General features: G+C 37.0%; 3 protein-coding genes across 7 annotated transcripts in view; 1 reads left to right on the top strand and 2 right to left on the bottom strand.

Annotated features, from left to right (window-relative positions):
• Window positions 1–4,380, bottom strand: part of LOC119777902 (myozenin-2-like) — a 9,012-nt gene extending 4,632 nt beyond the window's left edge. For 2 of the 3 annotated variants that reach the window (XM_038276909.1, XM_038276910.1), the window contains exons 1-3: window positions 4,223–4,380; window positions 3,492–3,575; window positions 1,306–1,463 (exon numbers count right to left, since the gene is read on the bottom strand). In XM_038276909.1, coding sequence (XP_038132837.1) covers window positions 1,306–1,463; window positions 3,492–3,567 — 234 coding nt within the window. In that variant the 5' untranslated portion in view covers window positions 3,568–3,575; window positions 4,223–4,380. Of the gene's footprint in view, window positions 1–1,305; window positions 1,464–3,491; window positions 3,583–4,222 lie in introns of those variants that run through there. The other variant, XM_038276908.1, reaches the window with a different exon arrangement.
• Window positions 4,381–21,909: 17,529 nt separating this feature from the next.
• arl3l1 (ADP ribosylation factor like GTPase 3, like 1) lies at window positions 21,910–27,674 on the bottom strand. Its single transcript, XM_038276905.1, has 6 exons — window positions 27,411–27,674; window positions 26,581–26,724; window positions 25,711–25,827; window positions 25,381–25,431; window positions 24,069–24,254; window positions 21,910–22,379 (listed from the first exon to the last, which is right to left on the bottom strand). The coding sequence occupies exons 1-6, from the start codon at window positions 27,426–27,428 to the stop codon at window positions 22,332–22,334; spliced, it is 564 nt and encodes a 187-aa protein (XP_038132833.1). The 5' UTR covers window positions 27,429–27,674; the 3' UTR covers window positions 21,910–22,331.
• An 11,972-nt stretch (window positions 27,675–39,646) lies between these two features.
• Window positions 39,647–70,082, top strand: LOC119777899 (regulator of G-protein signaling 14-like). 3 transcript variants are annotated; one of them, XR_005279990.1, is made up of 19 exons: window positions 39,647–39,819; window positions 44,908–44,929; window positions 45,059–45,210; window positions 45,339–45,431; window positions 47,201–47,344; window positions 47,449–47,622; window positions 47,701–47,770; window positions 47,858–47,958; window positions 48,099–48,317; window positions 48,546–48,619; window positions 48,892–49,018; window positions 50,662–50,743; window positions 51,273–51,325; window positions 52,596–52,671; window positions 55,240–57,044; window positions 69,290–69,403; window positions 69,477–69,554; window positions 69,629–69,682; window positions 69,811–70,082. XR_005279990.1 is itself a non-coding variant. In XM_038276903.1 (15 exons), the coding sequence occupies exons 1-15, from the start codon at window positions 39,688–39,690 to the stop codon at window positions 55,512–55,514; spliced, it is 1,815 nt and encodes a 604-aa protein (XP_038132831.1). In that variant the 5' UTR covers window positions 39,647–39,687; the 3' UTR covers window positions 55,515–56,376. The 3 variants fall into 3 exon arrangements, 2 of the variants coding, with proteins under 2 accessions (XP_038132831.1, XP_038132832.1); XM_038276903.1 differs by lacking the exons at window positions 69,290–69,403; window positions 69,477–69,554; window positions 69,629–69,682; window positions 69,811–70,082 and having other exon boundaries at window positions 52,596–52,692; window positions 55,240–56,376; XM_038276904.1 differs by lacking the exons at window positions 39,647–39,819; window positions 69,290–69,403; window positions 69,477–69,554; window positions 69,629–69,682; window positions 69,811–70,082 and adding an exon at window positions 41,675–41,812 and having other exon boundaries at window positions 52,596–52,692; window positions 55,240–56,376.
• Window positions 70,083–72,089: the final 2,007 nt, after the last annotated feature.

The following is a 72,089-nucleotide window of genomic DNA, read 5'->3' as shown; positions in this document are numbered from 1 at the left end:
TTAAGATTTTATAGATATTGAAAGCGAAGGAAATCAAATCAAGTTTGATTCAAATCAGTTTAAAGAAATATAATAATTTAACATTATGCACACAAAAGAAAATGTTTTATTTTTTATTTTTTTAGAATGAGTCAAGCTGGATGAGCTACCATAAATATGAAAGACAAAGGATGACACTTAGCCCACCTAAAGATATAACACAAATAGTTAAAGCTAAAAAAATACATTAAATTATTTTAAAAACTCTTGTATCATTGGGGATGTTCTCCTAAAGATATTCTATGCAGATGTTGCATTATATCCACAACTGACTTAATCATTAATAATTAAAATAATTTCTCATTCAGTTTAGTTAGATCCACAGTCAAGAGGGCCATAGAGCCACATGTGGCTTTAAAGTCGCAGGTTACAGGGCTTTGTATTAAACCATGGAGGCCCTCTGTATCATTCATTGGTTCTCTGTAGTTAAGGTATTGTGAAATATTGGGAAGTATCTACTAAAGTCCTTTAAAACCACTTTGCACATAACAAAAAAGAGCCATAAGAAAAGCTCATATGGAGGGAGATATAAAGTGTACAATACTCACAATTATTAAAGTCAAATATGATCAAATTTGTGGATCTTTAAACTACAAATTATGAACAGAAAAAGAATCATGCCAAAAATATAAAGATATTCAGTGATAGAAAGTGAGCTTTGGCAAAAGATGTAAAAGATTTATGGCCTGATAATAGGGGATGAGGTAGCTAATTACCCATCAATCATGATGGGGTTCTAGGATGTGTCTAATATGGACTATATGCAAAGAAAACAGATATTATTATTTAAGTTGTATGGGAATCTTCAAGGAGACTGCCTATAGTTAAAGGTGTAGATATTTTATTGAATTAATTTATTGTAGAATCAGATTTGTGGATAATGCAGACTGGGTAACTGTGCCATGGAGGACAAATTATAGTCATGAATATTTATGAAGCTGAAAGTATTTAGATATTCTGGACTGAAATGCATAATTAATATCCTGGATGAGTAAAATGAGGGTAAAGTTTAAAGCCACTGGCTTCTTCATCCTAATTTTCAAACTACATACGGTTTTATTTTATGTTTGATTAATATTCCTATTTTTGTCTGTAATTACATGTTCAAATTTAAGATTTTATCCATTTTTCTAGTTATCTTGCTCCTCTTATATTAAAGGCAGATTAAAGGAGTGAATAACCCACTAAACCTACTCTAACTCAGAACACATTACTGAACTTGTTCCTTTTTTAAGGCTGTTGTTTTGGGTCCTCTCTGTTTCTTACGTTGCTGTTGTGAGGTCCGTTGGTCACGTTCTCTAGTGTGAATTTTTCGGCTCTCCTCTGTCTCTCCTGAAACATCCGGGAGCCTCGATTGGACGAAAGGTTGAGCTCTTCAAACATCACGTCTTTTGGAACGCTGATCTTCTTCCCCAAGTTTAGACCTGGCATATGAAATGCATACATTAATTCCAATTAATTCAAGTTCATTTTAGAAATAAAGTTATTTATCCCAAAGTTATATGCTGCAGTAACTCATGGGGAGTTTTTCAGTGAGGTGCTCTAGGTGTTGACAGCTGTAGGCATGAAGGATCTTAATTTAAAAAAAATTTACTTTGTTGCTTAAATAAAATGACAAAGAAATAGAAAATACACGTCAGTCCTTTATAACAGCTTGAAAAACACGAAATAAACCTTAAAGTGTTTTCTGTTTTTTTACAGGAACTAAACACCACAATACTCAGATAGTGAGTGAAATTTTAGCTCATAATGGTGGGATGGTTTATTTAAACTTCGTTTAATCTAAAAGTAATATATATTTGAATTAAATCTGTGATTTTCTTTGATAAATAGGGATCCTTATTGTAGTTATTTTTAAAGATGTTTCCTTTTATTCTTTTTGTCCATATTGCAATTCTGATGCAATGCCATTTAAGGCGCTTTAAACCAGTGTTTTAAAATTTCAACTTTCATCCTTCTTCTACTTGCCTTTAGGTTCTGAAATCTGTTTAATTATTTTCACAATAAAGGAAATAAGTGCACAGTAATATGCAGATCATATCTCTTCTTTATTTGATGATTAAATGTTCCTGTAGTTAATTTAACACACATTCTTTTAACCTTTTCTCTCAATTTTCCTTGTTCTGCTTAAATCTTTTGTGAAAATGTGTCTACAATTAATGGCTGATAAATTATCTGTGTTTCTGAAATAAATATGTATTTTTATCACTAATCTCTACATTCCTTATCTTACCTTTTTAGAGGGTTAGGCGTATCTAAAATGCAAAACTAGATGTGTTTTAACAAATGATTTAAAAGTATCAGAAATCTTTCTTTTTTATTCAAGTTGTATTTTTCATAATATAAAGACTTACAAATCTGAATTCAGGAAGTTAAATCATCTTTGAACAAATTTTAAACAGAAGAAAACTTGGAAATTAAAAAAGGGCTTTTGGCAGGCTTGAAGTTCCCAGTGCTCTTCTTGTTTCTGTCAACATGAAACAGCTGAGGCGCACTTATATTTAAAAGCCAAACCATTTGTTGACGTCACTAAGTATCCATGCAGCTATTGCTCAGGGGGGGTCCCTTCTTGGTTTGGTTTGCGGCATGATGGAGGGTCTGAAATAGCCTGGAGATGATGTCAAATGGTGTGTAATGTTTGTTGTGCTCCTCAGTTAAATGGGAAACTGGGCACATAAATAGGATCTTTGGATGAAAGGATCTTGTCGGAGCAGATGGTCCTTTTTTCTCGCACATGATAAGTGTTGGGAGAAGCCCGGGCCTATGCCACCCTGGAGGAGTTGCCTTTGATCAGCCTGTGTATAATTCAGTGGTGGGAGTCACGTTTTGCTGAGTTTAGGAGAACAATTTTCAAAGCCTTACTAGCGGACAGCACCGGGGTAACAAATGGCACAGCGGGGATAGTCCCAGCTGGAATGTTTGGGGAATTTCTTCCACACATCACCGGATCCAAGGGTTTCAGAGTATCTGTGTCTACTTGTTTCTAAGAAACTAAACACTTTGATGTTTTTACTTCACTTATATCTAACACACCCAGCTGAGATCTTACCCTACATTAGGCACAATAAAGAGTTAACTAATTAAGTTAGTAAACCTTATGTCCCCTAAAAGTTTCATCTTCAGCAGACAGAAAGGAAGACCATTTTGCATTGTTGAAGTTCGTACTGACGTGAAAAAAAAAGCTGTCCAGATGCTGATAACTCATTAATTAAGCTCCAATAGAGACATTAGCGTCCTCAGCCAGCTGTGGTGTGCAGCTATGTATACTTGCAGTTTGGACAGTTTATACAATACATTAAAACTCAGTACATGGATTGCTATCGACCTGACATGAAAAAAAGATCTTAAAAACTTTGAGCTGAATCTGACTACTGTGTTTGCATGCTGCTGCCATCCTCCAGGCCACTGCAACCCCAAAAACCAGCAGCGATGATCAGCATGTGAATTCTTACCTCCTCGGGCCTCCTGAGACAAAGCTTTGGCCTGCAACATCCTCTGCCTGGTCATTTCATCTGCTCCTGAATGCATCTTTTTTCCTTTCATCGTGAGCAGATGATAGATAAGGAGAAAATGTGATTTGTGTTAAAAGAATTTAATCATAACAAAACTTTTTAACAGCTGATGCCAAAAAATTTGCTGCAAGTTGGATTAATGGACATGTCCAGGCTGGAGCTACAACTAAAGATTATTTTTTAAATTGATTAATCTATTGATTATCTTTTTGATTAATAAACCGATATTCAAAGGTTCCTTAAAGATTTTTTTGCAAAATAAAACCAGGTGAAACTAAAACGTTTCCACTTAAGGAATTGTGGATAGAGCATTTTGTTAGACAAAAACAATGTTTTTAAAAAAAATAATTAAATGCTTAGTATTTATGTATTTTTTTACAGCTTTGGTGCAATTACTGCTCTAAAGGGGTTGCTCTGTCAGCTAAAGGCATGCTTTAGAGTCTCTATACTCCTCTTAATGATTAATCGATTACCAAATTAGTTGACAATTATTCCAGTAATCCATAAATCATGATTAATCCGATTGTTTCAGACCTAGCCCTCACTGTTAACTAAAGTCTCTTTGATCGAGCAGCGCATGGACAGGATTATCAAAAGTTACAGTATATTGTTTTTGGTTGAATCTGATGTCAAAGCCTATAACTGATTAGTGGATCTATTTCCAACCTTACCTGTGTTTCCTTCTCCTTTCCCTGCAGTTCAATGCCTTATCTTGGATGCTTCCTTGCTCGACTCGGACACTCCTCAGCCCCGAAGGAACAGTCTGTATAAAACTCATCTCAGGATGCCTCCGGCACTTACCTCACTGAGTTTATTTTAGCAGAGAGCTAAGGATGAAATGAGGGAGGTTATAAAAAGGTGATTAGGGGGTGGGGGCATGTGCAAAGATTTACATCCTAACCTCGGGCTGCTTTGATTGTAAAAACCGGATCTCCTTGGCATCTGTGTGTGTGTGTTTGTGTTCACAGCAGTTGTCCAGACACTGTCAAAGGTAGGCCAAGCATCCAGCGTTCCCATTGCAAACATAGATGCAAACAAACACACAAGCATTTTTGTGGCATCCCTGTTGAAATTGATGAGCTAGCTGTGATCGGATGTTGTGGCTGCGTTTCCTTCTTTAGGGCCAGTAGTTAAACTAAGCCGCAGGCTGGTTCTTTTCCTGACCTTTCCTATCCTGAGTTATTACACTCAGTTGTTCAGCGGGTCTAAAGCACAGCAATAGACCACCATATAAAAAACAATTCCATTTATTCCTACAATTTATGTAGAGAAACTCCCAATTTGCTTTTGTTTCACTTTTACATTTGGTTATGTTTTTTTTTATCGTGCTGTATTTTTTTTTTTTTTTTTTTATTGATTCTCTGAACTCAGCAGAAGCCTAGAGGAAAAAAACAAAATTTCTTTGTCTCTGCTGAGATTGAAAATTGATTTTGCACCTTCTTACCTCCATCTCCCAGTGGGAAGCTTCCTTTCCTCTGAAAGCAAACGTTAAGTCATCCTTACTCACAAATATTCAGCTTCAGTTGCACAATGAGGCGGGGAGGCGGCTGTTCTTTAATGGTTTATTAAGGAGGATTTATTTATTAGAGAAAGCACTCTGACAAGGAACTATCCAGCTTTTATTCAGCTTTGCCTTTCTGTTTAAATGGAAACCTGCTCTTCGCCTTCCGTTTTTACAGGCTCATTGTAAAACAGTTTGTGAGATATGGAGTTATTGTGCTCACTATTGACTATTCAGAGTCTCAGCAGAAAGTCTGATTTCTAAGAATCAAAGAGCAGGGTTAACTGGAGGAAAAATTAAAGAGAAAGACTTTCAATCTCTTCGTCAGGGCTCCAATAAGTGTAGAAGGCTTTAAAAAGATAAAAGTTTTATAAAGTAATAAATAACAACCTTGATGTTAAAAAAACATAATTCATTATAAATTTAGAACTTAAAAAACACAAGTTTTATCGCAGCGACCTCCATAGCTGTTGTTATACCAGATAAAGCTTTAAATAAATTAAGCTATTATGGATATAATCACATGCAGATATTTATAAAATCTGTCTTTAAATTCAAATAGTGGGGAATTAGTGCAATTAATTAACCCAGAAGGTTTTAAAGCACAACATAATCAATTTTCAGCAACACATGAACCAAACATATATAATGTATGAGTGATTCAACTTATTATTAAATTAGCTTTGATTCTATTAATCATATTTTTAAACTTCAGTTAAGTTTAATTAAGGTCTGGTGATTAGTAATAGAAACACTTAGCAACAATGAAACAAAAAAAGGATGAAAAGCTTCAAGAAATATTTCCTTCTGTATTTATAAACTAAAATATTTATGACCAAATTGGTGGCTGATATTGCATGGGGCCTCAGTGAAGCATGGAATAACCAAGATGATCCTTACTGACGTTGATGAGTGCCTGCTTTATGAACGTTACCATGCCAGCCATGCTAAATATGACTGAGGAGGATCCTTATTTCTGCGGATGAAGGGGCAGCTCGCTGACAGCCTCTAACAGATATGTAGCTTGACCATCACACAGCACGGCGCGCTATAAAAAGGCACTTTGTTGACACTGGAGCCCACAGGCGCAGTGCTTGGAAAGTAACTGGCAGAATCTCAAGGTTGAAGTTGGGAAGAACTGTTGAAGAACTTTTGAAAACACAGCAGAAATGAACTATTTTCTTCCCTTTCTTTTCACATTTAACTAAGAATCTAAAATAGTATATCTTCTCATTTTTTTCTGCCCCATCTTTAATATAATGACCTTGAATAAGATAACATGAAATCAACTTTTTCTGCCTGTGTTTATATCATTGTTAGAATATATCCAGCTCTTAAGGGAAGGCATTATAAGTTTTAACACTAGTAAAAAAGATGCTTTATGAAGACCAAGTAAAATAGTTGAAACATTTATGTCAGAGAAACACCTAAAAACCACATGGCAACATAAGGAGGAGGTAAAGAGATCCACTGTATAGGTGGGAAAATCCATTGGCAGGAAATATAACAGTCATGCATTTAACAAATTCATGAGGGGGATCCATTCTGATTACATTGGCATAGAGAGTGCACGGACTATACAGAAGGGACAGGACAGAAAGGACTTATCTGGTTAAGATTCCTGGAGGGAACCATACTTGAGTGTGTATTCAACCAATTATTATAGTGACACTGTAATGCCTGGATATCTGCTCATGTATCCTTTTAATTGATTAATTAATCTGAGCTTTAATGTTACATGTTTTCGTGTTTTTTGTTTTGTTTTTTCTGTAAAAAGTACTCTATATTACACTTTTTTGAACATATTGTTACAGGTTTTCCTGATTTAGTTTTATTTATTGACTTACCTATTTGTATACATTTTTTTTCTTCCTGTCTTCACTGTATGGGGTTTTTTGTTGCCTGTATAAGTTGAAAAACATAATAAAGATGTGTTAAAAAAAAAACAAAAAACAAATTCATGAGGAAAAGGCCATAAGTAGGATTGTTTCTACAAGCCACACAGAGAAAAATATGTTGAATAATATACTCTGAGAGATTTTTATGCTAATCAGTAAAATAAGGCAGAAAACAAATGCTGCACATCCCCCTTAACATCCCATAGCTATGGGGAATCATGGTAGTGGTAGCATTATGCTGTGGGAATGCCATTTGTTCCACACAGGGGAGCTGGTTATAGTTGATGGTAGAACGGATAGAACTGAATATGGAGTTTTCCAAGAAAGAAATCTGCTGGTAGAAAATCTTTAAAATTGAGGTGGAAGTTGTCCTTTCAGCGGAACAAAACACACAGCCTGCAATAGAATGGTTTACATCAAAGTCCAAATATAATTTCTGAATAAAAATAGGAATCCATGTGCGTACAGTAGTTCATCATCCCATCACACTGACTGAGCTAAAGTTATTTTAAGAAGAATAATGGCCAAAAATAGCAATCTTCAAATATGCAAAACTAGTAGCTCCGACTGATTCACAGAGGCCAATCAAATATCCACACATTTTTTTTGATTAAAATAAATGATAAAAGTAGAATAATTTCTTTCTTTCTTCAGTGTCACAAAATGTGAGAAAAAAATGACACAGATAGATTTCTCAGCAGAGTATCTTATTGGTCTTTTAATGACTGGATATGATCACAATTATTAGAGGTGAAGATTTTGCAACCTCTCTGTGCAAAAAGGATAAAAAAAATATAATTCTGTTTGTTCCTGAATTTAACGTCACTTAATTCACAAAAAACTAAAAGAGTTCCAGTTTTTCTAGTTGTACCAGAAAAAAAAACAATATAGTCACAAGCCGATGTGTTTGATGTCAAAGAATAAGGATATAGAAAATGAATAAAACGTCTCATAGTGAGCAGTGAGCAGCCACCAGGCACCGACATCTGACTCAAGAACAATGAGACTGAAGCGTCTGCAATAAGACCACCTCAAAAGGATTTGCCCTGCTGGCCATGAGATAAGACCTTATTGGCTGCTTTGAGAGCAGGAGAGAGCAAAACCAGCAAAATGAAGTGGGCCTTTTATCTCTGCTCACTGAGAGCTAAACTCATTAAAATTCATTTTACAGCACAGAAGAAGTCATCATATTCAGAACTTTTTCACACTGCCTTTGGGAGAACGGCTGGAAGTCAATCAGATGGGGAGCTGGCTTGACAGTGCTCAGTTTGAGCTTCAATTCAGACAGGAATAATGTGCAAACTGCTGTGTGGGAGTCTCATCAAGGAGTCCCACGGAGATGATGTCTGCATGCTTGTCAGAGAGAGCAGCTACCTGCCAGGTAAAATGTTCACAATGAGAAATGATATTATATAGACACATGGAATAAGAATCTTTGCCGTGTCTGTTTTGTGCCTTTAAGCTTCTCTTCTACTACTTAAAAACATCCCTTATTCAAAGTGTTTTCCTCTGCAGTTGCAATGAAATGCTTTTATTTCCAGGGTTAGAAAGACAGCCATGGGATGGACCCTTCAATGAGTTTATTAAATCCTGCTGAATCTACTTCCTTAACTTATAGAGGAGGTTTGCTTATAAAACTAAGCTTTAAATGCAAAAAAAAAAAAAAAAAAAAGATATTATGTGCTTCTTAAAGTATGCCACTGACTTATAAAAGAAATGACACTTTTAGAGAATACATTTAAACATAAGTATTGTCTATGAAGAGGAGAAACTCTAAGGAAGAAAAATTAGAATTTTTAAAAGATGTTTAAGGGAAAGAATCTAAAAGATTTGTTTATTCTTCCAAGTCAAACAACACAGAGTCACTGTTATTTACCTACTTCCATGCATTTTTTCTGCAGTAGTGCTTGCAATTATTGCCCTCCTTTTATCAGCACCTAAAGTAGCCCACTTTTATCAGCAGAGACCATTCTCACCTTGAAAACCTTGTGAGAGATCTTTAACTGCGAGCTTTGGAGAACTTTTTCCTGCATCTGGCAGCTGTTGGGTTTAATTCCCCTTTGCATTCAGTTACTTTACTTTTTTATTGTGTAGATTTCTGCAGTGTCTGAAGCATTCTTTGTAGGTTTTATGTATATTTACACAATAGCATCGTCCAAGTGCTTCATTCAGATTCGTTGGATTCATATTGATGATCAGAATCTCCTGCTCAATTAAGTCTCAAAGGGGCTCAGGTTTAGATCTGATGGCAGCAAACCCCATAAAAGTGCAGCAAATCCATCGGGATGTGGAGGAAACCAGTTTGAGGTCATTGGCTTTGTTACACTATATTGCCAAAAGTATTTGCTCACCTGCCTTGACTCACATATGAGCTTAAGTGACATCCCGTTCCTAATCCATAGGGTTCAATATGACGTCGGTCCACCCTTTGCAGCTAGAACAGCTTCAACTCTTCTGGGAAGGCTGTCCACAAGGTTTAGGAGTGTGTTTATGGGAATTTTTGACCATTCTTCCAGAAGCGCATTTGTGAGGTCGCACACTGATGTTGGACGAGAAGGCCTGGCTCTCAGTCTCCGCTCTAATTCATCCCAAAGGTGTTCTATCGGGTTGAGGTCAGGACTCTGTGCAGGCCAGTCAAGTTCATCCACACCAGACTCTGTCATCCATGTCTTTATGGACCTTGCTTTGTGCACTGGTGCACAGTCATGTTGGAAGAGGAAGGGGCCAGCTCCAAACTGTTCCCACAAAGTTGGGAGCATGGAATTGTCCAAAATGTCTTGGTATGCTGAAGCATTCAGAGTTCCTTTCACTGGAACTAAGGGGCCAAGCCCAGCTCCTGAAAAACAACCCCACACCATAATCCCCCCTCCAACAAACTTTACACTTGGCACAATGCAGTCAGACAAGTACCGTTCTCCTGGCAACCGCCAAACCCAGACCCGTCCATCAGATTGCCAGATGGAGAAGCGCGATTCGTCACTCCAGAGAACGCGTCTCCACTGCTCTAGAGTCCAGTGGCGGCGTGCTTTACACCACCGCATCCGACGCTTTGCATTGCACTTGGTGATGTATGGCTTGGATGCAGCTGCTCGACCATGGAAACCCATTCCATGAAGCTCTCTGCGCACTGTTCTTGAGCTAATCTGAAGGCCACATGAAGTTTGGAGGTCTGTAGTGATTGACTCTGCAGAAAGTTGGCGACCTCTTCGCACTATGCGCGTCAGCATCCGCTGACCCCGCTCCGTCAGTTTACGTGGCCTACCACTTCGTGGCTGAGTTGCTGTCGTTCCCAAACACTTCCATTTTCTTATAATACAGCTGACAGTTGACTGTGGAATATTTAGGAGCGAGGAAATTTCACGACTGGATTTGTTGCACAGGTGGCATCCTATCACAGTTCCACGCTGGAATTCACTGAGCTCCTGAGAGCGACCCATTCTTTCACAAATGTTTGTAAAAACAGTCTGCATGCCTAGGTGCTTGAATTTATACACCTGTGGCCATGGAAGTGATTGGAACACCTGATTCCAATAATTTGGATGGGTGAGCAAATACTTTTGGCAATATAGTGTATATATATTATAGCAGTAATACAGGGTGTGGCATTACTATGAATGATGCTTAAAGGAGTAGTGGAGAATATTCTTTTTTCAGGTGGATTGTCAGAATAAGTGGTCCTCCTAATTGTCAATCATTCTGGTGATATGTTTACGTAAGCCCATCCTATGTGCTCTTCCCCATTTTCACTTACCGGTGGTGAGTCTGAGATAGTGGGAAAATTGCAAATCTTCTTTTGTAAAGAAAGCTTGTATGAGCGATGCAAACAGCAACTTCTAAACAGAGCGTGCATGAGGAGAAATTTTCTTGTGCACGCTCTTGCACACGTTTAACAGGCGTCCCCTCTCAGGAGCAGATACAGGGTTGTGCTTTTTTTTCTCCTTCTAAGTGTGTGTGTGTGTGTGTGTGTGGGGGGGGGGGGGTCTTTTACAGAATTTGCGAAAATCCTCCACTATACCTTTAAGAAGTACTATGTGTTGTAGGACAATGTGAGAATATGTGAATTACTCAAAAATGATTTGTTTTTGTTGGTTTGCTCTATAAGAGAGGGATGTTTTTTTCAACTCCAGTTAGACCACCCACATACTCTGCTCTAAACTCTTGGTTTAATTCAAGCCACAAACTTTTTTAGTAAACAAGTTCAGCTTTAGCTGAGAGTTACATGAGTTTGATATAGGCTATTCTGACCTTTTTTATTTATTTAAAACTAAATTAATCCAATCAGTATCTGCACCTTGCTACACTCACTGCATTCATTTTTTTAAAAGCCAAATCCATTAGCAAGGTACTAATAACATTAAAATTGATTATCAGCTGCTAAAACCTTAAAAGCTCACTGATTAAGCCTTTGTCCTGGTTCCATTTGTTTGTCCTTGAAAAAAACTCCAGAGCCATGAAGAGCTGGAGCGACAGCAGCCATGGCTTCAAACTAAAAGGACAAATGCGATAAATACCAGAGTGGTAACTCATCATCTTCCTGGAAGAAACAGCATATCAGCGGCTTACATGAGCACACACACACACCCATACTACTGCGATACAGATCTTTATTAAAAACACTGTGGCTGAAAAGTAAAACATTCTAAAAATGCAGCAAGAGCTAAAGTGAATTAGGAGCAGTGAAATAAAAGCATGGGTATTGAATCAAATCAGGGGCCCATTCTAGCAGCACTTACCATGCATGAAATGAGCTGCTAATTTAGCTTGTAATCAAACAGTGCAGCTCTTGTGAGCCTAATGGGAACCCATTTGCAAGTGAGAGTGTTTTCCTCAGAGTGCATTACCAAAACATCTCCTTCCATCTTTGAAAACATTTTCTTAAGCAAGCAAAACCCGACTGCTCTGAAGGCAGTAATGGATCAGGCTGCAGAACCATGAACAGTGGCACACTTTGTCTTATATGACTGATGCTGCAGCAAACCACACAGCAGGTAGCCAATCATATCTGTCAAATTAAAGGTTGGAAGCAAAGCGTCTGTTAGTTTATTATCTTCCAAGTTACCTTCTAACTTCTTATTGCATGGATTTATTCATGATTAATCTGTTAGTTTTTTTTTTTTATCATGTTTACAGAATGCCCCAAACTCTCCAGTGTATTTAATACAAACATATACAATAACCTGCTAATAGATAAAGAATGTAAAAAAGTGTCTAAAATCAGTGTTCAAATTTTGCAGTTTGCTTTTGATGCCGTTTATTCAGTATTTTGAAGCCATCCCTTTATTTTGGAAATCACACTCAGTTTCCTTTTCCAGCATAATTTCTCTCTCTGCAATTTATTCCTCACTGACCTCCCTGGTTCTTTTCAACAAAGTGTAGATAGTGTAGAATTCTTTGGGGAAAAAAAGGTTTCAGTAGTTAAGTAATAGAAAATCTGTATAAAAGTTACCATTTCTTACTGTCTTATCATGTCGTCTTCATTGGACGTGAGCCTTCTTGCCTAAATTATTAAAGAACCAGAGCCGTCCCATATGTTTCACTTTAATTGGTCCAAATGAATTCTTACAGAAAGCTGGATCAAAGACGAGGCATCTCTGTGCTGCAGATAGGAGAGCAGTTGGAAAAGCACAGCGGAGGTACATTTAAGCATAAAGGCCTTAATGAGAATCTCACTGTCTGGATTTGCAACTTTTACAAAAAAAAAAAAAGAAGTAGAAGTTCAATAACCATCTGACCTTCTTTTGAAAGGAACAGCAGATTTCCTTCACAAGGAAAAAAATTATCCAAACCAACCAGGTGTTGTGTAAAAAAAAAAAAAAATCTCAATAAAATACAAGGGATAAAGAAGCAATCAGAGATATCAGAGAAAGATAGGGCTAGACGGATGGAATAAACACTGTAATAAATACAATCAAAGTTGAACAGATTATTAAAATGTAGTTTTCATAAAGCTCATCAGCAGAGGGAAGTGCATCAAAGGATCCTGGTAGATGGCTGCTCTAAGGAAGAGTATTGCTGTCACTTCAGAAAATAAATTTTTGCTAATTATATTGTATAAACGTGATAATTATATTGTATAAATGTGATGGTATATGGTATAAATGTGATAATTGTATTGTATAAACGTGATAATTATTAGCAAAAATTTATTTTCTCAAGTGACAGAAATACGCTTCCGTACTGCTCTGACTTTAACCTGGAAAAAAAAAAAAAACCTGGATGAAGAAAATGGAGGCAAAGGACATGGCTCACTAAATCGTGATTAAAACATTGCTTTGGCAGCTTGGACTCTGTGACTTTCTGATTTTTCTCCAGATCCTGGAAACTTTATATCCAGATGAAATGCAAAACGTGCTTTTGTCTGAGAAGAAGGCGTTAAATCTAGTTTCAGAGTATTTTACATAGAAACACTTTGTGACACCCAGGAAACTCAAGAATGGGCCTCTCCTTCCAAATAATCTCAGGTTGTCACTGTATTTGCTGCTTGTAAAGCTTTTTCTTCCACTTAACTTTCTTATAATCATGCATGAAAACATCCCTCTGTAAAAAAAAAAAAAAATCTTTTTGTGGCTCCACATTCTCACCAGCGTAACAGTGACTGTTTGCACGGCAGCATTCAAGTCAGCAGTCACTTCATTGTTGGTCGACCATAATTTATTAATCTTAGGCAATATTCCAACTTTCTCTGAAGCTACATTTTTGTAATTTAATTATCTATTAACAGCAAGAATCACATGTTGATAGCTGCAGTTAAAACAGGGTCTATTCAGATGCACATTTAGCACATGCACAACTTTTTAAAGAGGTCCGTCAATAGAAACCATCAGTCAAAACATTAATTCATGCATTCATAACTTCCATCAATAACTGGTGATAATGGCTGAAATGTTGTTATGTGAAATTTCCTTTGTGTTTACTTGGATGTATCCTGCTTAAAATTACAATTTCTTTAATTTAATGGATTTTTTATTTATAACACATTTTTACGCTCTGCTGCAGGACCACCATTTGTTTCTGTCTAACAAATAATCATCGGTTTTTTCCTGTTTTGTATATAAAAAAGAAAAATATTTCAAAGAACCTAACTAATGAGTTGAAAAGCAGAGGAACCATTTTGTGTGAAAATATTTAATTCAGTGCATATCTGTACACATTTAAAACAACCCTAGATGTATATATCTATATCTTTGTTTAATACGCAGACTTTGACATCATAAACACCATGACCCACATTTCATGGATTTTTGTTTTCCAATTATATCAACAGACAGACTAATGGACAGACTGTAACTTGATCTTAAGGACAATATTTGGACATGATTTCGGCCCATGGGAATCTGCACACTTTAAATTCCTTGCTTGTGCCGGCAAGTTGGTTGTCTGGTTGACATTTTATTGGCAGGCCTAACTCGACTGTGACTATATGTTCAGTGACAACAGCAAAGTGACTCCCCAAGGTTTCCAAGGCAGCTGATTGTAGGCGGCATTCTCAGGAAACACCAGCATTATCCATTTGTTCTCAGAGAATAGGAAATCTGAAACTTTGCTCATTTCCACAATAATGTCTGTTTTCTCTTTCTCTCACTGCATATAAAGCAGCTTGCATGAGAAAAAAAAATTTTTTCAGTTGCAAAACACTGTTCATCAACAAGATCTTCTAAGATACTCTTGCTTCCCTCTGTGTTTCAGGATCATACTAAGTGTCAAAATTGGAGAACTAAAGCTTTTTTGATTGTAATGTGAAGGAGAGCTTTGCTTACAAGGCCAGAGAGTCTTATAGCATGTGTATGTTGCTGAACTCACACAGCTAACTGTTATTTTTACTCTTGCCAATTAAGAACAGCCTAATAATAAACCTAATGATGATGTTTTTTTTTCCGTGTCCCATCGGGAGAACTGGAATCAACCAAGGCTGATATAACAGCTTCGCTAAAGCCAGGTGATTGTTACATTCCTTGTATCATAAATATATGATGCTCTAACTCACAACACGGCTTCAGGACCCTTTGCCTAATCTTACCTCTGTGTTGTACCCTAGTGTTCCTCTTACAATTCAGTTTGCTCTGAAAGCTCTGAACAAACCATTTTTTTTTACCCATAATATATAAAGTAGTTTATATTTATCATGATGGTAAAGTTTTCTTCAATCGTTACGTCCACCGGGCTTGTTTGGTGGGGGCAACATTAAAGAAGACCACACAAGGATTTTGTTATTAACTGAAAATTGAATTTATTAAATGATACTAAAGAAACAATATATGAAAAAGGGATGAATAAAATGGGAAATAGAGAATGGATTAATGCAAAACCCATCAAACCAAACCAAACCAAACCAAACCAAATGAGGTTCTGAGGAGGTAAGAGGGAAAAGCCTCCTGTCTGCTGCTTGTATGACAGCTTTTAAAGCATACAAGCACCAATTAGGGCAAAACAGAACACCTGCAGAAGGTCTGCCTCCAGAGCCCTGCAAGGAAAAGGGTAGAAACCCACTGCAGCCGTAACACAGTTAAAAAGAACAAAGATGAAAGAAAAGCTTAAATCTAATAGATCATCAAATCGGATTTTATTATCTTTATCATATGTGGAATCGTCATTAGATTTACAGTTAGTTTATATTAAAAATAATAAGACTTTTTAAATGTTTTTAAATACATTTTTTATGTTTTATAAACAAACAAAGATAATCTAAGTAGCTACAAAATGCAGTTTAAATGAGGATATTAAACATGGCGGTTTAGGACAATCAGAACCTACCCATCCCTGTGTGAGACAGTACCTGCCTCTGATTATCTCTAATGTTTTAAATTAGTGTTTAGATTCACCAAACATATCCATGCTTAATAACTGACAGAATAATATGATAAAGTTATCATTTTAACAGAACAGGAGTGCCTGGTTGAACCGTTAGTAGCAGCCAGAAGGTCCTGATTTTAAATCACACCCTGAGGTCTTTCTGCATAGAATCAACATGTTCTGCCTGGTTATCTGGGTACCGGTACTCTGGTTTTCTCCAACTATTATCCTTAGGCTGACGGGTCAATCTACTTTATCTTTTCGTATGAGTGTGTGTCCATGTTTGCGTGTCTCTGTGTTGCCCTTTGATGACTTCTTGACCTGGTCAAGTTGTATCCCATATGTTCTGGCTATCTAATAAATAGGGCCCCCCATGGCTCTCTGCAAGACAAGAAGATGGACTGATTGAACTGAATCTCTCTGATATGAAAAGGGCCAGAATATCTCAAAAACAGTACTTGATCTAATAAAATTCAAGCACAGATAAAAAAAATTGTTTGCATAAATCAGCATCACCATTTCTATGACTTTTGGAAGTAAACAGAGAAAACTGCTGCGAGAACCATTATTTGCAAATCTGGAAAACCAGGAACAGTGGAGAAAGCAAAAAGAAGGGGCCAAATCTATCCACACTGACGTCAGTTATTACAAATACTAGATGGCAGTCATGCTATAAGATTGGACAGCCTTTTCCCTCAGTAAAAATCTATTTTAAAACTGCTTTCTGAATTTATTCTGGTTATCTTTGTTAGACAATAAAATCTGTTTAACCACAACAAACATCCAAGAGTAAAAAAAACAAAACAAAAAACACCCCCTGAAAAAATAAGTAAATATACATAAATGTACGGAAGAGGATTAGGGCCAATGGAAAAAAAAAAAAAGTCAGCGGTAACTGATTTTTAAATTTATTTCAGTATAATATGAGAAAAAAGTCAGAATTCTGACTGTTTCTCAGAATTCTGACTTTAATTTCAGAATTCTGACTTTAATCTTCGAATTCTGACTTTAATCTCAGAATTCTGACTGGATTCTGACAGCTAACAAACATGTTAGCATCAAGCCATAGCCATGTCTGTTTTAGAGACTAGCTCCCTTGTTTTAATCACCTTCTGCTCTTCCAATAATGAAATAGCATCACCAGGGACCCCTCAGGCACGTAAAATGTCACCTAATTCCGTCATTTTCCACCAATGTGTTACTGGCCCTCCCAAATAACTCACATCTTTGTCAGTGAAGCTGAGTGCTCCCACATCTCTTCCTTCATGGTGCCCATCTACATTAAGATCCACAATTCTGAGATTAAAGTCAGAATTCTGACTTTTTTCCCATATTAAACTGAAATAAAATTTAAAAATCAGTACATTTTTTTTTCCAGTGGCCCTAATCCTCTTCCGTATATATAAATTAAATCTATAAAAGGGCAAATTCTTTTTCACACCAATGTGTTTTATGTGTTTAGGAACTAGAACTGGGCTTCAGAGAATTCAACTGGAGTTTCATTTAAAAAAAGAAAAAAAAAAATGCTCTCAAACTAAGTACAAAATTCCTCATCTCAAACCACCTCATTAATGTTTCTCTAAACTCAAAGCATGAATCATTTGTTACCTTATAATTTGCTGGCTATAGCATGTGCGAAAAACATTAAATATGCTTCATACATCCTGCAGTGCTACACTGAAACTTTAAAAATCCAGCCTTGCTTGTTTAATATGGCCCTAAGCAATCATGGAAGGAAGGCAAAGCCCACTTAAAGAAAGAAGATGAAGGCGTTCTCTCAGCTTTGTCAGGGCCAACCTGACCCTCAGAAATTGTTTCGTAAAAAGTGTCAAACCACTTATGCACAGCTGGTGTGCAAATGGCTTCAATTCAGTCCAGAAAAATGAAAGCCCTGAAAAATCGACATGTAGTGTTTATAAAGTCATGATCAAACCTATTTAATGTTTAAAGAATTAGAGACACTGGCCTCTACAGTAACTTAAACTGTTTAATTTCTTTAAAAGCTTCATTTAAAAAGACCTAATCTGTTCTGCAAAGTTCTTCTTTAAGAATACATTTATAAAATTATTCTTAAAAGTTCTTGTCAGCTGCTCACAGAATCATTGCCTTTATTGTTTGTTCTGCTGCACCTTGCGGATGTTACTTATCTTTCTCATTATGGATCTCTCCTCTCCATCTTGATCACTTATCTTTCATATGTCTGTATCTTTCCAAAGCCCATCTGCTCATAAGTGGAAATCATTTGTCACCTTGCTAAGGATATTGGCTGCCGAGCTAAACTGTGTCTAGATCCATTTGTCTTTTATTGATAGACGAAAAACAACATCATTCATTCATGTTTACTTTTTCATTTAATTCATATACTTTATTTCAACCATTTCTATTTGGATATAGATTTAGCTCAGAGAAATCTTGTACTTGTACACATGGACAAACTCCAGTTAATTTGTTGAAAATATACCTCAGAGTCTCTTTGTCTCTGTTTTTGCTTTCTTTGGTGTAGCTTCCAGTCATAATTAGGAGTAAACCTACAGAGATCCCTTCCACCCGCCCAATTCAAATCACTCAGACAACATTTTGTACTGACTGGTTTTCAAATGAGCTTTGCTTGTATGTAGTGTCCTCTGGTTCTAAGCTGCATCCTTTAGCCAATCTGGACTGTTTCCCAGATGAACCAATGGAGAAGTGGAAGCAGGAGGCATAGGAGAAAGCCAGCAGGAGTAGGAAGCAAACAACACTGAAAATGACAATAATGACGATGGTGTGTAGCTCCATGTGGTGCCTCTCTTCAGGAGCCAGCGTCGTAGAGGCCTGGACGCTCAGAGCTGTTGGCGTAGCGATGAAACTGTTTGGAAACAATGGCTTGACAGAGGCAAAGTGCGGCACTACTGACATGATGAGGAGTTGTAGTTCCTTACGTGGGCTAGCTGGGCTCACTGTAGATGATACCTTAAGAAGAGACACACATCCAATCATCCAGTTTACCACATTTCAAACAGGTTCATCATGGTGGAGTGTGGGCTGTTTTAACTATCAGCTTCTCTAAATGACTTTAAAGTCCAGAAGCCAATGAGTCTCACTGCTTATCTAAAATCCGATCAACCTCATTGATTATCAGTAAAGTAAATTTAAAGATCAATCACTAACTTTTCATGGACATAAAAACCCGTACCACAAAGGAGTCAGAGGACATTGTTTATTGAATGACTAAACATGGAACTATCAGTTCAACATAGAGCAGGAATTATTGTAATCAGGGAGGAATACAATGTTTAGAGTCCAGCACCTCTGGCGATGCTTTTTCCCCCCACAACTACACAATTCTAAGAAAAAAAATAAAATAATTTTAAGATTCAGGCAGAGTCAAAAGATTCCAGATAAGCAGCCCTAAATTGCATCCGCTATCTTTTTTTCCACGTCTGATTATTGTTCATGGGATCTACTAAGATTTCCCCCGCAATTGTAAAGAGGTGCAAGTCGCCATCTCTGTCAGATGAAGATGCAGATGCACGCTCTGATCCACGCTCTGATGCATGCTCCGTAAAGAGGGAGGGAGGAAAACAGGATCTTGGGACTTTGTCCGTTCTTGATCCTGTGTTCTTATGAATTGGAACAGTGCAAGACAAGAACATGAGAAGGCACAGGGAGGCATATTGTTTTTAACTCTGAGCCATTGATTTTACTAGTGTTTCAAATTTTTAAACATGAGTTAAAGAAATATGGATGCAAAAATGTTTGAGACAAGACAATTAAAGGATTGTAAACACTGCAATGACTTAAAAGGCAATGGCGATCCTTAAAGTTCTGGATTGCTTCTTTTCTAACCTCTGGTTGGAGCTAGGTGTGCTACATTGCTAATGTTACAGCTTTTAGCTAAATGAAAAAAGGCAGAGTTTAATGCTCTGGTGTTTCATCCCAATCTATTATGCAGTGTAATGCAGTTTTGGCTTTGTTGTTCGACCCTTGGATCTGTTGCTGAAGCCTGAGGAGCCTCCAGCTATTAGCACTAAATATTTAAAGGTATATAGGAGGATTTTTGCAGAAATGGAGAAGACCCTCTTTACTAAAAAAAAATGCACATGCACAACCCTGTACCTACTCCCAAGAGGGAACACCTATTAAAGGTGCATGAGAGCATGCACAAGTCCATTTCTCCTCGTGCTTGCTTTGTTAAAAAGTTTGCATCGTTCATACAAGCTTACTTTCCAAAAGAAGATTTGCAATTTTTCCACTATGTCAGACTCACCATTGGTAAGTGAAAATGGGGACGAGCACATAGGACTGCCTTATGTAAACATATCATAAAGATGATTGACAATTAGGAGGACCACTTATTTTGATGATCCACCTGGAAAAAGAACATCCTCCACTATATCTGTAACATTGAATTTAAAAGTAAGGAAAGCCTTTAGAGTGATAAATTATAAAATATATTTTTAACCCCCTTTGGCACTTGGATTAGCTTTACTATGTTAAGGTTGTTATTACCTGACAGCACTGTTTTAAGAAACGCGCTTCCTAGCTGCTTTAAAAAAAAATCAATGCTCTGATTCTTTCTTTTGCTCTTACCTGCAGCGTCAAAAAGCTGTGCTGTTGTTCGATATCTTCCTTGCCGGATTCAAGGTTTTCTTTTGGTGAGCACAGATTGGGGAATTATCAGAAATGAACGAACAAAAAGAGAGGGAGGGCTGGTGAGCAATGGAGAAGAGTGGTGGCTGGAGGACCACAAATAACAGGGAGGGCTGCCATGGCAACACAGGATAAGGGACTGCCAGTATGACAGTGACATCATAACACCTCAGTATGCTGTCATTTATGATGTACAATAAGTGTAGATGTTTTAAACAAACGAAAGAGAGGTTTAGGTAAAGCATAAACAGAGGTGAAGATAAGAAAATGTGGCCTAAAGTGAAGCTTCTAATTAATTGACGTCAGGAGATAAAAGTGTTTCCCTGAGCAGAAGCTCCATGATAACAGCAAAGAGATTCCTTGGTGTTTTGGAGAATAATTATTCAGAGCCTTTGGTGAAGCCACCTGTCATCTTAAAAAAGCCTCATTGCATGCCACAAAATGCTGTCTTACCTCCTCTCCTTTCTTCCTATCCCTGCTCTGTCTGCCTCCTTCAAACTACAATAATGATCTATTTTTCACAACAAGAAATTGGTGTGGAACCCCCTGGTGAGGTACAAGGGGGAGCTCAAAAGCAACCGAGTACTGAAAATGTTCCACCTTACTTCGGAGTATAGAAGAAAAAGAACAAATTCAAGAACATTTATTGACTAACCTAAAAATAGAAAAAACGTATAAACAACAGAAAAAAGGAACAAGTAGTCATTAGCATACTTTAATGAGTAAAAGGACACAGAATGGACTCGGCCAGCTGTTGATTTCAGAGTGCTTTCAGGTGGTTAATTATGTCTTTACACAATGGAAACAAAGGATCCATTACATCCAAATGCAATTAGAAAGAGCGGAAAGGGGAATTCAGGGAAAGTTTTTTTTTTGCATTCACCAAGGTCAGTCAAACAAACAATACATAAGGAATAATGACAGGATTATGTGAGCCCTGAAGTCTAGAGGATCTCTGACAAATGTCCCCTAAGAATAGGTAGCTGACAGAGACCTGAAAATCAATGGTCTGAACACATCTTACAAAGTGCATAAAAACAGGCTTTGTCCCTCCGAGCTGCTTCCACCTTGTAGGTGATTTGCATTTCCGCCGGAGGAACAAACAGCGTTCACAGCTGGATGGAAGAGGTATCATGTGACAAAAAAAAAAAAAAAAAAACTGTCGATGAAAACCAGAAATAATGCAGTGAGAAGGGCAGTCAGCAATGTAATAAGTCCCAAGATTAACATATAAAACGTTTCAAGAAAAAAATAAAAACAACTTTCTGCTGAAATTACTCAGTCTCGCTCTGTTGGTGTAATTTCCTGCACTGTTTGCTCTGCTATGCCATTAAGATTTGATATCTTGTTTGCTATGCCATGTAAGTATGTAATTCTAAACTGTTTTTTCTTTCAGTCTTGCTGCTCAGCTTGTCTTCCTCTTGAATTAAAGTAAGCACTTGTCAGATTAGCTCATGATTGTTTCATTCTAAAGCATTTTGACATTAATTCAGTTTCTGTCCATCTAATCCATATAATTCAGCTTTTTCTTTTTTTGTCCTTGAAATCCGTCTCTCCTGCCTAAATATGGTGGTAAGTCTAAGATATGGACATTTTGATTGTAGAAGTATAAATATGATTCAAAAACATATGCTACACAAAACACAAATGACTAATTTTATTGTCGAAATGCATACATTACACATACACACGGACACGCCCACACAAACTACTAATGTATGGCAACACACTAACATTTCATTTCAAAATGATAATACCTAAAAGGCTAATACATTTTAGAGCTAGAGGTACTTCTTTATATCGACTACTTTGGAAAAATATTCATAAAAATAACAATTCATAAAAACAAAGTTGTTCCAATCTATGGGGTGAGCTTAGTGCATCATTAATAAACGAAGTCAATCCCATTGTGTGATGCTGATGCTCTGATTGACTCTGGTCAGTGTTGTTTGGGACTGTGCTTTATTTCTTCCTGTTCACAATGTTGTTGCAAATCCAGTTCATTCCATCCTGTTGGGAAAATTAAATATGAATTACATATACTAATCACTTGTGTGCATAAATGCAAATATACTCTAAATAGAGCTGCTGTCCTGATTTTTCAGTACATGCTCATGCTTAACTCTAAAAAAAAAAAATCATATTTGTTCAATCTTTTCCCATTCTGTAACATTAAAGCCCCTACATCTAATTTCATCTATCTGGATATATTGCTACAAACAAAGTAGTTCATAAGATGTTCTGTTTCAGAAAAGCGTACCGGTATCTAAAAAATTGTCTGATTGGAGTGCAGTGCAGTGCACAACCATCTTCTTGGGAATATTTATTCTAGTTTCCCACATCTGATCATTTTTTTTCTACCATTATTCTTTGAAAACATCAGCTATCATGTCTTACCCCAGATATTCAATCTTATTGAGGTCTAAACTTTGACGAGGCCGTTCTAACACATCAGTGTGCTTTGATCTCTATAGCTCAGGCTATATGTTTATGCTATTGTCCTGCTACAACGTAAATCTCCACTTCATTCCAAAGTCTCAGATTCTTTCAGGGATTGCGCTGCTTTTAATTTTATCAAATTTCTCCAAAACCTTAAGGCCATCCTTCATGTGAATATCCCAACAGCATGAGGCTGCTGCCACCATGTTTCCATGTAGAACAAAACAATCTATTTTGGTTTCAACTAAGCAGATCACTCTACTCATCTTCATTTGGATTAAAGCTAATTTCCTTCTACTATACAAATTTGCAGTCAGCAGTCTAGTTGTAAAAAAAAAAAAAAAGAAGAGGGATGGTGGAATATTATTTTTTTTGGAAGCATATATAACCTAATTAATATAGTCTATTAAATAGTGTTGCAGTGATACCGATACCAGTATCGGTCGGGGCCCCGATACTGCACTAAAATGGTGGTATTGGTATCGGCAAGTACCAACAAATAGGGCACTGATGCCATTTTGAGAGCCAAAAGTTTATTCAACTATTGTCACCCATTCCAGGAAAAACGTTCTTCTGGATTCCCTTTGTATTAGTGTTTTTTCTGCTTCACAAAGGTAGGCAGCAGCTTGACAAATCCATGATGGCAATTATTTTACATCCAACTACTATGCAGTTCTTCATATATATACACACACACACATCAATTTCAAACAGATGGTACCGGTATGGTATCGGTATCGGCAGATACTGCACAACCAGGTATCGGGTCCAAAAAATGGCATCGATGCAACACCACTATTTCCCTAAAGCAATATGCATGGTATGGTTGTTACATGTCAGGTACTGCAGGCATTGACCTTGACCGAAACAGTCCTTCCCTGGACTGGCATGGCTACCACTGCCCCTACATATTTAGGGACAAATGCAGAGGACAAATTTCCCTCTGGGATCAGCTTCATAGTCATGGTAGGCCACTTCTTTGATTTTATTTATTTGGCTCAGGCTAATCATAAGCCCACAGCCCACCATTTATTTATTGCCATTACTGTTAATATATAGCAGAAATGTTACAAGTGTTGTAATAAAGTGTCACAGGGGATGGTATGGGATGGTGATTTAAGAAGGGGGATGCCATCCCGAGTACTGTATGCACTACTTTGTGTTGTGTGTCTTCTGTCCAATAAAATCCTATCAAAATGTACAGAAGTTTTTGGTTGTAATGTGACAAAAAGAATTAAGAATGTAGTTGTTGCTCATTACCTGAACTCCCTCCCCAGACACAGCTGAGCAGGCCTGAATTTGCCATTCTCTGTCCCGGTACGTATGCAGGTTGAGCCCCTCAGCAATCTCACTGGCTGGTGATGCTGTTGCCAGATCCTGCTTGTTAGCAAAGATGAGCACCGGAACGCCCTTTAAATTCTCCTCATCGATCAGCTCGGACAGCTCCTGCACAAACAACCTTTGAGAGCCATGCAGACTGACGGAATAAAATGTTTGATGAAGAATGCTGATGTATGTCTCCAAATTAAATTTGAAGTTGCTTGGTTAGTAGAGGAGTTCGACTGTGCTCCAAACTTGTAAATGAATAGGATACACTTGTTCAGTTTAATCTAATATTGAGTAATTGCTGAATATTGCTAGGGGCAAAAATTTAAACCAACATCCCAATTGATGCTTCCCACTCATTACAGGTATTACTATTAGACTAGCAGTCCCTTCCACATTAAGGACCTGTTTTATCTTCTTTATCATCCGGATCATCAACATGTTTGGTTTTATTGTTTGCATTTGATTTTAACGTCAACATTTTTATTTCTCAGATTAAGGATCGTGGGAAACTTCATAACAATGTGAAAGTTTTAGGACATACTGCAAAATAAATGTATGATAAAGAAATTATTTGATGGAGCAGTTGTTGGGCTTTTAGCTTCAGTCATAATAATATAGGATCACTGTTTTTCTTTACTAAATCGGAGGTTTCCTGGGCTGCATATCCCACCTAATGAAAATTGGTTGAAAAGACGTCATGACATGTGTCTAGATAACGTCTGCATTTGGTTGTAAAGGAAAAGGTGAAAAGCCATAATTTTCAGGTTTTTAAAAGTCATATAAAACCCAAAACTATTTCTGAACTAAATCATGACTGTGAAGGAACAACCAAATTTATCCTAAGAAATGTCTAAATGACATCTAATGTTTGGTTTATGTAATGTATCAACAGAACTATTGTCCTTTTTATTGTCTTCTTTATTATGCCTAAATGAAAAAATCACTGGGTCAGAAATTGAGTAATGACACAGGGCCTCTGTTTTTATACTTGTTCTATTGTTACTCTGGGGTCATGTTTTAAAGCAAGTGTAGCCTATAATAATAAACATAATTTTCATTTACTTCCAAATGTATTTTTCTCACAGTGAATAAATGAACTAATATGATCATTTTAGGGTTTCCTAGAATCTAAAGTGTAAGAAAGAAATTTTTGTTTCTTTTCTGATAAATGTAGAGGACATCATTTTTGTTTTTGTGATCTTGTCTGAATGCTGAGGGTTACAGAATGTATTTCCAAGCTCACCAGTCCTGTCTCCTCAAACCTCTTCTTGTCTGCGCTGTCAATAACATAAATCTGCAAAAATAAGATATACAGTTTCTTAAGCACTTAAAAATAAAACCATTAGCTTTATGCAAACATCAAATGAAACATTTTGCAATATTTAAGAGGCCAGATTGTGTTATTCGCATCCACTGGTAGATTTTCCTTGTTTTCTCAAGACGCCTTCTTAATTCATCATATCAAGAGAATTTTGATAAAGCCATTTTTTCTGATGTAGATGACCATCCTTATAGATACTCATTTGGATTAAAATAATGTAAAAATGCATTGAATTCGATCAACATGACTCACCAAGAGGTCCGTGTTTTCCAGGTACTTTTTCCAAAAGGGTCTGATCTTCCTCTGTCCTCCAATGTCCCAAACATTGAGTTTCATACCATGAGACGCCACGCTCTTTATGTTAAAGCCCTGAAAGAAACCAGAGAGAGCAAAATGTCACTGACAGCCAGAGGCAACTAGGAGGAGGCCTCCTAAAACATGTAACTAATAACTCTAATCTTTGCAGAGTCTTTCTCCATCACAAATATGTTATGCATCAGTGAGAGATTGGTCATTAAGGGAAACAGAGCCAGAGTGTTGATCCGCAGACGTTTTTCACAACATCTTGCGCCCGTTTCACTTGGCAAAGTTGTGTAAGGACATTATCCCAAGGGGCGGCTGAGGAGCAAATCTGAGGATAAGACCAGAAGGATCAAGCCAAGAGTATGGGCTGATGTGTCAAGTCTGATTTACTTTTGCAGCCACTGTCGCCACGTCTTTACTGGTCGACATCCACCCTGCCTGGAGAGCACTGACACTTGTCTGGAACCTGGCAGTACATCAACAATTTTCTTGGAAGAGTCAGATAAGGACGTCAGATAATGACATTAGAGATTAGATGATTGCATCAGAGAAAGATGATAGGGAAAGGAAACCTCAGCTTTATGTGAATATATCCTACAGGAAAATGTGTTGGAGAGATAAAAAGCCAGGACGTGGTTATATAAGGCTGAGAAGATGACTTAACCTCTAAAAAATAAAACAAAGTGTTATTTCTATTCAAGAAAGCTAACATCACAAAGACCATTAACTCAAAAGCACAGAACACACTTTAAAAATGGGAAGCCATGATTGGTCAGCATGTAGACTGCATGTTAATCTGCCTTAATGACTTCCTCATACCTGTGTCGGTGTGATGGTGTTCACGTCCTCGGAGGCGAGGGTTTTCAGCAGTGTGGTCTTGCCTGCGTTGTCCAAACCCAGCAGCACTATCCTGACCTCTTGCTCCGTGGAACCTTTCAGCTTCTCTATGACAGAGAGTAAGCCCTGTAGGGCAGAGGGCGTCAGGGGCAGGAGGTCAGATAAAAAGGCAAGGCGAGGAATGAACCACATTCTCACCAGTTACATAGCAGAGCATCTTTCAGTATGTGAGGGAGTTAAGCACTTGACCAACTGGTTGATCTCAGTGAAGCGGCTGAATCAAAGTAACCAACGTGGTTTCCACCTGAAACCCAATAAAATCCTGACTGCTCTCTCTCTGATCTTAGATCAAAGATCTTCTTATAACTCATGTTTCTAAGTTTCAGTGCGCCTACCCCCCTTCGGAAAAAAAAAAATCATCTGAAGCTTCATTTAGAAAACCCCTGGCATCAGATGCTCCATTCATTTAATAGAACCCTGTTTAATGTGATTAGTCGGAAAGGTTGCAAAACAGTTTACATGGCACACCAGGACTGCCACACTGCTGACAACATGCAGCAAATCTTTAAACGCAAATGACAGTGCTTGTGATTAACCCTACATCAAAGAGACCAATGTAACGGTATAATTAGAGTTGAACTGACGCAACCTGAGGAATCAGGATAATCCATCCTGGCTGAGAACGACAGAAAAACAATATTGAAATCCTGAATAGTTCATCTTGTGAGATTCATAACCACGGCAGGGAAACAAATTCATGTCGGCTCATGTTCGACTTTCTAAGTCATGCTGTAGAAGATCAGATCACCTACCTTCTGAGCCTCTCCCATTTTGATGTGTGTCCTGTGGCCTTGGCTAACAGGCTGCAGCTACATTCTCCAGTGACACCCACACAGGTGTGTAAGCAATCCAGATCAGGCAGAGTATCTATCCGGACGACTAACCTGCAAACACTGCTTTTTTTACCCTCTCTCCTTCTCATAAAACTTTTCTAGGTTAAGTGCTATGAGTGTAAGTGATAATGTCTACCTGGGCGTCAACAGCTCCTTAGTGCCACTGCGAGCAGGAAGGGAGGGAGTATGGATGGTGACTAGGATTAGGAGGCCAGAATTAGCCCTAGCCATCCATGCAAAGGCCGCTCCATCCTCCTCCCTTCCCCCCACTCCTCGGTCCATCCCTCCATCTCCACTTTACAGTGGCTTTACCTGGATTATCCGTTCGCCACCTGCTGTAAGAGGAAGCTAAACAAACAGCCCCTTCCAGTCACATACACAGAAAATCATACATATGGTTGCTTCTAATGCAAGAGACCCTGATCACTTTTGACTAAGTGAGGACAAGTTTAACATCTATATATTTAGGGTCAAACCGAAGTGTTTAATGAGAGCATTTCTGCTTTCGTCCGTCTCTTTCCTCATATGGTTTCTTTTTAGGGGAGTGGACGGATTTATTGTTCAATATAGTATATCCATTGCAGCCTAGCCACCATTAAGCTGCCCTGTGTAGAGAGTGCTTCTGTGAATAGAGCATCCAGCAGGATTAGTGACAATTAATCTCTATCCTGTATTTGGATTAAAATATTTCTAGGCCCTTTTCCGCAACCAAAGTAGTGTTATGTCACAAGAACTGTCCATACAGCAGGAAAACTAAGTATCTGACACATTTTTCATCACATGTGTACTTCAAATCGGCCAAAAATATTGCAAAAAAAACCCCAGAATAATCCATACAAAAGTTTAAAAAAATAAAGGCATACACAAATTAAATTATTTCAAACTGTTTAATGATGCCAGAATTTAATGAAATATAGAGTTAAACATCAATATGGCTAATAAGTCCACTGGTGAGGTGGGATTTCGGTCCATTCCTTTACACAAAGGAGTCTTTTCCTCAATTCTGATCTTGTATTATATCTCTACATTTTCAATCAGATTAGTTTTTTTTTTAATCAACATACAATTTCCTTTGCAATATTTGAAATTAATGTGGAAATTAAATGTTTTTCAGTACGGTGTAGACGGCTGCACACTCCCATCAAAAATGTACCAGTACTGGCGTTCTTCAATTAGACAGTCTGCCAGAACCATATAACTCTGGAACTAACCCCACACCATCATGCCCTCATCTCCAAGTGCCCTAATACATTAGAATTGAATTGAATTTATTTTCAGACAGAAAAAACAAAAAATCAGCAAACAGTAATTACAAAGAATCTCAATCACACCTTCATATTTATTGATTTAAGCATACAAACCATACCACATGTCTGTATAACAAATAGAAACTAATAATATAACCAAACTAATTGTATACACCTAAATCTTATTAATTCATATCTCCCTCTTGTTACTCAAGACGTAAATAATAAACTACAAAATTGTTTGTCTTTATCAAAATTACATAATTCCTCAAATTGTAGCTGTATTTTACTGGCTTGTCCAAAACTTCTGCCAAAACTTTAAATTAGCTTCAAGCTTTTTTTTCCACCAGTGAAGAGTGAGTTTAAATTGTGGGAAATTTGTTTTTCAGTGCATTTCTTTGAAAAAAGCCACCTTTCAAAATCTTGGTTGTAGCAGGTTTATGGTATATTTCTTTCCCCCGAAGTTCGGAGGTTCAGCCCTGTTAATAAAGTCATCAGTACATTTTACAACAGCGAAGCTCTTGCCAGGCCTATATTGCTGTAAATGACTTCTTATTTTATTCGACCATGATGAAAATAAACCTTTCTATTGACCATCAATGTGAACCAAATCAGATCATATGCATTTGCACTGAGTAGATTTGTACTAAAACATACATTTTAAGCTGTATACTTGGGTTTTCATGCCTATTTACACCTGTACTCTGTTTATTCAATGCTTTGTCCCTAATTTCCCTAAATATCTTTTATTTGTATGTGTCCTACTTCATCTGGTGAGAACTTTGAAATTAACCTATTTAAAAATAAGTAATTTTGCATAGAAAACTGGATATTCTCTCAATATGCTTGTCCTTGTCATCTTCCATCAGTGACCCCGACAGAGAATGTAGATTTTTTTCTCTTTAAAAGGAAAACACAATAAAAGTGCATAATGAAATAAAGTGTAGTATTCTTCACAGTTGAATGCAATTCGCTCTTTCCTTTAGTATCCTCTTGGAAATGGTATTTGACCAGGGTTCTATGCATTCCGTTCCAGCTCCCTCTGCCTTCTCCTCTCCTGGTGTTGAGCTGCCAAAACGCATGAGGTCACACTGATTAATGAGCACCCAGTACAAAATATGTAGCTCCAAGATTTGTGGTGATCATTATAAAACCCATCTCTTGTAAATAAACAAACAAACAAACAAAAAAAAAACACTGACAAAGGGAACAAAACAAGAGGAATTAATCAAGCATGACCCATGGAGGTCTCAGACTGTTACATCATATCTAGTTAGTTCATGTTAAATGTTCCACTTTAATGCTTAGAAAATGTGCAAATCTAACTTAAGCTCTGGGCAAGGAGACAGATGAATGTTAACTCCAAGATGTGATAAATAGTTTCACGCTTTTCATGGTAAAAAGTTTGTTTACCAACTGATAAGGAAGAAAAAGACAGATGGAATGGATGAAAAGTGCATTAAAAAGAAACGTTTATAGGGTGAGCTTAAAGAAGTCAGAGGTATGCTTGAAAATAGCAGCGATAAGAACGTAAAAATAAAACACAATGCAACAGTAAAATGTAAAATAAATCATCTTAATGTAACACATCCTTGGTTTAATCCAAGTAATTAAAAGAAACAATTTGGTTTATTTATGGGAATTCTTTGAATAACTGTGCTTCCGATCGGTTGTCAATGTTGCAGGAAAGTCTATGAATTGCAGCCCTGGAGTCAAAATGTCAGTATGTGAACAGCGGTATGGCAGTATTTACATGTATGCATTTTTCCCAAAAGAACCCTTTGAGCAACAACGTTGCAGATGCACAGACTGTCTTTAGATGCTTTACCTGACATAACAATACTCTTTTAAAGGACAAACTGTTATTTGATTTGACTGTTTTGCTTTCTGAGCCTCGTAGGTGAAGGTTGGTATTAGAGTATCAGAGTTTCATAAGTTTCAGTAAAAATAACAGTTTACAAATAAAAAAATATTAATATTACAAGGACATTAAGAAATTCTGATAAAATATTGTACCTCACTGATCATCAAAGTTTTGCTTTTATAACTGATAACCTTTATTCAGTGTAGACTTAAACCTCTACTTGGCCACTGTTACCATAACTGACCCTGCTGTCAGGAATCCCGTTTGTGTGGTCTGTTTTTGTGTTTCCTTTCCTCCTCCACCAGGTGGTGCCCCATCATCATTGGGTCTCCCTGCACACCTGCAGCTCATTGGCTCAGTACCTGTGGAGTGTTCTTAAGCTGCTGACTGACCCAATTAGCGTTATTCCTCCATGGCTAATACCTGAGGTTAATGTAGATTTGCAAATTAATACAATGAAAAATGATTGGAATTTAAATGAAATAGGGATAAAAACTGATATTTATTTAAGAACTACATATAATAATTACCTTAAAATTTATACAGATGGTTCTAAGAATTTAAAAGGTTATGTGGGTATAGGAATATATATCCCAGAGTTTAAAAAATGTATTCATAAAAGAATATCAGATCAATTGTCGGTTTTTACAGCAGAAATGGTGGCAGTTATATTAAGCTTGCAATGGGTGGAGGAGATTCGACCAATCAGGGTGGTGGTGTGCACAGATTCTAAAGCAGTAGTGGAAAGTATTAAGGGAGAAGGAAATAATAGAAAAGATTTGGTATTAGAAATTCATCATATTTTATTTAGATTATATAGGGGTGGTATAGATGTTTGGTTTTGTTGGGTGCCAGCACATGAAGGAGTAAAAGGCAATGAAAAGGCAGATAAATTAGCTAAAAGGGCTTTAGAGGGGGAAATAACAATTTCAATTCCTTTTGGAAAAGGAGAAGGGAAATCACTTATTAAAAGTAAAGAAATGGAGGAATGGCAAAAAATATGGAACGAAGATAGGAAAGGAGGAAGATTATATGAAGTGCAAAAGTCAGTTTGAATTCGAAGCATTAATGAAAGAAACAGAAGAGAAGAAATAATAGTTAGTAGATTAAGAATAGGTCATACCTACTTAAATGACATGCTTTATTTAATAGGGAGGAAAAATAGTGATAAATGTGAGAAATGTGGTGGAAAAGAAAATGTAGAACACATACTGATGAACTGTAAGTTATATGAACACAAAAGGAAAGAATTGAAGAGAATAGTTAGAAGTATAGGGCATGAATGGAATCTTAAAGGAATATTAGGAAATGAAGGAAACATAACAGATATTCATAAACTAAGGAAAGCATTGTTTATGTATCTTAAGAATACAAAATTAAATAATAGAATCTAATAGATGTGAAGTAACGCTGCTACACACTCATGTACAGTAGGTGGCGGTATGCACCTTAAAAATGACTGCCACTACCTTGATGCCAGAGTGTTTGCCAATAGAGGGTACTCTAGCCCTGCTTAGTTTAGCAGAGTCTAACCTAAGCCTTTGTTTTGCCAATACAGGGTACTCTAGCCCTGCTTAGTTTAGCAGAGTCTAACCTAAGCCTTTGTTTTGCCAATACAGGGTACTCAAGCCATGCTTACAGTAGTTTAGCAGAGTCTAACCTAAGTCTTTGTTTGCCAGTTTTGGATTGTCTAGCCAAGCTGAGTTTTTCTAAGTCAAACTGAATTTTTTTCAACCTGAGTCTTAACGTTGTTTTTGTCTTTGCCTCTTGGCAGGAAATCATTCTCCAAACTGGATTTGTTCGGTCCTTCTCTCTCTGGAAGGTTCAACTGAGCTTCTAACTGAGCTGGGGTCCCCAAGAGGTCGGTTGAGCTTCACTCCAAGCAAAGGTTTCTTCTGCACTACAGCCCGTTCAAGTACTACAGGAAATCTGAGTTGCAGTAAGCTTCTCCATTCACCAAGAAAGAACTGCAGTCTGAGTAACCCAGTCCACCCATCACCAAGCAAGACAATCTCTGGTACAATCCTCTCAGTCTGGACTCCAGACTGAGAGGATATCTTTCCCTGGACATGTTTCCCTGGAGAGGGGAGTCTGCAACCTTTTCCTTCAATTCTAAACCTAAGATTCAAATTTCCCACTGAGCCTGAACTAGCCGCAGTGTCTTCCCCTCACCTTTCAGTCCCTGTTGAGCAGTGCTCAGAGCAGCACTGGATTCTTCACATTATTCCTAAAATAAACCTGTTTAAACTTTTCCCTGGTCTCTCTGTTTGGTCTTCTGCATCTTGGGGTCAGACTTTAATATAATCATGACACCTGCTAATAACCTGTTATAGGGCACTAAGTGAAATACTGTAGAAATCGAAATTGCAAGCAAAGAGTGATAATAAACATTGGAGTCTAGGAAAAGTCAAATTAATAAAATATTACATTTGTGAGTGGCATAGAAGTGATCAAAATGGTAACTAGACCTATATGTGGTTTAATCTGTTTATGCTGGTGAAGATTCTTAGTCATTCGGGTCATAGCCATTCCAAAAAAGTAAAAAAAAAAACAATCCACTGGACTTTGTTTCCAATTTTGAATATGTTTTGCTTCCCATCCAGGAAGCTTTTTCAATTTTTTTTTTTACTTTAATGGACAAAAAAAGAGATCCTGACAAATTTAATCTGCATTGCTTTAGTGTTGGCATTGAAAGGGTTAGCAGCACTGACCTAAGTCACAAGTGTAGTTAGTTTGTTTATGGTCAAAATTTGGTTGGTTGAATAATTAAGCTACATGAAAAAAAGGAGCAGTTTATGACAGGCAGCCTTTATAAAATACTTCCTAAGAGGAAAGAAAATCTAACTTCAAACAAAATATGATAGACAAGCATGAATTAGTTCCAGTTGGAGCTGTTTTAAAAATTTTTAGGCTGTGATCTATGGATCTAAATCATTTCATTTTAACCTGGATGAACTTCACGATTAGTTTTTGGTAAGGATAAACTGGCCCATCATGGCATATTTTACACAAAGCAGGAACCAAACAGGAAACCCTTAGATGCCATCTAGTTGTCAGAGCCAGAATGTCACCCAGTTATTTTTAATAAACTAAAATTAAAATATTGTGATGGACAATAGTGTTTAATAAAACCATATTAGCAACCCTACAATTCAAATTTTATAAATGGCTTTGAAAAAACAAACAAAAAAACAACTACAACAAAACATAACGATGACTAGCCGTGCGTGATGCCGCTAATTTCCATTCTACCTAAAATTTTATTTAATTATGTGAATTACTAGAATTACAAATTTACTAATTTAGCATCTGTTAGCCAGGAAAATGTATTCATTTGAGCTGAAAATTTGAAAAACTTAAGATGATATCATTAAGTACATCCAAACCATAATTGTGTAGACCTTTAGTTTTACCAATAACTTATTTTTAGATTTCTATAGGTTTCTTTTTCGTATGCTGCCTGTTTTGTCATCCAAAACAGGCAGCATATGAAAAAAAGTGATATTGAAAAACTTTGCTATAGAGGTTTTGTGAATTTTCCTATGTTTGCATAGAGGGAGTGTCGGTGTTTACCCATGTTTTAGTCTTTGACCAGTTATGCTAAACATCTGCTGGCTGCAGCCTTGTTTCTTAAAATAAACCTACACCTCCGTCAGTTCATTTACCCTCTTAAAAAGAAAGGAATTAGAAGAGTAAGAAATACTCAAGCAGTCCAAACAAAGCCCTTACCCTGGTCCTTTTTAAGCTTGATCTTCATTGCCACCCCCATTACTAAGACAAGGACCAAAGCTGAAACACCACAGATCACCAAGATCAAAACTGCGTTGTCTGAGTGATGTCACATGGAGGGACAGAGTGAGAAAAAAGTAGAACAAAGAAAATATGAGGTGTTAAAATCTTTTACATTTTTCATGCATTCAGTAAAAGTAATAAAACAATTTAATAGTGAAAGCAGAAACAGAATGACTACTTACTCTCGATCTTGATATCGAATGCCTCTGATTCACAGTTGCCACATGAGGTCTTCACGCAGCATTTGTATTTACCGTTTTTTTCTGAGAGGACTTTTTCCATTAAGACTGTGTTGTTGTTATAGTCTTTCCTTTCTACACCATTCAGAAACCAGGCATAGCTCAGGTTCAGATTAGGGATGTTGTGAGAGCATGTTAGTGTTATGTCATCACCCTCCTCTATGGGGTCCTTAGAGCTTTTGATCTCAGCTTTAAACCCTGTTGGAAATAAAAAGATCATTTAGGTTTCAGAAAATAAGATTATTGTTAGGCTTACTTCTTAGTTTATAAAGTAAACATCTTGGAGAACAATATCTACGATGTTCCCAATATGATCTATTTGGCACATTCCTTGTCGATGCAGGCAATAGTTCCAATGAATTACAAGTATGCATTTTCAGTTGTTTTCTTTTTAAGTCTACAGACCTTCTTTTACCACACATCTGACTTAAAAATCATATGTAAAACTTCTAGCTCTTATCTTAAAGTAAACATGTTAAAAACAAAGAATCAACATACCTTTTTCGCACTCAGTGCTATTATAATCCCGCTCACAACATTCTACAAAATAAAAAAGAACAAAATACATAAATATATATATTTTGGAGAAGTCTTTAAGATCACTTTTATCATCAATGTTGACATTTCTGACCATAGTTCCTTAGTTTTTACCTTTTTTAATATTACATCCCTTACATTCCTCAGAGACAGAGGAAGAGCAGACACAGGCTATAGAAAACAGAATATAGAAATGAATTAGATTTAAAAACAATCAACACCCAAGCAGAAATATTGGAGTATAACCAGATATTTGATGAGTTTTCACCAATAAGAAGTCCGACCAAAAGATCTCTCACTGTTCTGGTCATTCTCTGTAAGCTAAGAGTGATGCATGTAAGACAAATATAAAGAACATCTAGTAATGCCAAAAAAAAAAAAAGTAAGTACTTAATATGTGCTTCAGATGTCTTGATTTTACCTGGATTGTAGCTCCGGGCGCGGAGTGGCGCAATGACTTGTTCTGCTTTGCTTAGTCTAAATGCCTCTGTTACAGCAAAAGCTAGGAAGAGCTGATTATAAACATAGATAAGGATGCAAATTCATTCATTCCTGGAGCCTCACAAACACTGCTACTGTTTTTTCCTGCTCCGAAGGCAGAAATGACAGCTGGTGATCACAGTGTGGGTGCAGCTTTAACGCAAATTTGTTCAAATATTTTAGGTCTCTATAAATACGAAAAGCTTGCTTCCAGGTTATCCACACAGAGAAAAGTTCACAGCCACACAAAATCAACAGGCATTAGTAAGCAAACTTTTACTATTGTTAAGGTTCCGTTTATTGATATTTTTAAAGACTAAAATAGACAGATGTAAGATGAAGTGAAGTATAAACTCAGAGAGTACTGAAGTACTGAAGTCTAGTCTGTTATCAGAAAAAAGCTGTTTTCCTATGCAAAGTAGCTGTTCTCTTGGCATATTATATATAATGAGACCCATATATAAGATACTCTAGCTAAGAAATATGTGGGTTGCAAAAAAAGAAGAATTTTGAGCATGCAGATATATTTAATAATAAATTGTTTTATAGTAATAGTTTTATTTATTCTCACAGTGGCCACTAGAGAGTGTTGCAGATCAACTTTTCTTCCCTTTTCCTCTGAGGAAAAAGGATTCTGGAGCACTTAAAAAAAAACAAAAAACAGAGAGATTTTGCAGAAGCCATGAAAGTGCCATTTAAGCACCAGCTTGTTTGAAAATACAAACAGCGAAAAGATGATCACTCAGAAACTGACAGATATTTTTAGGGGTGTATCTATTTGCATGTCAGCCACATCCAATGAAAATCATGCTGAATACATGATCCACTTTTCTCCTGTTTCCTCTCTAGTTTATGTCCCCTAACATTTTAAAATGAAAGCAAAAGTCTACTTTACTGACTACTCATGTCAGACACTCAAATTAGCTCAACCCAGTTCCTTAAACTGATAGAAAAACACCCTACATTTTAAGGAAGAACAGAAAAGAGGGAACATACCTTTACTCAAGTTTGATGTTATATTTCTTTCTACAGCTAAACTCTATAATAACACCCCTTGATATGTCAGATTACCTGTTCTGCTTCTATGCTGCAAGAAGGAACGCAAGGCTGTTGCTATAGGTGGTAGATAATGATGGACCTGATCTATATTACACACAACTGTCAGTTTAAAGAGAAAGAACAGGCCTCAACAAGTTTGAATCAGCTTAACGTTCATTACATTCATAATAGCTGCTTAGGAGGGAAGTTTCATCCTGGGTGTTTGAGTCATTACAGAAAATGAACAGCTCAATTTGTCTGGGAGGTAATTCTGATGCACTTTGTAGGGAAAACGTTAGTTACGACATTTCCTGCCATTCAAGTTCTCCTCTAGGTTTATTTTGTAGAAATTTCATTTCCCCTCACCTCTAGATCTCTGTTGTTTCCAGTTATATTTGTTAGTTTATTTCTCTTCCTTTTCATTGCTCTTATTTGATTCCATGACTTTTAGTATTTACTAGTCCTGCAGTCCGGGTTAAATCCATTCATTGATAATTAAACAATCTCTTAGTTTAAAAGGTAATGTTAAAATTATTTCCAACATCCTTACAGTCTTGCATTCTTTTTTTTTTACGATCCTCATTCAGATGGGCAGATCTTTTTTTTTTTATACTGATCTTAGTTTTGCTGGAGGTTTCTTCCCACTTCCTGTTTGCTGTTACGATATGCCTGCTAGGCTTCCCTCAATGAGACATTACTGCAAAATCAAAGACTTTATACCATTATCTGGATTTTCTTACACAGAATTTCCTCTTATCAATCAGCATTTGATAATCATCTATATCTAATCATGTTGAATTTAAATCAAAGCAGGATTTAACTGGACTGTCTCTGAATATTAATATATCAGTGAACTGGGGATAATAAAACTGGATTCAAAAAGGAGGCAGTAGAATTAACTCCTGCTTTCAGGACATTTTTTCCATACCTTGACTTGGAGATACTCTGTATTTTCACTTTCATAAAAGAAATAAGTAAGGGGGACTTTAAGATAAAAATGTAACTGTTACTTTGGGTTTCTTCCAGGTTCATATTTGGGTCCATTCAGAGAATTCAAATTGTAGCCTATAGCTCCTCTTCCTTAAGCTTTGGTGAGGTCGACAGTAAGAAAACCATTGTCGGTAAGAAAGCAACTCCTGACTGCTGACGCCAGACAGCCTTTATCTTTGGGGACGTCATTACAGGAAAGACATGCAAATTTGGAAAAAGAACAACAAGAGAAATAGTTACACTAACTGAACCAATGGATGACGCCAAGATATATGACGTAGAGGACATTTTAATGTGTCTAACAGAGCATGGTGAAGATATAAGCTACTGTATGTCCAAATATCTGCCCTAACCACTTTATAGGGCACTGTCTAGGGGTTAGGCCATTTCAGATGAGTCTCTGAACGTCTAGTGGATGAAAAAGTAGAGAACTCGAAATTTCCTTCAATGCACCTTAAAGAGTTGTGATCATCTATGGTCACTGGAGCAGATAAATCCCATAATGCTTTGCGAGGAGAGCTCTCCTCGCAAAGCATTATGGGATTTGTTGTCACAATGGCCCACTGTTGCCATAGGCTGTTGCTACCAGAAAGTGGAGACAAATAAAGATGGGGCAGGCAACGTGTTGGGGAGGGGAAGTCACATGACTAACAGGGAGCGAAAAGTTGTATCTGTCCGAACGGGCAGTTAACTTAGTTCACTTTAAAGTCCACTCTATAGGCCCCACTCTATATAGTGATTGAGAGATTTAGGGGTTGGGGCGGATGTTAGAGCACAGCATGTACTTGTTAAACTCTAAGGTGGGCTGTGCCTGTATGTCCTGTCATGCAAAGGATTGTGGGATTCCTTATAGGTCCTAGGCTCTAAATAGGAACACTGCAAGATCTATGCTACATGAACTATGATAGGAAGCATCCAGCTTATTTTCCTTCCTCCTTCCTTACTGCGAGCGCTTTTGAAACAGCATCATGGTGACCGCTGACACGCTCCTGCTTTGGCTTTAGAGTTTTTACTAATAAAAAAAAACTCAGATGAATCTTTGCTGTCTTTAACAGTGGAAAGTGAACTAACACCAGTAAATGTGCCCTACTTTCTAAATACTTCCCTACACAAATATGTTACATTTAATTTTCTTATTTTGCTAATTTGCACATTTCTGTTACTTCACCAGGCCTGGATATAGTGGATGCAAACTGTTAAGATAAGAGTCCTATTATGAGTGCAAAGGTTGACTCTCAGTTTTTTTCTTATTTACATACTTTATAATTTTTAGAGAGAAAATAAAAGAGCAAAATAAACAAAAGCCACAGCAATGTATGGAGATTACAAACAGCTATATTTGACGCAGTTTTAGCCTCACATGCAAAAGTAAAATTTGCTTTTTGATATAATTATTTCAAGGCACCTGAAATCTAAAACACACTCAGGGTATAGGTAACCATACCGAAATATGTAAAGTAGGTAAACTGTTGTAGCCAGACACTCTTTTAAACTTCAGATAAAATGAGTTATAGGTGTCAAAGCTTTCTTCAAAGAACAATTGCTTTATTATGAGCTTTCTTGCAGTTTTTTTCAGCCCATAAGTTTTCTGTTAATCAAATTAGGATGTTAAATGAAAGACTTCTTTCACTTAACATATTGAAGGATAAATAAAGTGCTCGATTTAAGTTCTTTTGTCAATGTTTTATTTACATTTGGGAACACACAGCTATCTCTAGCCCTCAGTAGTCCTATTTATAATCCACTGAGCCTTAAAAACTGCCTTGCTGGGCACTAATGTAAGTATATTTTAAAACAAGAAGTTCAAACTTCAAATGGCAAATATTCACAGTTCACTGTTGGTTATTAAACAAACCATGACAGAAATGTTAAGAAATAAAAGATGAAATCGGCTCTGCTGGTCTAAATTAGCAGCCATTAATTAAGGGTGGACAGTGCCAGCTGTGCAGTTTTGTAGCACTCTTACAATGTAGACATGACCCACGGAGGAGGTGGATGTTGTCATTTATATGGTCTCACTTACAATGGTGGCTATCAATGGACTTTTAAACAGGTTTCCTGGCCTGAGAAACAGCTTATCCCTTAAGCAACAAGGGAAATACCAGAAATGGCAAATCTGGGGCAAAAGAAAGGACACAAAGGTGAGTAATTGACTTCTCTATAAATTTAGCTTAAACATGCATATATGTTAAATAATTGCCTTAGCATTTTTTTACAGGCCTACCCATTATGAGTTTTATGTAAAGGTTTATTATATTTTTATCTTTAGTCTAATTAGAAGCTAGACAGAAAGTGGCATTTGATTGCTTATTTGAAAAGCTTACAATTTCCCAGCTTGGAAGTGTCAAACTAAACTCCTCAGGACCTCTTAATCCTGCTAAGAACCTAATTAGTTGCTTCAGGTGTGTTACTTATAACAGACGCATTGAAAAAGGTGCAGGACACCAGACCTCAGGTCAGGAGTCTTGTCTGCATCTCTAATAATGAGAAACTAAACTATTTAGTAACAGTTTGTAAATAAAAGTAGAATTTTTCTGTAAAACAAGACGGTCTGATAAATGGCTTAAGGTGACCTGTTTTCTTAACTTGTTTTTTATACTTATCTTAAATGGGTGCTTTTAATTGTGGGTGTATATAACTCTAACTCTGTATTTAGATTAAATGGGTGGTTAAGTATTTAAAGATGATGGGAGTTGTCAATCAATGGTTGAGATTTTTGGCAATATGTGGTCAGATAACACAGTGAGGTTGCTGTTGTGGTTTATGGCATTTATTCAATGTTGCACAAAGAAGGTGCTGTTTCGGAAGTTACATATTGTGAATTGCTGGTTTATTTAGTCTCTTTAGCTTTACTGCTTTATGAAGAGGCTCCCGAGTTCTTTGATCAAAATGCTAATAGTCTAATTCGGAGGACTTCAACAGGAGGTCCGCGACCTCTAGGGGGTCCAAGGAGGTACTGCTTGGGGGTCGCAAAGGTTTTGTTGCTTAGACTTTTTTTGTTTTGTTTGTTTTTTTATATTCCCCGCTGTAATTTTTCTCACTAATTGAAATATCTTTAAATAAACATTAACACGAATTCAACACACTATAGTAAACAGATAAATGGAGGCAGATGTTGTCTTTCAGTCATCAGTGCACACATTCAGCGACACACAGGAGCTCTTTCAAACTGGGCACCATTTCATTCGCAACACCTGTCCCATAAAACAGGAATAAGAATGAGTAATACTTTAATAATCTCAGAGCAAAATTACTTTGGTTACAAAACCCCATCTGTAATAGGGTGACTATAGAACCAGTTTGATATAACACAATTTCATAAAATATATATAATCAGGGGGTCCCCGCTCCATCTCGCCATCAGCTTGGGGGTCCTTAGCCTGGAAAATGTTGAAAACCCCTGGTCTAATTCATATTTATCTGTTTAAAACTGAAAGTGATAAATTTAGCATTTCCAAATGGAAAATTCACCAAAGTTAAATTATTTTCACAAACAGAAGTTCAAACAACTATGCCTTCAACAAGCCTATACTAAAAAAAAAAGTATGTTGAGTTAAAAAACATATAAGACTCAAGTTCCTTAAATTTGTCTGAGCATTTTTTTTTTCAATATTTTTTTAATAGGGTAAACTTGAGAGATATTCAAGTGTACCAACAATGTTCATTTTAACTGGATACATTTGTGTTTATATGAATTTTTTTGTCAAGTTAAAAACTTTCAGACAATGCACAACAGTTTTGTGGAGAAATAAAACTTTGACACATCAAACTAAAACTCAGCTGCATGGTTCTGAAAGTCTGTACAGCAGCTGAACTGCACAAAAAACGTTGTCAATCTGCCTGCGTGCCCACATCATAGTTACTCAAGATGTAGGTTGAGAACAGTTTGATCATAGTAACCATACTTCCTCTTCTGTGGCTTGTTGCTATGGCGAGACTTCCCTTCCAGGCAGGAAGTAACAGGAGGACCCAAGTGATGTCTGCGTGTTTATGAGGACGGTGCACCAAGTTTGGGTGGAGCACTTTGCTGTGTCCCTCTGAGAGAGCATAGAGGTTCTTAGCATTTTTATCTAGTGTCGGGGGGCCACCATGGCGAAGAACAGCAATTCATTAGGGATTCCTGTTGGCAGCATGGTAAGAATGTACCACTTTATTTAGGTTTTACAATGGTTTCTCTAACTTCAGATGTTTCAAGTTATTTATTTATTTTTTTTGTGAGATTTTTTGTCTGTCAATCTCCAGTTTTAAAATGTCAAAATAGCCTCCTTTTGCATTAATTTTCTTCTCATGTTAGTCGACATTTGGTGTGGAGCATCAATACTGTAGGGTTGATGAGCAGTTGTATCATGTTGGCTTGCGATGCCTGACTTCACTGCTCTGCAGGACCCGAACCAATCAGGCTGTGTGGTTACAGTTGGTCACCACTGAAGACAGGCTGGTCTTTAAGAGACAGAAGCAGGAACCAAGCCATGCATGTGGTCCAATCTGTCCTGTGTAGGCTGAATTGGCTTTAATTCACTTGCCATTTCCTAAAATGGCTCAGCTGTTAAGTAAACATCTTTTCATAGATGTCTCTAATGAAGCATGGAAGTCTTGGGTGTTCAGTAAACTGCTTGACTACTGCTTTGCATTAAACTTAAGATAAAATTCTCTTCATTTGTCGAGTTTTTTCTGTTTTCATGTCGGTTTCTGCCTCAAGTACAGAAAGTAAAATGTGTGCATGCCAGATAATGCCACCTCATTAATTTAATGAAGTATATCTAACTTCTCTTGTTAACTTCCTGTAGACACACTATCGATGTTTTCTTTTTTTTTTTTAGTTCAAAATCTAAAAAGAAAGCAAAAAAAACAAACATTAAATGCGGAAGTCAAAGAGGAGTTCAGTTGCAGCAAAAAGTCAATACCTTGCTATATAGGATTCTGTTAAAAATAATGGCTGAGACACATTGTGATTATCATCAATGACAATTAAAGCTCTAAAACAGAAAAGTACTTTAGATCATATCTTGCATGCATTTTGCACCCATAAATTCACTTTTCTTTACTTTAACTTTAAACCCTTCGTCGACCCCCCCCCCCCCTTTTTTTTTTCTTTCTCTTTAACTGATACCTTTTTTCAGGGGTTAGAAAAAGATTGTATAACTTTAAAACTGTGAATTTGACCTAAGAGACTTGATGTTAGAATATGCAGAACTTTTTTTTGTAATGAAACTTAAACTGAGGATGCAAAAAAATAACAGAAGCAGGAGTTTGTATCCATGTCTAGTTCAACAATTTAAACCCAAGAACAACCACATTGTAACCAGCTTAATTCCTCAAAAACTAAATTTCAGTAAAACTAATTGAAATAAATTTTAATGTAAACCCTGATGATTAACTCTTCACTAACTCAACTTAATGAAGTTCCAAGCAGGGGATTTGGGGGATGTCAACTTTTTAAACTGCTGCTTGACAGGAATTCCTCGTGGACAAATATGTCTGATTCTGCAGAGAATGTTTATTAAGAAAGGAAAACAGGTAGTTTTTGTTTTTTGGATGACAAACACCTTGTGACACAAGTGGAATTTTGGCAGCTGTTACTCAAAAAGCCATTCAGTAAAAACAGAGTATGTTGAATAACAGCTCTAAAAGTACAACTGGTCAAATCTTGAAGTAGGAACTACAATTTACACAGATTAATCAAATGTTAATATTAGACTGAAAAACATGACCCGGTCCTTCAATTTTTTTTCAGCTGCAACATCCCGATGGAGGAGTTTAAGGTTTTAGGTAAACATCATAGAAGCATGGATCCATCTTGACTTTTATGCTCTAGGCTGGAGGCCCACATTGGACTCTCTTTAGTAGGACCATGTACATCTACTTGTAATGTGTACCTGTAGATGATGTACAAAGCTCTAATGAACTCCAATTGTTCTTGTTTCTGCAGCCTTTATGCTATCATTTCAGTATAGACTAAAATTTCAGAATATATCTGAGTGGAATCCATTCCATGGAGCAGGGGTCACCAACGTGGACCTTCAAGAACCACATGGAGTGCCCTCAGTCTTCTGAAAATAGAACAACTCATCAGTTTGCTTCTTGTTTAATCGCTTTAGAGCATTTCAAAATGACATTGTCTAAAATAAAAGAATGTTTATGATGTATGAAGTTTAGCTGAACGCTGACCCTTTCAGTTCATTGGTCAGTATTTGTCACCCTTCCTATGACTCTTGAAGTGGCCCTCTCCCTAAAAAGGTAGGTGACTCAGTTTTCCTTCCATGGAAAACTGAGGCAATGCAAAAGAGGGGCCTGTTTGGGTTAGGGTGAATCCAGTAGTTGTTTCATGTTTAGAAAAAAAAAATAGATTTAAACCAGAAATGGAGCAAAAGTTGACGTGTTCATCAATAAACAGTTGAAACAGAAGCATGTTCTTAAAATGGTGCAAAAGAACCTTTTGTAGATAATAAGCAAAGATGGTGGGGAATTGAGGGTAAGAGATCCTCCACTGTAATTAGATCTTTATATTTGGAAATTAGCACTTTTTTTTTTTTTTTTTTTTAGCCAATATCCTCCACAGATGAACAGACATGGCAACAGTCACACCTCTGAGTAATCTTAACTTACCAGCCCACATGTGTGTAGCTTGTGGGAGGAAACAGACCCCCCCTCCCACATTGGGAAACCCAGACAAAAGAACACGCACCCCTCACAGATCCCATTCATCTCTACTTGAATGATATCACCTTTTTAAAAATTTTGAAAATATTTTCTGCGCTTTTGTTATTCTTCCTCTGTTTCAAGGTTGTATAAAACTGTCACCCGTCTGCTGCTGTGAAAGAACTTTTGCAAGATGTGAAATTTTTTTTTGTGTGTGTGTGTGCTCTGAAAGCTGAATGAGAGCTGTTGTCATCATGTTGAAACCACTTCCTGTTAAAACTGTCCTGCCTCATTGCGCTACATTTGAACAAGGAGTAAAAAAACATGCAGCTGTTCACTTTCATTCCTAAATGTGTCTATTGTAGGTGGTTGAATGCCGTTTATAGCTGCTGCTGAGATGTTTTTCTAAACATTGTCAGACTTTATCCTGTCCTTATATTTATACAACTGGACAATAAGTGTGATAATAATTAGTCATTTTATTTTAGGTTTATTTATTTTTTACACATAAGGCTGGTCTATGACAGGAACAGCATAGCTGGTTTACAATTTTGTGTTTTATAAAGTGCTGTGACTTCTTTCTGTTTCAGGTTCAAGCGGTGTCAGATGGAGGTAAACGCTCATACAGCTACCTTTTTTACATATCCAAACATGTTTGAGCATGAAAAGATCTGATTAAGCCTCAAAGTCAGGCTTTCGTTTAGGTCGTTGTTAAAGGGTGTGTGTGTGTTTGTGTTTTAGAGCTGAACATGTCTGCACGAGGCAGCGGAGGCAGCAGTTCCAGCCTTCCTGGGACCCCGGGAGGCGATGTAAACCCTGCCAACAGCGTCCTGAGCTGGGCTGTGTCCTTTGAGAAGCTGTTGGAAGACCCCTGTGGCGTTGGTTACTTTACGGTGAGAGCAACTCGGGACTCTTTTGGAGTTCTAGCTGTTGAAATAATTTATGTACAAATGTTTTTTTTTTAATATATTTTCATGCAACCAGGCGTGTTTGCTCATGCTTTGTACATATTTCTCTACAGGCCTTTTTAACGTCAGAAGTCAGTGCAGAAAACATCTTATTCTGGAAAGAATGTGAAAAGTTCAGGAAAATACCAGCCACCTCTCTGGATCAGGTATGATCAAACTCTTTGGCTGATGCCTAGTTATATTCAACTCATTATCCTTTGATTTATAAGCCTCTGCCTCCTGCCTGAATTGTAATTTGTAGATATACTCTAAAGTAAATTTCAGTGGTGTTTGGGCAAGGCCTTCAGAGTAATACACAAGATTCAGTATACAGTACAGAATATAGTATTTAAATGTTGGAGGTGATTACCCAGGTTTAAAAGGGATTGGTCAATTTAAACCAGCTTACGACACTCTATTTACTAAATATAAGCAACAACAAAAAAAAATGAAATAAATAAAAAATAATAATCCCAAAATGTTTCTGTTTTGCTTAAAGCTTATATCTCTGAGTCACACGTAGTTTACAGAGGTGTCTGACTTTCATTGGTAAATGCAGTTTGGGGGCTGATTTTTAGATGAACTACAGGAAGAGGCTTCAGACTTTGTAGGTCTTTGCAGAAGTTTTTATGGTCCTTAAACTTTTCTAATGAATTCTTAACTGCAGTGAAAAAATAATTCATGGCTACAAAATTATACAGAAAACTGACCGTTTTAACTTACTGAGTCAGGATTTACTATATTTACAGCAACAGGTCCTTTATAAAATGATCTCTTTACTAGCTTTAAATATTCCTCAAAGAATGAGGGTCATGTTTGGTAAGGTTGGAAGATGGGACTTTAAACCTTTTTTTACTTTTCCAACTTGCCAGATATTAAAGGCCTGCATTTAAGTAGACTAGTTTACCACATCTGCAGGCTTTGATCTAAAACAGAGGTGTTCAATCTTGGTCCCAAGGACCAACTTTCTGCATGTTTAAAGTGTTTCCCTGCCTCCAAACAATGACTTACCCAGGTGATTGCCAGGCATTGGAAGGTCACACTATTGTTTGATTCAGGTTTGGAACAGAGATGTGTATAAAACATGCAAAATGGCAGTAATTCTTACAGATGAGGGTCACAGACATCTAATTTGTTTTTTTGTTGTTGTTCTGGTTGAATGTAAAGGGTTTAAGTCCTGCTGGAAGGTCAACCTCAACCAGTCCTTCTAGGATCGCTCTTGCGTTTAGCTCAGCCCCTCTCCTTAACCGCTTTAGGTTTTATGTCCCTACTTAAAGAAAAGTATTACCACTGTGTGATTGCCACACTTGTACCACAGCCGGTGACCAAAAGCTCATCCGATCGTAAAATGTCTGCTCTGCATGGCTGATGGTCTGTTTATGAATAATTTTTCCAATGACTTGTACTGTTTCTGCAGATTTCACCTCATCTGATTTAAAGAGGGGGAAAAAAATAAAATAAAACACTAAACATTATTTTGGAATTCCAATAATAGACAGTTATAACTTAGCTGTACCTTTATACTTAACAATTTGAACTTGTTTTTATAGTGCTGCCTTTCCATTAATGTTCTGTTTCACAAAAAAAAAATTTTCAAGCTGACAAATGAAAGCTGGGTTTACCCTGATTATGCCCAGCTACAATATATAGTACTTAGCCTTGTTTTTTCAGGCAACTGTTTAGACTTTTTTTTTTCCTGCATCACACTTATTTGTAAAAACCTTGAATAAGTGTTTATTTTCCTTCTGCGTCACAGCTATACTCTGCTGTTGCTCTATCAGCTAAAATTGTCATAAACATTTTTGTTGTAACGTAAAAAAAAGTGGAAAGTTTTATATTTTTCATATTAAATGACTTAAGGACATTATTTGACCTGTTTTTTTATTTGTTTGTGGTCTCTACTGATTTATTTTAACGCAAATTCTGTTTTCTGCAGTTAAAAGCAGCAGCTCGCTTTATCTATGACACCTATGTGTCTGACACCGCTCCCTACTGTGTGAACATCGATGACACTGCCAAGACGGAGGAGAAGGACCTGGAGAATCCCACTCCTGAGATGTTCAACAAAGCTCAGGCCCAGGTTTGCAGAAAGATATAATTTAATGCATCAGTAGTACAGGTATTTATTGCTTCATCTGGGGCTCAGGTCTTCTGTTTTTTTTTTTATTTTTTTTATTGCATTAGATCTTCAAATTGATGAAGATGGACAGCTACCGGCGCTTTGTACGCTCTCCTCTCTACCAGCGCTGCACTTTGGCCAGTGTAGAAGGGAAACATTTACCTCAGATCTCGAAGGAGCCGGTCCGCATAGGTTCCTGGGAGGACATGTTCAACAGGAGTTCCCCGAGAGACAATAAGGTCATTAGATTAAAGGACGGCACTTTCAGGGTTCATTATTGTTGTTCAACCTTGGTTTCTGTGTAATCTGTCAAACAGGACAAGTCCGACTCGAATAGCCTGCCAGGTGCTAAAAGTGAGAAACGACATAAAAGAGGATCCTGGGGAGGTATTGGCTCTAATGTCATAAACAGACCTTTAAATGATAACAAGAAAAAAAACAACTAAATGCGTATCTTTTTGTCTGCAATCAAAGATGCATCAAATGGCCAAGGCTCAGTTTTCGTGAAGGGCTCAAACATGTCTACCAAATCAACCAGCAGTGTGGAGCTTGGCTCCCTCTGCAGACAGATGGAGGTCAGTACAACTATTGCAAATATTAGGGGCTGCTTTAACTCATATGCATAATGTGACACTACTGTTAATAGGAAATAACTAGCATGTAATCCTGAAGTTGGCAAGCAGATCTTGAAGTTAATCAGTCTTCTGCTGTGCAGAACGGTCGGCCCAGTTCCAGCAACCGTGATCAAGGAGCTGCCATTGGGAGTCGTCTGGGGATGGAGGGAGGATACTGCTGTGTCTACCTGCCTGATGGCAGTGCCTCTCTGGCCCCTACCCCTAACGGCCAGCCAATCAAGGACATGCTGGCTAGCCTGTGTGAGAAACGGGGCTTTCCATTAAAAGATGTCATCATTTACCTTCATGGCAAGGAGAAGGTCAGAGCTTCATCTGTGCCTAATCATGCTGCATCACTTGGTTTAGATAAAAGCAGCAGTGTTGCTCTAGGCATGTTGGTTAACCATATGTGAGATGGTTACCGCTTCCTCATCCGACTTAGTTTTGTCTTTGCATTTTAATTTCTGAACATTTTGATCTATACCATTAATTGTCTTTACAATTTTATCCTGGTTTCATCTGTCTGATACACTGTTGTCTTTCTGCAGCCCTTATCGTTGGAGCAGGACTGCTCTGTGCTGAGGGATCAGCAGGTCTCTCTCGAGCTCAGGGTGATGTTTACGTGAGTCATCTTAGTCACTTCCTTTTTCTTTTTTTTTCTTTTGTATTAGTCACCATAAGCAGACTTTCTCGCCCACACCTAACCATATTTGGGGGAAATCCTTATCTTCGTCTGAGACACATTAGCTTCCTCTAAATACATGACCAAATTAGGTTTGTTTCCGATATATGTTAATAGGACATTAGGTGTTTACTTATTTTGGTGTCTGTCTATGGGATTGTTTTTAATATGATGTCTGAGGGGATTTTGTTGAAAATGCTGTCATGTCACAGGCTGGAGAATGCCTTCACTGGTAAGACAGTGGCAATCATGGTGAAGTCCAGTAAGACGCTGCAGGACGCCCTTTCTGCAGTGCTGCAGAAACACCACCTAAAGCCCCAAGAAGCTGTGGTCACCATGGTAAGTGGGTGTTATCTCCAAGTGTTGCAACTTATGTCTGAAAATGTGTTTTAACATCATAAAGTCAGTAATTTACATTTGCTAATATTTGCAATGCACCAAGTTTATTGTACAGTTATTAGAGAACTGCTTCATAGAAATACTTCTGTCAAATAAAGTAGATCAACATAAATTGCTGCCTTTAGAGCTGCGTGGTATATTAACAATAGCAGCTTAAATGTCACCATCTGCAATATCTCAAATTACTGCTTGGATGAAATGTTTACAAGGAAAAAAGCATCATATTTAAAATGCTGTACATTCGCAAATCATGAATACATGATTAAATGCTTTTAATACCCACACCGGGTAAATATTTGTTGGGGTTTAAATGCTGATACTTGTAGAGAGTTAGAGGCATTGGGTATTTGTGAAAGAGAAATAAACATTGTATTGCTGCACAACAAATTTGATGCTATTATGGAAGAACTTATTGCTGAATGGTTTTACTCAGTATCCTGTGTAACATCAGAGTCTCTTTGAATTTATAAGATGTTGTAAAAACCATTAAAGCTTTAAGTATGTTGGTCAGAATATTAAAAAGCTGTATTATTACTGTTCTTTGTATATCATATCTAAATCAATATTATCTTAAGCTTACATGTTGTTTTTTTTTGCATTTTTGATTGTTTTTATTTCAAATGGGACTCAGGGATCAGTTATCATACAAAATTATCTTTTTTTCATCCACTCTTATTCAATGAAAAGAGGGAGAAAGGTCAACATTTTCCTGAAGATTGAGTTATGTTATTAATTTAGCTATTGGTGGTATTGCAAAGTGCACACCTGAGATGGGAAGTAGTAACCCCAGAGCCTCCATTTCTTATTTGAAGTCATAAGATGATTCATATCTGTCCAAAGGCCAGTTTCTCTTAATAATCATCTCTTAAAAATAGCCCACTTATCAGTTAATGGTGCATTTGTGGAAGAAGATGTAATCCTAACTTTTTTTTTAGAAATCATCAAAGTTAGTTATGTTTGGAAGGAAAGTGTTAAAATTGGGATCTGAAGATTTATATATAGATGATGGGTATTTCCAGAACCTACATCATCAGTATATGTTCATGTATTTCTTGTTTTAGCATTGAGTAGGCTGAAGGTCTTTGTGTCAAAATGGTTTAAATTGGTTATTTTAATCAGCTTAAGAAATAATTTGGTTATTTAAACATTTTGATTCCATGAAGAAATATTTTATTTTTATATTTAATTAATGAGACAATTTGCATTGTGATTGGGTGTGTTTGTCAGATTAAAAATACAATTTTACAAAGGTTTTAAACATACCTTTAAGACCACGTTTTTTTTTTATCATTATTATTATTATTCTGTAATTGTAAACTTAAATCTTATCTTTCAATTTGGTTTGAGCTGGAAATCATAAACAAAATAATAAGGCTAAAAACATCTTTGCAGTGTGATTGATCTATTGTATTTTACTTGGGGGAATTAAACTGAACTGAGCAAAATGTTTAACAATTTAATTCAATTTAACTGTATATGTTACTTAGTTCAGGTCGTTCTGTATTCTTTCTATTACAAAGATCTGCCTAAACGTGCTTAGATAATTCTGACAGGATTTCCTTTTCTGTTTCTGTGGGTTTCAGGTTGGAAGTGACGAGCCTGTGAACCTGAGCTGCTCCGTCTACAGGCTGGCCAATAAGATGCTACGGTTGGACAAAGCCAAAGGTTAACATGCCTAATTTTTGCTTTTACAACAGTTTAATTAGTGAACTAAACTGAACAAGTTTGCATAAGTAAGCTTTTCAAACTAAAGTGGAAATGCATCAGAAGCAATGCCTTCTGATCTGCATCACCTGTTAGTTGATTGTGCAGACGTCATTAAAACTGCTCTCCTCTTGCATGTGACTCTTATGCTTTATTTTTCTCCAATGACATGTTGTGCATTTTATGACTGTTGTTCCTTGAATCTAGAGGGGATGAGATTTTTACTTTCCCTCTAACTGCCCTGGTTTCTCTACATCCCATCTTTCACAATCCTTACATTGACTAATCTGATTTTTTTTTTCCTGTTACTTCGCTTGGTTTGAAGTGTCGCAATGCATTTGATTTGTTTAACCTTGTCATTTTCTGGCTTGCTCATCTCTCAGCTTTACTTCATAGCTATAGCCTGTGCTTAGTTTCGTTTCACTGAGTCCAGGAAGAACAAAATTGACGTATTAAGTTGTTTGTTTTTTTTTTATCTTGGTGAAAACAGGTAAAGATCAGAGCATCATTCCAAGAGGGGGTGGTTCTTCTCCCCATACACAGGTGAGATGACATTTGTTAATACATTAACATTTTTTATTTTCTCTTAAGTGTTTGTTGATAATGCTCATTCCACAGTTTAGAAAACCTAGATAACTCACTAACTGTATCTTATCAGGGTGCTACGATGTTTGCAAGGCATTGTTTTTTTTTTTTTCTTTCGAAAGATTAGGCTTAATCTAGAGTTGGTGTGGAGTTAAACCATACAGCAACACTGTCTCCTTGCTAAATTATTCAGAAGGGATTTTGCATGGTTTCCTTATTTTATTTTTTCAAAGGAAGTCATTCTACAAGAGACTCAGCTTTTCTTGGTGCTTTATTATAGATATTTTCACGTGGGGAACAATTTTTGTTTATAAAACTAATCTTTATGACAGTTTAGAGTACTTGTTTCATTCACAGTACTGGCCCGCTTGTAAAATTTATTAAGGAAAAAAAAATCCTTTTCAGAAGTCCTCCTACAGTAAGCCTTGAAAATGTAACAAACTCTTTCTCTGAAAGAAACTTGAAAAGAACCAAGGTCTATCTTTGTGTTATAAAAAAAAAAGGTTAAGTTTTTAATGTCTTTAGTAGTAATGCAGATATTGCTATATTGATCTAAAAGTGTTTTTTTGTATTAGGCATGTCTTTTTCTACAAAGCTCGCAGTAAATTCCAGTGTTAAATAAGAAGTGTCGTAAAAATTACGTAGAATTCTGATTTAACACTAATTTCAAATGCACTATTGAAGTGTTACTTTAACACTGCAAAGGTTACTGCGTTGAGCACATCTGCAAAATGTTCCTGCCTTTTGGGTAAAAATGGAAATGTGACACTTATGTGTTAAATCACATTTACAAAAACAGGCCAGAGGGATGTTTTAAAGAATTTCTGATCCTTTTTTTATTTTAATTTTTTTTATACAGTATATCTTGCCCCTGCGACAATCTAAGATAAATCAGCTTTTCTGTTAACTGCATAAAATTCCTTAATTCACAGCTTTTTATAAAGTAAGTCAGTGTGGCTCTTTTTCATGCCTTATGTCAAATTAAACATCCAATTACTGTTGAATCTGGCTGCCATCCAAAGCTATCCCCTGATTAAAAAAAAATAATTGCAAAAACTGTTTTTCACGATGGCAGATTTTAGTACCATCAATGACATTAGTTAAGGGTTTTTTTTTTTGTTTTTTTAAATGTACAATTGGAATCTTGTTATAACGATGCTTATGTAATTACAAGGTATAATATCCAAAATGTATAAATCATCTTTCTTGCATCTATTTTTGCACCCAGGCAGGAGCAGTAAGTGCATCTCTGGAGCCTCGATCATCAGCACAACCTGAGAGAGTCAGGACACCACACAGACCCAGTAAGAACCGCGACATGGACGGTAGGACCCCAATGCAATAGCTTGGCACGTAACCACATACTGTTTATTTGTTCTCTGGATCCCGAGATCACTGTGGGTCATTGAGGGGTTAAAGAAAATCAAATGAATATTTCTAAGAAGTATATTAAATCAAGTCAACTTGAGTCAGGATGAGGTCCAATAAAAAGCAACTATGGTTTTTTTTGCTTAAGAATTCGGGATCACATCCAAAAAAAGTTCAAGGTGGAATTTATGTAATGGACTAACAAAGAGTGGTAGAAAAAAATGTATTTGTGAAAGAATTGGTCACTTAAAAGCTTTTGAATTCCAGTGTGGTACTAGTAGGCGATCTGTGCATAAAGTACAGTCAAAAAATTTCTCTCTCCTAAAACTTCCAAAGTTCACTGTCATTAGTTAAGTTTACATGCACAAAATTTCAGGATTGGATTGTAATGTATTTTGACTCAAGACAACATATACCATATTTTCTTGACTATAGCACACTCCTTAGTAAAAGCTACGCCACCTAAGATTTTTATTTGGTAATGTACATGTATATAGAAAAGGGGTGGACCCGTTCTTCTGGTTCAATTTGCAAGTCTTCTGGCTACCATATAAAGCTTCAAACTCGATGCTAATTCTGACAATTTAAATTGAAAAAGTTTCCTGGATGGGAAGCAAAATGTCTTCAAACTTGGAAACCAAGTTCAGTGGATTAACTCTTTTTGGTATGACGTGGGGTTCACATGCTTGGGTCAGATTACCTTATTAAGAATAACTTGATCCTGAAAAGCGTCTGCATGCATGCCGATCGGTTTGACAATCGGCATAAATCTATCTTCCTTTGTTGGATTACAATTTCTTCCTCCTAATGCCAAATTGGATCAGATACTTCTGACTGACAAGTTTAGGTGACATATTTTTAGTCCAATCGGCCATTTATTCAGATAACTAATGTTCATGCAAACAGCAACTGGTGCTATATCAATGTAGAAACAGTTTGAGCAACAGCAGCTCAGCTTTGAAATTGGTAGGCCACTTAAACCGATGGAATTTCATGAAAGAAATCCAAGCCATATATATAAACCCAGTGAAGCACCATTTGCAGTGGTGAAAAGCATGTCGCTTTCTTTAAATTGACAAATTGAGCTTTTCAATCTGGCAACCTAATGGATGAATCTGTGTTTTGCAGTTGCCAGGAAATTGGTACTTGTTCCCATGAAAGGGAACAAGTAAATGATCTGAGATTTTTTGCATTTTCCTGTTTCCAACTTTGAGGGAAAGGTTTGGAAATGATGCCTTCCTCTTCCAACATGACTGTGCACAAAGCAAGTAGCATGAACATAGATTAGTGTTTGGTGTGGATGATTTGAACTTGATGGAGCACCTTTTGGTATGGGTAGAATCAAGACTTGGGCTCAATCTGAATACCTCAAATTGTAGTTCCCAGCTCCTATCCCTTAACCTATCGGGGAGCCAAAATTAAGAACACTCTCCAGGGTAAGGAAAGGACTTTCAGACTGATGTGCTGAATCCAGACGGCCTCCAGCCTTATTGACCTTATTAGGTGAAAATAGGTAAAACTAATCTACGTACGTTTATACGCTGCTCGATAAATAAAGGGAATATGTAAACAACACAATCTAACTTCAATGAAATCAAACTGTCTACTTACGAAGCAAAACTATCAATTTCACATGCTGTCGTGCAAATGTAATAGACAACAGTTGGAAGTTATTGGCAAGAGTGGTGGACCACAGACCACTTCTCAGTACCTATTGCTTTCTGGCCAATGTTTTGACTCACTTTTAAATGTTGGTGGTGCTTTCACACTCATGTGGGACATAGAGACCGCCTCATGCTACCACAAGTGGCTCAGGTGGTGCAGCTCATTCAGGATAGTGCGTCAATACAAGTTGTGGCAAGATGGTCTGTGTCCGTCAGCGTAGTGTCCAGAGGCTTGAGGTACAACCAGAAGACAAGTGTATGTGACGTGTATGTATTGGCACTGGGAGGCTTCATACTTCCTTGTCCTAGCTCCTTCCTAATTGCTAGCACTATTCAGATAGCACAATGGCTTTAAATAGCTGTAGCCTATGTCTGGACTTTGAGAGGGCCAGTATGAGCTATGAGTATGCTTTGCTGCTAGCTGTCCTGTTCGAAGGTGAACTACAGTATGACCAACCTCACAGCCTCTATTAAAATAACACCAAAATAAATAAAATAAAATCCACACAGCATCCCGTCATTAACAATGAATAGTGTAGTGAATAGAAATCTTACTAGTAATGCAAGCTGCTGGGTGATACCAAAGCTCTTGTATGTGTGATTTAAGGGTAAGGTCATTCTAGAAAATGAATAAAAAAAGCACTTTTTTTTTCTATGTTAATATTTTTTCAATGAAAGTGTTCCCCAAATTGGATTTGCATTGTGTTGTTCTATAGCATAAACTTTACCACACTTATCACTTGCATCTTACCAATAAATGGTTCTGTTGCATATTGCCCAACGTTGTTGCATCTTAACAGTTACCTGCAGGATTAACATGATTGTCTTAAATTGCTTTAGGGTTTCTGGATATGCTGACAAAAGCTCAGTGCTGCAGAGTAGATGACCAGAGAGGCCTTCTGACCAAAGACCAGCTAGAGATCCCCTTATTTCTGCAGCGTCCTTCAGACCAGAGACAGAATACAGACAATCCCTCTACAACCAGCTCTTTCAGTGCTGACTCGAAAACTGAATCGGAGGACAAAGAAATCTCTTCTGCTGTAGCCAAGAAACCTGAGGAAAGTTCTGTGGCTCCTAAATCTGGATCTAAAGACTTAAGGGAAACAAAGGTTTGATGGAAAGCTGTGTTGAAATACAATAATAAGCCTTAAAACCCAATGAACAGAACAAAAATGTGACATTATTTACATAAAAAGATATTGTTGGTGTAAATGCACTTTTTTAGTAAATAAGCTTGGTCAGCAGTATATATATATTATTTTTTTGGGGCCTCAGTATTTGATCAAATGGCCTGTTAAAGAAAAGTTTAGTTAGGAATAAAATATATGGAAAACATTTGTGTAATTTATGAAACACTACAGATCCCGATTTGAGAATGTGTATAAATTTGTACTGTACCCTGTATAAAACATTCTATCTTAATATTGAATTCTGGAACATGTTATTGATGTAGCAAGTCAGTCAAACCTGCAGTCGTTGTTGTATGTTAAATCTAAAGCATAACCGTGTCTTCAAAGTAAACATTTGTTCTGTACAGCCCTCGAAAACAAATTTGCATGACTTTGCTTTATGGTTAAATGTTATATGAAGAGTAGCTTAAATTACTTGAAATTGTTTGAATTTTTGTGTGCACTTTTTTTGTTTTGTTTTTTTCCATGCATGTTTTGCATGCTATGCTGTGATAGCACTTTGAAGCTCTGATCATGTCCTGTTTCCAGAAATCCTTGACTGCATTTCAGGGTCCAAGTGATTAACCATTTGCTCGTTATGAGGGTATCTGATCCAGTGTTATTGTAATATTCAATGAAGTGTATCTGACGGTTTCCATACTTGGATCTGATTGTTCATTTCTTGCATGGAATGAGTGTAAACTGAGCTTTTAAGCCTCAGTGATTGGTTTTATTATTTTTTTTAAATCAGATCAATTTCTGCCTGAAGTAATGATCTGGATTAAATTATACAATTAGTGCCCTGTAAGATCTGTGAGGCTCAGAGTGATTGTGAGTCATGCACAACAACATAATTAGGAAGAGTTTGATTAAATTTCTGTTTATTTTACTGATAAAAGAAATCTAATGCTTTTATGTAATTTAATTCTTGTCCAGCAATGAGGATATTTAGTAGTTATTGGTTGCTTAAATAAGTTTTTATCCAAGGAAAGTGGTTAATATTTCCTCAGACCTGTTGCTGAAAGGTGATTTGCAGTTTTTCCTCGATGGCGAGGCATTACACCAACCTATTAGATGAGTCATGGATGATCTCATCCCCTTGGATGACGCAAGCAGTTTATACATTTCATAGTATGTGGCAGTACATAGTTTGGAATGAATCCCACCTACTATACCTTGCTTGATTGTTGTTTACATGGCATTATCATGGGTCTAGTTAAGCATTAGAGAATGAATGGCACAACATTAATATGCAAAGTATTCAGACACAGATGACTAGTAGCATATCTGGCATTTGCGCGTTTCTATGCATGCACGTCTCCAGTCGTGCGTTAGTGGTGCGTCGGAGGAGGTATGAATGGGCAGAGAGGGGTGTTCTCTCTCACACACCGTCACAGCTCTGGGATGAGGAGTGCCATCTACTCCACTACACGTCTGCTGTGCTGCTGAAAGAAGACGAACAGGGAAGTAAAGGAGGTGAGCCTTTGATATTATTTCTAGGATTTCTTTTTAATTTCCAACATGATTTAAAAGGTTGATGCAGAGTGTGATGTTTGTCCTTGTCATCCCCCTTCTTTCCCCCTCCTTGCCTGTCATACAGCACATAACTGCTTGATAGAATGCAGTTATGCGCTTGGTAAAACCTCCTTGTGGTCTCTAAAGGAATTTATCCGTTTTATTCTCTGCCTCATAGGGATGGAGGGTTTTCTAGCAATTGAATTAAGATTTGTTTTTAAATACTATAAGTGTTAATGAGGAATGCAAAAGGGACCTTAAAGGAGATTCATCTATGAAATGGATCCATATATGTAAAATAAATCCACTATTTGTGATAAATGTGATAAAATCTCTGCACAGTCTTAATGGGGAGAGATACAAGTCTCAGCTGTTGGTTGAACAGGAGCAGCTGTGACTGCTGACCAAATTCATCCTGTCTGGGAGGGTCGAGGGGATGAGTGTTAAAACACCTGAACGGGGGGAAACATGCCTCATTACAACCAATATACAGCAACTCATCACTTTCTCCTTATGGGTTTTCTGCTCTGGTGTTATTAGAATAAGTGGCCATCCTCTGACCTTGGAGCTTGAACATCACTATGTGCAGGCATGGTGCAAGGTAATAATGTGAGACTGAGGTAGAGAGCTCTAAACCTGCACTGGGTAAGCACTTTTGAGCTTAACTTTGGTAAAATGAACTCAACCTGATGGTTTGGAATAAGAACTGTTGTCCTTGAACATATGAGCAAAACTCTCATTTTAAAGGTGAAACAAAAAGATATCATGGCAAAGCTACCCAGGGAAACCAGGAGCTATATTACTGAGTTTTTAGATTGCAGAAAGCTAATCACACATCTAATTCCTCTCCTGTTCCAATTCTGAGTTCGGGAGTTAATTGCTGTTGACCTTTCTCTAAAGAACAGGCTAATATCTCTTGAACAGCTTAGGATTTCATTTAAACTTGATGCTGCAAAGTATTCCATTGCGATTCTTAAAGCTGCTATTTCTCATCTATTATAACTTCTTTTTGCATCTTCCGACAGCCATCTTAGTGATGTGGGCACAATGAAAATGTCAGTCTTCTACTATATTGTTGTTTTTTTCTTCTGCTATTCTTGTCAAAATCTTCCAAGCATAAACTTGGATGAAGAGTTTCTTTAAATCAATTTGGTTTCTCAGTCGGATTTAGATCTGAGCTTTGACAGTATTATACATCTAAATCTTCCAATTCCTCCTACCATCTTTCAACATCTTCTTTCACTTTGGGAATGAGTACATGGGTGGAGCTCTGGATAACTTCTATAGCTACTAGGTGCTATGCAAAGGGAGGAAAAAGTAAAAAAATAAAATAAATAAAAAAATCCACTCAAAAGTTTAGTAACGTTGATAAAAATATTACTCAAGTTCATGTTCAGTTAACAGTGAAAAATGTTACTCCAAAGTAAAAAATGCTTAAGCAAAATTTTACTTTAAGTACAAGTTACTCTGTTACAACAAAATCCTTCTGGTCTACTTTATAAGGAAATTAGTAACTAATTAATTTAAACTGTTACAAAGAAAAAAATGCAGCACGTTTTCTTAAATTACATGTTTGGCAGGTAATGATGTGTAGCAAATATTTTAAGTTTTGTTTATATATAATTTCTCTCATCTCTGTAACCTTCTTAATGTGCATGTATGTTGCTTCTGTAGTTATCTTCCTTAGAATCTGGTGATTCTGAACTTCATCCCATCCTTTGTCCAAAACATCCACCACTGATCATTCACTGTTTTCAGATTCAATCAAATTAATTATAATTATAAGGAGTGGAAAAGGCTCATGTATATGCAATATGCAATATCGATATTGGGGGCTTTAAAAAAAGATATCTCATATACTGGCCGATATCCGATACACGGCTTAAAGTGAAAACGTGCTGGCTAAGAGGAGGCGTTTTGTATTTGATTCATTTTTGGGAGGAAAAAAGACAACAACCCAGAAATATAAATTTGGCACATTTACAAGAAACTGAAAAGTTATCTCCTCCACTGAACACAAGATTAATATTAATAGATTAATATTTAAGTAAAAAAATCCAGACAGGATTACAACTAAATCCATAAGTTGGAACCTTTTAAAAATTTGTTTAATTAAAAATATTAACTTCTGAATTTATGAGCCCCAGTACAGCCTGCATGTTGGCATGAAGTGTAGTGGAACATAATATAATCTTATTTTTCTTCTAAAGTTGTTTATTTTACAAATAGCTGAAACATACACAAAGCTAAAACACTAATATGTTTGCCAAAATTCATCTGCTCTCCTTAACGCACCCTACCACCGTGTTTCCATGAGTGTTTGTTATGGAGGACTAAAGTGTACTTTTACAAAATCACAGCCTACTCTGGAGTAAATTACTTAGCTTCTCCCTCCTTGTCCAACTCTATGCTTATGCAAGCAGCAGCTGTGAGCATGTATGTTTACAATCACTATTTAGAGCAGGGACTATATAGTGAACTCAGTCAACTTACCCTTCGAACAGATGATCACTACTTTTTGCTCCCCATCGGTCATGTGACTCCGTCTCCCTGCATGCTGCCTGCACCATTTTTGTTAGTTGTCACCGCTGTTGGCTATTGACAGCAGACAGCTGTAACAACAACAGTCTGGGATATATGTGCTCATCTAGTGACCAGGGATGATCAATACTTTTCAAGATGCATTGTGGGAAATCTCCATTTCACCACTAGATGTTTGGACACTCATCTAAAATGTTGTTATTGTGATGGTCATATTGTCCTGAGATCAGGTGTCCAGCACACGCTGTCAGATCGGCATAATATTAGTTTATATCCAACCTAAATAATTAACAATATACCACAGCCAATGTTTTCTATGTATTTAAACATGACAACGAAATCTAACCAAATTTAAATTCCCCCACACGTTTTTTTTTTTTTACTATTAAAATATCTGATTTTATAGTAATATTGACTAATATAATTTTAGCTATAAAGGTTTCTTCTCTCAATATCCCACAAACTTTAATATGTCTGGCCATTTCTGCATCCAAGAAATAACCATATATTCCAAGCTGATTTTCTTTTTTAAAAGTTAAAATAAGTGTGTTTTTGCTGGTCTGTACACTGCTGTTAAAATTTATTGTGGTAATAATTCTCTGCTCCGCATGCGTATTAGAAGAATGTATGCCGATCTGACAGACAGGACACCGACCACATGTTTTTCGATGTCAACTATTGAAACAGACGCTAAAATCAGCCTGATAAATCAGCCTGCTGATTAATTGGTCAGGCTCTAATACTCACATAGTCATAGTCATAAATGCAACAATTTACTTTCCGTCTCTGCTGCTATGTAATTATTAAAGGCTTGCAATTAATCAACCACACTAGAGGGCAAACTTTGCAGTGCATATTAATCAATAAGAGGAAAGGAAAATCATCAATCATTAAAAACCAAAGAAAGTCAGAAAAGGTGAGGTGGGGGAAGAAAAAGAGATGGGTTTATAGGATAAAGAAGACAGCATGAGTGATGATAGCTAGAAGAAGCAGAGAGGAGGTTCTAAGACATGGCGGTTAATCATTAGTAATAATATTTTATATACATGTGGTAACAGCCTTTACTTCTTTAGAACTATATTTTTCTGTTTTCAAAATAATTGATCACCCATCAAAAAACACATTTACACACTGTGTTTCAGTTTATTTTGTTGCATTGTTTATAAATGGCAAATATTATAAACAAATCATATAATGTGTCGGTTCACAACTGAATACATGGTGTGATCGAGGCAACTGGCAGAAGTTTTAAATCACAAGTTTGTATGTTTCTCATCTGACATTATTTGTTAGAGCTTTTTATGTTTGTCTTTCAAAAATGTTTTTGTTTTTATGATTTCCAAGAATCAGTTTATGGACCATTTTCAAGAAATGTTGGCTCAGTTTCAAGTGCTGATAGTGTGCAAATATGCATATTTTTTTTGTTTCGCAGGGAAGCAGCTGGTTGCTTCAAATATTAAATGTTTATTGTGGTGATCCAGGAGATAAGAGTCGTGGAACAAAGTGCTGTGACTTTTTTTTGTAAATGGAAATTTGTAGTAACCTGAACGAAAAAGACTAAACTGTTTTTTATCTAGGATGTATAGTGTAGGATTTAAAGAAATGACTCCTAGATGAAGGTATGGTCCGCTTGAATGATCCTATACAGGCTTGATTCTTACTGTTTGAATCAGTCATGTGTTTCTGAATAAGCCAAAAGCAAACGAGACAGATCTGCACTAAACAGACTAAACTGTTGCAGTGTGGAAGATGAGGAGAAGCTCCTATGGAAAGTTGTAGTTCTTTTGTTACAGCAGAAAGTGCATTCTCCTTTCTCTATGGATGAGGACCACTTCAGGTGATTAGAAAGGTTGGATCCTAGGAATTCAACATTATCCTCACAAAAGACTGTGTTAATGAGAATGAAGAGTGGCTTCTCCTGACGCCTACTCATGGCCGGACAAACCGGACTCGATTTAGGATCTGATCTTTATATTTGTTATTTGAATGTAAGACAGTGATTAAAAACAAATGTATAAACAAAAGGAAGACAGAAACAATAGAAAAGGAAAATACTTTATTCAAAAGAAGTTGGAAGAAGACTGTTAATTTAATCCCACCCCTTTGCTGCACAAAACTAAACTATTACTCTCTATATATAACTATTATTATATAATGCTATCAACATTATCTATAACAATAGTGTTAAGATTATTATTTGTACTACTACTACTACTACTACTAATAATAATAATAATAATAGTAACATTACCTTCATTAACAATACAATACTACTATCAATATTTTTCTTCTTCTCATTTTGTTGTCCTTCGGGCTGTTCCACGGTTTAACTCAACATAGTGATATACAAATACTCTTCCTAGTGGTTTTCCCCAAAGGAATTCTGACTTTGATGTCACCTTGTAAATGGTAGGTTCCATCTCTATGACTGAAAAGATTCTGGATATTAAGTTGTATTGTTTACTAGCTTCGTACATGATCTGTGCTCCATGATAATGAACCACGTCCTGAAATGTAACTAATTCCAGATACCCAACTATGTATGATACAGACCACCCTGTTCTGCAACACTGATAATGGGTTTAATGCATTTTGTAATCATTTCCGATGGAAATAAGTTTACACTACCGTTCAGAAGTTTGGGGTCACATTGAAATGTCCTTATTTTTTGAAGGAAAAGCACTGAAAACAGTTTAGCTTGTTACAGAAGCTACAAAACTGACCTTCCTTTGAGCAGATTGAGTTTCTAGAGCATCACATTTGTGGGGTCAATTAAACTCTCAAAATAGCCAGAAAAAGAGAACTTTCATCTGAAAGTCTACAGTCTATTCTTGTTCTTAAAAATGAAGGCTATTCCATGCGAGAAATTGCTAAGAAATTGAAGATTTCCCACAACCGTGTGTACTACTCCCTTCAGAGGACAGCACAAACAGGCTCTAACCAGAGTAGAAAAAGAAGTGGGAGGCCGCGTTGCACAACTGAGCAAGAAGATAAGTACATTAGAGTACCAACTGGCATCTTCATCAAATAGTACCCGCAAAACACCAGTGTCAACATCTACAGTGAAGAGGCGGCTGCGGGATTCTGGGCTTCAGGGCAGAGTGGCAAAGAAAAAGCCACATCTGAGACTGGCCAATAAATGAAAAAGATTAAGATGGGCAAAAGAACACAGACATTGGACAGAGGAAGACTGGAAAAAATGTTGTGGACGGATTAATCTAAGTTTGAGGTTTTTGCATCACAAAGAAGAACGTTTGTGAGACGCAGAACAACTGAAAAGAAGCTGGAAGAATACCTGACGCCATCTGTTAAGTATGGTGGAGGTAATGTGATGGTCTGGGGTTGCTTTGGTGCTGGTAAGGTGGGAGATTTGTACAGGGTAAAAGGAATTCTGAATAAGGAAGTCTATCACTCCATTTTGCAATGCCATGCCATACCCAGTGGACAACGCTTGATTGGAGCCAATTTCATCCTACAGCAGGACAATGACCCTAAACACACCTCCAAATTGTGCAAGAATTATTTAGAGCAGAAGCATGCAGCTGGTATTCTATTGGTAATGGAGTGGCCAGCGCAGTCACCAGATCTGAAACCCATTGAGCTGTTGTGGGAGCAGCTTGACCTTATGGTACGCAAAAAGTGCCCATCCAACCAATCCAACTTGTGGGAGCTGCTTCTGGAAGCGTGGGGTGCAATTTCTCCAGATTACCTCAACAAATTAAAAGCTAGAATGTCAAACGTCTGCAATGCTGTAATTGCTGCAAATGGAGGATTCTTTGACGAAAGGAAAGTTTGATTTAAAAACAATCTTATTTCAAATACAAATCATTATTTCTAACCTTGTCAATGTCTTGACTCTATTTTCTATTCATTTCACAACTTATGGTGGTGAATAAGTGTGACTTTACAGGAAAACACAAAATTGTTTGGGTGACCCCAAACTTTTGAACGGTAATGTAGATATAAACATTAAAAAACATTTAATCAAACACTGTATTTACTCATAGTAGAAACTCAGTGGTACCGAAAATAGATAAAAGGAAACTCTGATGTTCATTGTGTTTGTTAGAGCACGTCATACACGCGCCTACACGTTATGAATGCTGGCGTACCATAAAGAACAAATTATGAACAGTTTAGCTTGTGCCTTCAAGTGGTTCGCCCATAGGAAGACGTTACTTGGATATAACTTAAAGGAATATCTTCAGAACAGCTTGAAATGACACAAAACTTATATGGGTGAGTAAAACATGATGTAATAACATAAAATTAAGGGCCAAATGTAAAAAAAAACATTCTAAATAAAGGCAAAAGCACTTATATCAAAAGTGAATAATGAATTCTATGAAAGTATACCCTGAAACTTATCAGGACACCACTTTCTACAATTCAAGATGTCACAAAAAGATGCTGCCTGACCAGAGCCCCATAATATCATAAACGGAATCTCCAAATTAAACTTGTCTCGTCTGAGGCCAGTGGAAAAACTACAGTCAGCAGAAACTAGTCCGCTGGACAGCTGAAATCAAATCAAACAACCCCCCCTCACAATTAACTTTTTGGAAAACACAGATGTGTTTGGCTACATGATGACACAATTTATAGAGCAGTGTTGCCTTGCAGCAAGAAGGTCCAGGGTTTCAGATTCATCCTCAGGTCTTCCTGTGAGGAGTTTGTGAGTTCCTCCCATGCATGCATGCATGAGTTCTCCATGTGTTATCCATCATCCTCCTACAGTCCCGAAAACATAACTGCTAGGTTATCTGGATAGATAAATAGATTAATCTGCCTCCCATAGGGAAACGGACGTGCAGGATTGTCAGCAAGCATTTACATAAAGGACGTATGAACATAACATTAACATACATTATCAACAGCAAGGAGCTCAGTAATTTACGGTACCTTTTCACTATTTGTCATCTAACTGCTTGTGGCATGAAGCAAAAATTGGTCATATTTCTTGAGAATAAAGGAAGGCAGTACCTTTGCTGTGAGGGAAGCAGCTAAAATGAAAATCTTAGAGGGTATATTGTCTTCTATCTCTAATCTTGTTTGCCTTCCTCATAACTCTGCACATATATATATTTTCCATGCTCTGCAGAGAGGTCCCTTACATTTTCCTGGCTGTGATCGCCCATGTGTCTAAGGATTTACTAGAACATCACTGCTTCAAACATATATTACAGTAACGGTAGCCCCTGCAGGTCAAAAAGCATAGACAACACAGATGTAACCATGTCATCCGAAAGTTGGAGCTGACATTTACTGTGCTAAAAAGCCAGTGTTCACTGCAGCTTTGATAGCTACTAAACTCACATAAACCTACAATTCTGTGCCAACAAGCTTGGTTTATGTTTGCAGAATCTACTATTATGAATTCTATGGTAACAAGCAACAGTGTCTAATTAAACAGAATGGAAAAACTTAGCTTTACACTAATTTAGGCAGTACAGCTCACTTATTTGTCAAGGACAAACATGTTAACTTCAGCGTCCTTTTTAAAAACTTTCTCCCTCATTAGCTCCGTCCACCTGGAGATGTCTTGCCTGATGTTTATCCTTGTTTTATTGTTGTTTCTGTTTTTGTTGTCTTTTAAGTTCTCTTTTTCACTTTCCTGGTAATGGTGAAACCGTTACTTGCTGCTGCTTATGCATAGACCTGCATCGTGCTGCAGTAGACTTTCAGTTGTTCTGTTAGCGTCTCCAAATGTTCTTCAGCACCGCCTCTCAATCACACTGAACTTCTAAAAAGGGGAAAGGCATTGTTATTCTGTGAGTTAGTACTATTTTACCCCTCACCTGCATCTCTACTTTCAAGATGGCAGACTGTCACGATGATTCGCATACGGGTGACAAGCCTTATTTATAAACAAACAGAAAATTCGTTGTTTATGGAAATGTATCTGCAGTCATTGATTTCAGGCCGTAAAAAGAAAAAAATGTTTCAGAACATCCCTTTAAATGCATTTACATTGCTATAAAAATTCAGACAGTGAGTGTTGTTGCAGAACTTTAAAAAAGAGAAACCTTTACCCTCAGTGTAACCCCTGTCTAGTTTTGATTGGCATACAATGGAGGAGTTGTTCATTGAGACAAAGGAATAGGGAAACAAGCCAACAGATCATTTTTATTTAGGTCATCTCCCTGAGTGAGCGTTCCAGAGCCAGTAACCGGGACCTCCTGAATGCCTGCCCTTCCATCAAGGCTGAAATTATTCTCCTCTGTCCCCTTCAAAGACTCATAATGCACATTTGAAGTGAAACGCAGAGGTCAGCTGCTGGTTTCTTACCCCCGGGTGTGCTAACTGAAACCTCTATGAAAAATGGTCCGAGCAATCCACTGAATGTGTTGCGTTAGCATGTTTTATATAGCAGGCAGTCCATTCCACTGAGGCTTTTGTATTAAAGTTCCCTACAGCATGAAATGTTAAGCTGCTGTGACCACTGACGTCAAGCGTCGCAGCGGGTAAAGGAACTCCTGTCGATAGGCTGCCATTCATTTTTTATAAGCTCCTCATCAGAGCAGCAGGGGGACAGTTGGATTTTAGTAAAATGTTTCTTTTCGTTTTGAAACAAATTCTTACAAGGTCTCACTTGGAGACATCTATTTGCTTCATTAAACTTAAAGCGGTTGATCACGATAAAATGGCAACTGTTACTCTCTTATGAAGTTTGAAATGCAGGCAAAAATTTTCTCATTTTTCATAAAACATTATGATACATCTCATTGTTTTTTAAAAAAAAAGGCTTTATTTGCACTTGTGAGTGATGCAAATATACCTATTAACATTTTTTTTTTTTTTAATCAAAGCAGCTTTGGATAGCCAAATATAAAGGATTATTCTTCATTGCTGATGTGCATCTGGAGTTGCAGTAAAAAACTTTAGATATATAAGTCTAATAGCTCTTCATTTTTTGTCTTTTTGCTGTAGCACAAATCTTTTCTCTTTTAGAAGTTGCAGGAAACATTGTCTTCAAAAGTGAACAATAACATTTCAGCAATGCATCTTTGACGGACTGTGTGAGCAATGATGGAGATGACAGAGACGGTTATTCTTTTATGTTTTTTTTTTTTTAAATACAGAAGGTCTCTTTCACTCTGACCTAAATCCAAAGGTGTTTTTTCCCTTGGTAGCATGACTCCTGATGCCAGCTGTGCCCCTGGCTGTGACTGCTGCTTTGTATTCACTGTAGAGTTCAGCCTTTTCCTGGGACTTATTGTTTGTGCTGGATTGACATGCATGAATGCATCTTCATTATTTCCCTTAAGAAAACCTCTCCTTCGTTCATATGACTCCAAAGCTAAAAAAAAAAAAAAAAATCTTAAACTACCTTAATTTGTGTTTCCCATTAGCATAATGTCTTACATTGACTTTAAGTTCAAATTGAGCTGTTTAAACTTATTGCAGGCATTCATTTAAAAGTTTCTACTTTTGAACAGCCTATGCAACTAAGTGAAAAATAAGATCTCATTAGGCCGTCCAAATGGAAGATGATACATAAAGTCATGGACGAATCAATAAAGGAATTACTCATCAGACAAAATAGACTTTCTTTCCTGTTCATCTTTGTCTCCAGATCTAAATAACCCAATTGGTGAGCAGAGAAAAACAATCTGTCACTGTACAATACTACACATCTGTATAAAGTATTAACAACAGACATACTGATGAGTACTATTATGTAAAATTTTCTTTTTATCAACAATTATTACTCAGGTTAAATGTTAGTTTTATCACTTATGACAGGTATTAATGTTGCTCCTGCAATATAGGAAAGGGGAAAAAAGTACTTTGAGGCTTTTTACACCTCTTATACGGCTTTAGGTGTTATGCACCATATGATCAATTGCTCATGGGTCATTAATGAGGCCTAATGTACATGGTGGCCCTGTTTGATCAAAGTTGAGATTCCCTGCCAACTGTCTCAGTTTCAGAGATTGCTCTCTGGGCAGTTTCTCTCTGATCTATATAGAACCAGAGAGTTTATTAGAGATCCTGGTGGGAATTTTGATTGCTGTGAAAATGACAAAGCTATCAGTATTCCCACCAGAAAGAAGCAGACGAAGCAAACGGGGAGAAGTTCTAACACTCTGTCAATGGTGACTACTATTCTGCCATCCATCCATGCATTGCCTTGGTAATCAAAACTGAGAGGTATAAATAAATAGTCGCCACAAAATGCTCCGCCTAAACCTAGTTAAATGGTTACAATCTGGTCCATGGTCACTAATACTGAAGACTTAAAAGCAGTTCTTTGGACACTATCTTCTCCATATCATTTCAGATTACAGGCAGAAACTTAAAAGTTCATAGGCTGGTTTTCATACTGTTTGTAAAATGGACTCCTGAGTCTAAGCTGATGGCTTAATCCCGCAGTGGGAAGATTTTTGAAAAATAAGCTTTATTTACATAAATTAATCAAATTTGTGACATCGTATATCAACATATGTTAGTCTTGGTCTGCATATAGAACAACGTTTCAACAATAATAACACAGATATATACTTGTCACACTATCCTAATGGGGACTTTCCATTGACTCCCATTAATTTCCCACAATTCACACCTAACTCCCTCCCCATGTAGAGGACCTTTCCTCATGGGCACCAGGTGTTGGTCCCCACAAGTACCTATAAGTCACCAAAATGTAGCATATTCCTGGGAAATTGTTCCCAGAAGGTAACAAAAACATTGCCAACGCCCGCAGCAAAAGACTTAATCATACATCAATGAAAATCAGCTGTGCTGATAACCTCTAAACCCTGAAGGACAGCAGCGCTCAATGACCGACTTTAGGCATGCCTTCTCTAATCCTAAATATCACCATAAACCTAACCATTACCAGAGCACTCCTCATCTTAACTATCCAAATTGACACCATCAGAGACTGTACTGTACTATAGTCACTAACGCGCTGCTTGTCATCATTTGCATCGACATTATTCAGTCTGTTTAGTGCACTTCCATTTCTTTTGGATTTGGCTCCTCTACAAAACAAGTCCAAGAAACAAAATCCAACAAACAATCAGGTCTGTGTAGAAGATCGTTGGGGCTGACCTTTCTTCCTTCTAGGATCTGTAGAAATCTAGGACCAAAAAAAAGCAACCACCATCTCTGCTAACCTCAACTTTATGGTCAGAGGCTGGTAAGTCTCCTACCTGCAGGTCTGTGCTACAAAGGCCTATCACAAAAATACAAAATGTCACAAAGACAATTCCTTTCCCAGGTCTGCCTAACTTTACCACTAAAATGATTCTAGTTCAAAGTATGTTTTCCTAAAAAGCTTTAATTAGAAAAAAACCCCAAACAAAACCAAAAAAAGGAAGTAATGAAGACATTTTTTTACAATGGAAATCAATCACAAATTCAACTCTTCTGCATTCAAGAAATTTAAGTAAAACTAATAATATATACAAAATATTTGCATCCCATTGTGATAGTTGTCATAAAAGCATCCATCCATTATGAAAACATTAGAAAATGACAAAACAAATTTAATCATAAAAAAGGAGCCAAAGAGTGCCATCTAGCTACAAAAGCCTGTAACTGTACTTCAGCTTCTTGCTTATAAACTCAGTAATAGAACATTTTGTTGCTGACATTTTTTTTAATATAGTGACATAAAAAAATAAAACATAAATTTTTTTTTCTTTGCCTTTTCTCAGCTTTACAGCGTGACATCAAGAAATTTCAAAAGGACAAGTTAACCTATCCTGAAGTTGCTTTATCAGTGACCTAAGAACATCTTCAAATCAGCCATGGAGCAGAAGACAAATGAGGTGTGTTAAAAATGTGACTCATGTTATTTTTCATTATTCCAACCTGATCTAACAAGATCCTGCCTCCCTATAGTGTCACACCTCCACCTCTCTGCAGAAGCACATGAAGAACAGGTCTAAATCCACAGAGGAGACACAACAGTCCAGGAAGGTGAGCAGCATTTAGAAACATGAAAGATTGGTTCCTGTTTCTATCTGATCTGATTTTAGCATCTTCCTTATCAGGCATTCTCCTCACAAAAGTCACTGCCAGGCAGGCCAGATCTGGACAAAGTGAAGGTGCGCTTTGTTTTTCTACTTGCCAGCTCTACATTGCCTCTTCACTTCTCATGTCCTTCTAAATAGTTATTTCATTTAAACTTTAAAATGTGTTCTCCTAATGCGTCAATTTGCCTTATATTCTGCAGGAGAGTCCCGAAGGCCCTGACACACTTTCCTCCTCCACAGAAGAGTTAAAGTGACATAAAAAATCACCTTAAAGCCACTAAATAACTCATAGAAAATGTACATATGTTAACAAAAAAAAAAAAAAAAAAAAGAATCTTTATGATCCATTTAAGCTGTGGATACAATGCTGAAACAACCGGCATGAAACAAACTTCCATTTGATGAAGCTGTGTCATTGTGCTGTGACTTGTAAAACTGTTTAGTAATAGTAAAGTGATGTTGTATAACTGCATATTTTTTCTCTTTTTGATTCTTTGCAATAACAGATTAATGGAAGGTGCAAACAGATTTTAAAATACAGATTTAGGGCCTCCCTTTTTCCTTTTATTTTCAAAAATGCTCATATAGGGTCCATGAGAAAATGGAAACATCTACAAATTATCCTAAATAATTTCTTTCTCTTCTTTTACATTCTGATAGCCCTAAAGTACTAAATGAAACATATTTAAATTTTTACAAAAGCAGATAGTTCACATTGTACATCTATAACAGAGTGTATCTGTGGTATCTTATTTAACTTTTTAACAAGATCAGTTTGGAAATATCGTGCTTAATCGTTTTATAGAATATGTGTGAGATCAAACTAAAGAAAGACATTAATGTTAATGAAAAAAACCCAAAACAAAACAACAACAAAAAACACTAGAATACTTTTTTTTAAAGAAGTATAAGTATACCAGAGTGGAATTTTGTATTCATCTCAGCGTACTCTAGACCTGATTAAAACCCAGAGCAAACAACTGCCTCTAAAAATTCCTCCAATGTCAGCAAGTTTAAAGATGGCTGTTCTGTTCTGTAAAGGCTCAGGTTTGTCAGAGAATATTAAATATAACAGATAAGGTATAAATCTTTGAAGAAGGGTTAAGTTACAGCTCTGGATGGGTGATAAAAACAGTGAACATTTTTGATTAAATGCTAAAAGCCAACTGTGTTGGTAAACCTAGCCTGGTGAGGCAGATTATGAATGTTTATCTCTCTTGGTTTAGTTCTACACATCTGAGCCTTTTCAGCTGAAGGAGGGACATTCAGCTAAACCTACTGGGTAATCTCTCAGAGATTCTCTCAGAGATCCTTCAGTTGCTACTATGTTTATTTTGGTTCAGTTTCCGCTTTCATCACAGTTGTATGTCCCACATTGTACTCTAATATTGCAGCTTGATTGGCAAGCTCTGGGTTGCAGAGAAATGACAAGGACACTTACTTCCCTGGACTACGACATCTAATCTCAGATGGAGCACAGTTAGAATCAGATGTTTACTTCAAACCAATGCAAACAGAATAGTTCTTTCAGTTTGACTCCCATCAGCCAGTGGAACACAAGTTAGGATTCTGTTCAGGTTTCTGTATCACAGAGTAGACAATGTTCCCACAGACAAAGGAGCCAAAAGAGCAGTCACACACAAGATGGGCTCTAGAGAAGGGTTCTTCAACATTTTCCAGGCTAAGGACCCCCAAACTGATGGAGAGATGGAGCGGGGACCCCCCAATTATATGTTTTGTATGAAATTGTGTTATATCAAACTGCTCCTATAGTCACTCTTTTACAAATGTAATGAAAGCAACTTCACCCTGGGATTGTTAAAGTATTTCTGATTCGTCGTTGATAGGACAAGTGTTGTGAATAAAACGGTGCCTAGATTGAAAGAGCTCCTGTGTGTCGCTGAATGTGTGCATTGATGACTGAAAGACATCTTCTACCTCTGTTTATCTACAGTGTGTTGAATTCATGTTAATATGTATTTATAGACATTTCAGTCAGTGGAAACAATTGCACGCTGGAAAAATTCAAAATCTAGATGAGTCATTTTTTTTCTCAAAATCAGTGCATTTTTTCTTGAAATAAAGAGGTAAAAGAGACATTTTTCCAATGGAACAATACAATTTATATTTAAAATAAGAAAACACAATTGCATTGCCTTATTTCAAGTGCATTTTATCTAATTGTCTTATTTTAAGGGTAAAAATACTCATTCCATTGGCAAACTATCTCATGTACTTCTTCAAATTAAGGGTAAATACACTTAACTTCGTTACTATCATTTTTTCCAGTGCAAGGGGGAATATATGAATATATAAACAAGAAAAGCCTGATTAACCAAAAGTTTTGCGACCCCCATGCAATACCCCTGTGGACCCCCTTTGGGCCGCAGACCACCCTCCTGTAGAGCAATGTTGTTATCCTAACCAAGCTACCCTCAAAGCAGACAAGAAACCAGAGCAGACTCCAGACAGGCATCAG

Source organism: Cyprinodon tularosa, unplaced genomic scaffold (genome assembly GCF_016077235.1).
Source record: "Cyprinodon tularosa strain WSP-4 unplaced genomic scaffold, ASM1607723v1 ctg129, whole genome shotgun sequence".
Lineage (NCBI taxonomy): Eukaryota > Metazoa > Chordata > Actinopteri > Cyprinodontiformes > Cyprinodontidae > Cyprinodon > Cyprinodon tularosa.
Note: the sequence above shows the minus strand (reverse complement) of the source record. Positions and strands in the feature narration are given on the sequence as shown.

Bases quoted from the DNA above. Each gene is read 5' to 3' on its own strand.
- arl3l1 (XM_038276905.1), bottom strand. The intron at 25,432-25,710 runs GTGAGTCATGTT...TTATTTTTGCAG, and splicing joins TGGAAAACACGGACCTCTTG to ATTTATGTTATTGACAGCGC. The intron at 22,380-24,068 runs GTAATGAGCAAC...TTTTCCCAACAG, and splicing joins TGTCTGGGGAGGGAGTTCAG to GATGGAATGAACTGGATTTG.
- LOC119777899 (XM_038276903.1), top strand. From the start codon at position 39,688: ATGGTCTCACTTACAATGGTGGCTATCAATGGACTTTTAAACAGGTTT. The intron at 47,345-47,448 runs GTTTGCAGAAAG...TTATTGCATTAG, and splicing joins TCAACAAAGCTCAGGCCCAG to ATCTTCAAATTGATGAAGAT. The intron at 50,744-51,272 runs GTTAACATGCCT...TGGTGAAAACAG, and splicing joins ACGGTTGGACAAAGCCAAAG to GTAAAGATCAGAGCATCATT.